General features: G+C 27.8%; 1 protein-coding gene and 2 long non-coding RNA genes across 3 annotated transcripts; 1 reads left to right on the top strand and 2 right to left on the bottom strand.

Annotated features, from left to right (window-relative positions):
* Nucleotides 1–30224: 30224 nt before the first annotated feature.
* On the bottom strand, nt 30225–31164 carry LOC136075191 (uncharacterized). The gene is made up of 3 exons (XM_065787646.1): nt 30809–31164; nt 30527–30682; nt 30225–30399 (listed from the first exon to the last, which is right to left on the bottom strand). Exons 1-3 carry the CDS (start codon nt 31034–31036, stop codon nt 30370–30372), a joined length of 414 nt encoding a protein of 137 aa, XP_065643718.1. The 5' UTR covers nt 31037–31164; the 3' UTR covers nt 30225–30369.
* A 255-nt stretch (nt 31165–31419) lies between these two features.
* LOC136075190 (uncharacterized) lies at nt 31420–32876 on the bottom strand. The gene is made up of 3 exons (XR_010635734.1): nt 32605–32876; nt 32217–32509; nt 31420–31973 (listed from the first exon to the last, which is right to left on the bottom strand). It is a non-coding gene; the product is annotated as an uncharacterized LOC136075190 (long non-coding RNA).
* A 22191-nt stretch (nt 32877–55067) lies between these two features.
* Nucleotides 55068–57957, top strand: LOC136074816 (uncharacterized). Its single transcript, XR_010635467.1, has 3 exons — nt 55068–55174; nt 55966–56238; nt 56904–57957. It is a non-coding gene; the product is annotated as an uncharacterized LOC136074816 (long non-coding RNA).
* The last annotated feature ends 14132 nt before the right edge of the window (nt 57958–72089 follow it).

Raw genomic sequence — 72089 nt, 5'->3', positions numbered from 1 at the left:
TACAACTTCAGCCATTAAGATATATATATATATATATATCTTAATGGCTGAAGTTGTATATATTTTATAACTAGTTTTTAAATAAATTTTAAAAATCGTATTATTTAAGACCGTTTTTTTGAAAATAATGTTGTGTTAAAAGAAACTCGTATATATATATATATATATATATATATATATATATATATATATATATATATATATATATATATATATATATATATGTATAATACGGAAACAACCGCTATTATTATAAATATTAATTAAAAAAAAATACTTGTTATTTTTATCATATTTTTCTGCTCTGTCTTCGCCTATTTGTTGAACTGCTTTTTGTTGATGTCAGGAAGGCGTAAAATTTGTAAATCAGCTTTCAAATCAATAAAATGGTAATTTATTCGCTAAAATCATAATGTTTAATTTACATGAACAAAGCACGGATCAAAGTTGTGATTGTGTATTAAATAAGAATAATAATACTTTGTGAATGGGTGTTAATACGAACAATGAATTCATCAAGCGTTATTAAGTGTTTGTACAGAGTAAGCAAGTTAGGGGTCGTCCATAAATTACGTCATGCTTTATAGGGGGAGGTAGAGGAGGAGTTAGTAATTTTGTGACAACTCATAAGGAACTTGATATTAAAGACTTACAATGTCGTGAGAAAGAGGGGGGAAGAAGGGGTCTTAAAGTGTCAAAAACTCCGTGACGTAATTAGTAGACAACCTCTTACTTTTAAAAGAACTCTAAAGGATCGTATTTTAAAGTAGTTCTCTCATCATAAAGTAGATGTTTAAAAGTAGATGTTCTCTCATCATAATTATTCAAAGTAGATGTTCATTGAAACTCAATATTTGGATGAGTAGCTCACTACGAATTTAAATAAATAAGCAAGAATTTTATTTCAAATTTTTAGCCATAATGAACAGAAAAAGTTAAACTTTATATTATCTTGATATAAAGTTGTTCTTCTTAACAACAAAAATAATATTTAAGTTTCTGTTTTTTTAAAAAAAACATAATTTGCCTTTTCGTTGCGTGCAGAATAATAAAAACAAATTTACAACAGTTAAGAAGTTTTTTTTTGTTAGTACGTATTTTTGTTATGAGTTTTTTTTGTAAATGAAGGTGAACATTTAATATGGAAAACTATTAAATTTATTTAGTTAATTAAGAGCCATTGTCCGTAAGAATCAAACAGTTATAAATACTGAATGTTTCCGATTTAGTTCTTCTTTACATATTTGGTTTTTATAATAGATGCAATGACAAGTCCAAAATATTTTGGTCTAAATATTTTTCGTTTGGCCAAGGCGGTACTTTAAAAATGGGACGAACTTTAGTCAATTTGCATTAGATCATACTTTTTGAAGCTATAATTGGAATATTATTTTATCTTAATAAGTTTTGACAACTTATTAAAAATACAGCTAGTCGCAAACTTTACTTAAAAAAGAAAAAAAAAAAGTGTTCTTTGTTGTCTAGAAATCATAGTCTAAAAGTACAAAAATTGCGAAAAATACGATCTTTAAAAAGCCAACACAGCAACTTGGAACCACATTCATCTTTAGGTGCCTTTGATAACAGTTAGATCTCTCTAAAAGTAAAATTTCATTTTTCTTCATCATTTGAATACAACATTGCAACTTGACATCAGAACATAGCTGTGGGTCTAATTTTCATTTAAAAGATTAAAATTGCGCGTAGTCGCATTGGTATCTCAAAAAATCAACTGCATAAAACAGGTTTTTGAAAAAATTACTCCAACTTTAGGCCACTTTAAAAATTTTTCTTTTTTTTTTTTTGTTTTATATTTATTTTGCTGTTTAACAATAAATAATCAACATATATATACAAGAAACAAAAAATATGTCCCTAGAACAAAGAAAACAGTAAAATCGTGTCAACAAGCACCGTTTTTGTATATACAATAAAAAATAAAAACTTTTCTTTTTTAAAATCATCTTTATAAAATAAAGAGTTAAACAGACAGGGGCTCTAAAAAGATGAAAATGACAATGCGTCATCGCAATATTTTGAAAGAGCCCTCTTTATACATTTTGAATAGAATAGAAATATTAAACTAAAAACCCTAATGGTTATAAAACCGCTGCGCTAATCAGCAAATCAAAAAAAGATCAAATAAAATATATACTAAAATAATTAAATATACTAGGTGATCCCTGAAAGCATAAATGATTCTCATATTTTAAAAATATCTTTACTTATTAAAAACTTAAATGAACTTAATGACTTTGCCATATATTTGAATCCATTTTGATAACTATTCCATATACTTGGTCCTCGATATGCAATACTATATTAATCATATTTATTAAAGTTTTGAGAGATTGTTATTGAATTGATACATAAAAATTTAATGCTGATAGATATTTATTTCAAAAACATCCATCATTTTCATATCTTTTATTATAGGTTTGGTATGTTCACGCCTAATTTTAGAGTATATGATTCTGCTACCATGTTTTTGAAGACTATAATTTTTTTCATGTTTTGATGGTTGCGTACTCGCCCACGTTATGTTTGTAAAGCTGACGAAACAATGAATTAGTCCAAAATAATTTAGTTTGAGATTTTGTTTATTGATATATGAGCAAACTCGATAATCAATACCAATTGTATTAGTGATTGTAGATTGAATATATCTTTTTTGAGGAAACCAGAATAAAATCTTACCAATAAAAACTCCTAAGAATCTTATACTGGCTTCTTTTTTAATTAAGTTAATATTTAAGATAAGTCAGGCAACTTAAGAGGAAGATTTTATTCCTGTGTTTTTTTATGGAATAATATATAGTTTGTTATCTCTGAGTTAAGCGAGAGTTTGTTAGCCCAAAACCAATTATTTACTTTATTTAGTACAATATTTATATCTAAGTAAAATTTCTTGATACCATTGTTAGTAAGTTACCTCTAAAACCATATTTAAAAGATTTTAAAAAAAGTTAACTGGAAATTTTTTTAAAAGTGTAAAAACTAACGAGCTGAAGTATGATAATATGAACTTTTTCAATTGAAGATTTTTAATATACATTGAAAATACATATTTTATATGTATTTTTAATATATATATATTATTAATATATAAATAAAAATACACATTTTATACAAATTTTTATTCTATATATTATTTAGGAATTTATTTTATAAACTAATTACTCTTATTTCGACATCTTTGGCATTATCGTTTTCAAGTATATTTTCAAGTAAATTTGGGTTTAGTTTGAACCCCAAATTTTCTTAAAAATTGCTTTGATCAAAATTGATGATATCCGCGTTAAAATATTTTTGTCGCCTTAAAAAAAATACGCTTCTTCTGTATATCGTTATTAAAAAAACCAATAAAAAAATAAATTGCTAACTTCAGTACTTTGGTCCTGCGTTGAGTAGTGAGTTTTGATGGACATGAGCTTTTAATACAATTACCAAAGCTCATGTTTATCAAAACACAATAAATTAGCTAGGAGAATGACAAAGAAAATAAACACATTACAAATAGCTAAACTTTGTCTACTTTTGCATTTTCTTACCCTGATTAATATTGGTAAGAAAAAATTTAGAACTGATTTCGATATTTTTATATTTTTATGCTATTTTTATGATATTCACCTATTAGGCTGGTGCAGATTTAGTTTTAACATATTATTTCCAGTATAGGATCTTCTTGACTTAATGAATGGGTTTTGCTTGTGTCTCTGTTTTTATGACTAGGCAACTCATTCTATTATCCCCTGATGTGAGTACAGCTCTGAAACTCAGTTTTATGGTTCTGACGCCTGCGGTAGTCTTGTTTACCAAACTCTGGTAGCTCTCAGAAAGGCTGATTCCATCAACAGCTGAAAAATATCAAAGTATTAACAGTGCCACGTTACGCATCGATGGTGTCCCTGTTTGTACTTTTGGTGTGCATTGAAAAGGACATATTTGGAGTTCAATCCAAATGTGGCCTTTTCAATGCACACCAAAATTTCAATACTTTGCGTCAAGTTCTTTAACAAATTTAAAAATAAATAAAGTACCAAAAACTATAAAGCACAAAAAACCATCCCTAACATACGTGGTCTTTGAAGTAACTTTTCTTCTGTTGAGTCTAAAGTCTTTCAAAGTTGACCAGACCTACTTGCTCTTTGTAAGACTAATTTAAGTTCAGCTCACTCATCTTGTGATCTTAGTGTTAGTGGTTATCTTCCTTTAATTCGTGAAGACTCCAATAGTCACATGGTTGGACTGGGCATTTACATTTGTAAGAATTCACCCATTTTTCATGAAACTAGGTTTAAATCCTAAGAATATTCTTTGATATATTTTCGTTTAGTACCACTTCAATCTATCGTCCTTCTTTTTGTTCTATATTGCTCGCCTTCATCTAAAGACTGCACTCTTTTTAATGTTATTTCTTATCATATTGACCAAGCCCTCTCACTTAATCTATAAGTCAATATTGTTGTTGTTGGTGACTTAAATGCTCATCACACTGTATAGCTTGGCTATAATGTCAGTGGCTCTGCAAGCATTAAAGCCCAGAATTTTTGCCTTTCTCAACCCCAACTTTTTCCTTTCTAAAGTTCCTAATAGTCAACTTTCCATCTTGCTTTTCAGACAACCCGGTTTGTTTACCATCCCTACTCGATTTATGTCTTGTTTCTGATCCTAGTCAGTGATCAGTTTCTCCACATTCATCCTTAGGTGCTTTCGATCACAGTTAGATTTCTCTAAAACTAATATCTCATTTTTCTTCATTATCTGAATCCTCCTATCATTGTACCTCTTACAACAACTTAAAAGCTGACTGAGATTCTATCAGTGGTATTCTTTGTGATGGCCCTTAGGTAGACATCTTTCAATTACCAATCGACAAATGTGCTTCTTAACTAAATTTGTGGATTCAGGCTAGCATGGAATCTTTTATTCCCCTTTGATGATTCCTGATAAAGCCTCACTCTCCCCCATGGTTTTCCTCATATTGTGCGATTGCGATTGCATATTGTGCGGCTGCGATCGCAAATCGAAACCGTTACTTCCAAATCTATCAGCAAAACAATTCTCCAGAAAACAGACGTCTGTTTATTACCGCTAGATGTCTAACGCCAAAACCCGCTATACTCAGGTTATGAAATCTTGTATTTCATCACAAACATTAAGTGCTTGTGACTTCCAGAAAATCTTTGTATCAATAATAAGGGCAAATCTGTAATTCCACCTATCTTGTATGGTTCAGACTTCGTCACCTCACCCATAGACAAAGCTGAATTGTTTCCTTAGAAATTTTTATCAATATCATCTCTTGATTCCACTACTTGCGTTCTACTTGATATAGCCAACAAACAGGTTGATCCATTGTTTGACATTCGTATCATTCCACAATTTGTATCTAAATTGTTTTCCTGCGTAGTCTTTTCTACAGCTTGTGGGTCGGACAACATACCTATTATAGTGTTGCAGAAGTGTTCTACGTAGCTAGCTTTTATACTTTCATAACTATTTAACAAGTGTTTATCAGAGTCTTGTTTTCCAGCCTGCTGGAAAGCGGCATCTGTTATCCATATTTTTAAAAATTCTGGAGAGCAATCTGATTTGTCTAACTACCGTTCTATTAGTCTTCTTCCTTTCATAAGTAAGATTTTTGAATTTTTAACTAACAAATACTTAATCTCTCATCTTGAATATAACTTACATTCTGATTATCAATATGGATTTTGATCTTCTCGTTTTGCAGCTAATTTGCTAACAAAAATAACAGAGAGGTTAAAGCCTTCGCTCTTGACATTTCTAAAGCTTTTGATAAAGTTTGGCATTTTTGGGGTAGCATCTTTAAGATTATTGAATCCTTCCTTTCCCAATATAGTATAAAAGTTGTCGTCAATGAACAGCACTCTTCTTCTTCTTCTATAACTTCAGAGGTTCCTTAAGGTTCTATCCTTGGCTTTAAACTCTTTTAATTTACTTTAACGATCTTTCAGATATTCTTACATCTAAGGTGGCATTATTTGCTGATAATACTACCAATTATTCTTGTCGTGATAGGAAGCCAACACTCCCTGATTGCTTGGAGGGGGCATCTGAGCATAAAAAAGATTTCACTTCTGCAACAACATGGGGCAGAAAGTGGCTGGTGAACTTCAATTCAGATAAAACTCAATTTTTTTCAGCCAATTGTTATCGCAATAATTTAGACCTATATTTATGAACGGTAATGTACTCAATGAGTCATTCATTCTTCATCTTCTAGGATTAACTCTTACTTTCAACCTTTCTTAGAAATCATATATCAAATCTGTTGCAAAAATAGCATCTGCATCTGTTTATCGAGATTGACACTTTCTTACTTCAGATTCTATTCTTCAAACTCAAATCCGACCTCGTATAAAATGCTGTTGTCATATCTGGTGCTTCTAATGATGCGCTTTCTATTTAGACAAGGCACAAAAACGCAATGTAAACGTAGTTATACCTGCTCTTTCAGCCAACCTCCAACCATTTTCATATTGTCATAATGTTGCTTGTCTTTCAGTTTTCTATAATTACTATAATAGGCACTGCTCTAAAAAGCTATAGTCTCTTGTGCCATCTACCAAAATTCATTCTTATTTAACTCGTCATTTAATTAAGTCTGATCTTCTTTCTGTAACTGTTCCTAAGTGCTCCAAAAACTCTTATTTGTCTAGTTTTTTTCCTCGAACATGGAATTCGCTTCCTTCATCTCGCTTTCCTGATCAATATAATTTGCAATCCTTTTAGTCGTCGGTCAATTGTTATCTTGCTCTACAATCTTCATATTAAACTTCCAGTAACTTCCAAATTTTATTAGTGGTTGCTTGCAGCCATTTTGGAATCGAAGATGTTTAAAAAAATATATATATATTTTTTTATAATTATTAGTTTTTAGAAATAATGGACATTTCACTTATGATTGTTTTTTTTTATTTTTAATTTTAGAACTGAATAAAATGAATTACTCACCATTTTGATTATATACCAATTAATGGATTTATCACTATTGAGCATTTAGACAGAAATGTATCGAAGCACTTTAACAACTTAAAACACCACGTGACTCGTGATTGGAATGAGCTAAAACGTACTGAAATAGGCTCATGAGAAAATTAAATAAAAATGAAAATTATCTGCAAACCACAGGTTCACCAATAGTATTGGATGGAAAGTATCTAAAAGTGGGGACATCCTAATCATGATCAATTAAAACAAGCAAAAGCATTAACTACACGATCAGATTACATGATTATGTTAACACCAATATTTACCATGAACAACATAAATGTTCTCATTGGGACTGTTATGTGTCATTCCCGTTGAAACGAAGTGCGAGATTGCAATAAAATGCGCTCTTAATCCGCTACAATAAAACCAAGATTTCGATAACTTTGATCATGACTTTTAACCTGAAGACAAATGTATCGTTGAATACCATAACTCATAAATGAGTTACAGTATTTAATAAATTTGTTGAATTAACAATATTGTAAATGCATTGAATACATTTGTCCAAACCATTGTTATAAAAAAAGTATTTTTTTAAAAAACTAACCCACAAGCAATCTAATTCCTTATGTATATGATTTTCACTGTAACCGATCCAAACGAATTGTAACGTATTAATTAAAGAATAATTCGCGAACAAATTTTGCACCTTCTAACACCGGGTGCAATCCTGTCCGCTGTCTTTATGCTATCTTTCTAAATCGACTACTTCTATCTTTCACTTTAACATCTAATCTTCGTTTCTAAAATCACTTTACTCTTGGTCCGTAGAGCGGGTTATGACGCTCCTTTTGGAGCCGAACTTGTCTTTGCGGTCCTAATGTGGCCTCTATATGGCAATCAGCCGGAGGAGAATAAACCACAGTACCAATTCTAAAATTTAATGCGTCACAAAATTTAATTTATTTTAATTTAATTCAATTTATTATAATTTAATTTATTTTACATTACCTTACGTCTATCTTGTGACTCATTTGAGTGTAACCAATTAAGACGTAAATGTTAGAACATAAAAAAAACCCATTTATGTCACGTAGTTTAGTTACGTCTCCTATCGAACATAATGTTACGTTACGCTTATTTTGTCAATTCACAAAATTAAAAAGAAAACCAATTGAGACGTAACGTTGTGAATTAAGCGGTTTTTTTTTTTTTTTCGTGACCATGTAACCAATTGAGACGAAGCTATTTTTCAATAAAAATAAAATAAAAGATGATTTTTAGCAATAATGCAATATAAAACAAACATTTACTGCATTATCAAGTTTATTTATTTAATATTTAATTAAAAGTTGGAGAATTTAACCTTGTTACCAATTGTAACCGATTAAAACGTAACGTAACTTTAAAATGTTATAGGGAAAGTAAATGATTTTTATAAATCAAATTTCTAAAGAAATTTTGTAAACAGAATATTTGTTTTTGACGTTTATTAAAAACTTTGACGCATTTATTTCTTTAAGGGCGATCTATATTATATTGGTAAAATACTAAAACTTTCAACAGGTCCGTGCAGAAATAAAGTACAGAAAAAAAAGTTATTTTTAAAAAATATTTCGCACTTTATTCCCGCAATTAACCCGTTGAAAATATCCACATTTTTTCATTTTATGTCTTCCACTTGATATACTTGATATGATTTATAAATTTTATAAGTTAACATATGTGATACAATCTTCCTTTCTTAAATTAGACTGAGCAATTGAAGTGTAAAGAGACCACTAACGTTTCGCAAGCAGGGTGATTTATTTTTTTGACATATTTCTTTGATTTTCTACATCTGTAATCGATTTACCTTTCCATAAAAATCGCAATTTTTTCACGTTGCAATATTCTTAAAAAAAATTTTCATACTCAAATGGAGATAAAATATTGTAAAATCGAGAGTTTTTATAAAACATTTCACCCATTTCATATTAATTTAAAACTCTTTCTAAAAACATATAACTACTAAATTTATAAAAAGTTCAAAAATTATAAACACGTATCTTTATGCTATGTTAAATTAAAAAGAATAAACTTAGAGATAAAAATCAAAATAGTATAAAAAATGTTGCATTAAATTTAAAGGTTTATATATTTAAGCACTTTAATCTTGTATATTTATAATGTAATTTAACTAATATATCCACAACAAAAAAAATACTTATTATCATCAATTCTGTACAAAAAATAGTCGTCGTAAGTTATGGCTTTGTAACAATATAAATTTAGTTTTAAAACTTAAACTTTTTTAATAAAAATGAATAAATGAATATAAAGCTGAAGAATACTTACGAATTTTAAAAAGTTTTGTTACCAGAGTGAATTTTAATAAACGATGGTAAAACGATGATTTACTTGTTTAAGAAAAAAAAACACGTTAGGTTTTATATACTCAAAACTCGACGATCAACTATGATGTCATCTCAACTATGATGTCATCTTAACGATGATGTCATCTCAACTATGATGTACTTGTGCTATCTTTTGAACATGATAGTTTGTGATCATATTTTTCGATTTAAGACACACAAATTGAGATCTGCCAAACACATGTCTGAACTATGATGTACTTGTGCTAAAAAATAATTTTACTTAAAAACATCTAAAAGAATCAGTGTCTTGTAATTTTAAAATCAGTATAACTAGTAAAAAACTTGGAAATTGAGAAACACAATAACACTTATTAAACTCAAAAAAATTATTTATACAATCTTTATTATCAGGACAATATCAGAATAAATATAAAGTAAAATTAAATCTTTTCTCTACGTAGTTATAAACTTTTTTTGTAACATTATACTTGTTATATCATAGTAACATATTTTTATTTTTTTTTATGATTATTATAACTTAAAACGCACTCTTATAGCTAAGTATAACGTAATGGCGTAATAGCGTAATCTGGCTTACTTTGTGGCAGATCATTTTTCAGATCTACAAATACTAACTAGTTATACTGATTCTAGAATTAACAACAAAAAAAAAACTAATTTAAAAAAGATATTTTTTATCCAAGACCTGGATTGTTGCCTTTAGCAGATAATAGAATCATAGGCTGACCAAAAGAATATCAAAATACTTTTGATCAGCTTATAAAAAAAGAAGCATAGCAGCCTACAAAAAGCAAAGCGGACTGACACACCTAGAATTATTCCAGAACAATTTGCTAAGGAATAAAGAGAGGAATGGTTCAATAACATTACCCTCAGAAAAAAACTGAAACTATAGTAATAAAAACTAATACAAAAAATAGTTTCAAGCATGAACTGGGAACTCTTAGCCTCAGAAGATGTTATTTGAAAAAGTGTGATTGAATACCAAAAGCATAGCTTACACACACAGAACCAGACAAAATGATACGAGATAAAAAAAATTAACAATTATTAAAAATTTAAAAAAATAAAAACAACAACTAAAAGATTTAAATAAACATTAAATTGCCGTCAAAACATGAGGGCATTAAATTGCTGTCATAATAAGAGGTCAAACATGCATTGAATTGCCCTCATAGCATGAGAGCGATTCCATGTAAAAACATCTAGGGCATGCCGCCCAAAGTTTCAGATTTTGCTGATTTTTACATCACGTAAAGATTTTAATAAGTTATGAATATTCCCAAAATTTTACCATCTTTTCTTAAACAGGAAAAAAAAGTTGATATCTAATAATTTTTGTAAAATTTTCCTACCCACCCTGAGCTCATCAAGATCTCCTCCACCTTTTTATCCCCAGGGATAAAAAGACTCTGGTTTGAAAGTCACAAAAAGATTACCTATTCCTAGTTTTTAGTATTCAGGAGCTCTAAAAATATAAAAAAGCTTATGAACTACTAATAGAAAAAAATTAGTTTTAGAACCCAGAGTCCTTAGGCATAATAATAATTAGGTTTAATGGTGGCAAGGACTCCACAACTTTGGGCTTAAAACAATAAGTTCTAAGTCTTAATGACTTAGAACTTATTGTTTTTAATCTTATGAATTTTTTATTTTTGCAGATCAAGTCAAACAACTAGTTTAGAGCTTCTGGATACGAGAGCAGGACAAAATAAAGATATAAAGCCGGAGACTATTTGAAACTCTGCATTCCTAATTTTACTTGTTATGAACGAAGAAATTTACTTGTTATGAACTGTATCTCAAAACTAAAAAACAAAAAAATCATTTTTATGTGATTTTCTGATCACACTTTTTTTTTTTTTTTTTTGTATGAAAAACTATTACTAGGAAAAAATCTTAAGAAACTTTTAATACTAAGTCACTTTTCAATAATTAACTTATTTAAGAGTTCGATGAATATTAAGAATGAATTTAAGAGTTAATAAATGGATTTAAGAGTTCGATGAATAGTTCAATGAATATACTAACTTTTCACCTAAATATCGCATTAACTTTACACGAAGTTAGTTATCTACAACGGAGAACAGCAGTTTAAATGAACAGTTTAATTTGCAGCACAATAAACAGTTTAGTTTGCACGTGCAATGAAATTCAATTCAATTTTTAAAGTTGAAATTTAAAAAAAATTTAAGAAACTCAATATTCCAAAATGTCGTTAGAGAACTTTTTATAAAATTATAGTGAAACTGAAGGAGAAAGAATAAACTCAAAATTTTTTTGGTCTGGTGATTTTGGATACACTAAAGATAAATTTTATAAAGATAAACTGCATCTTAAGTGCCGTTTTTTTACAAGAATGAACTGCAAAGGCAGAGCTTTTATTCATAAAAATAAACTTCAGGTTACAACTGTTCACAGTTGCAGCTCAAGAGAAACAAATTTTTAAGTGCTGCTTGCTAAAAGTACCATGAAGAAAAAAGCAGAAGCAACATCTGAAGACCTGCGCTCAATTTTTCAAAACACTGTGAGTGAGTTTCCTGCAGTTGTTTCTGAATCTGTTAGTTTTCCTCAAACTATCCCAAGTCTTCAGAAAAGGAGAAGGCTAAACGAGCCCTCGAACTCAAAATCACCAAAAGAAGCTGCTGAAGTACTAAATGACAAAGAATGTCATCGCTATAGAGACATTTTCTTTGGATCAGTTGCAGAACAGGACAACGTAGCATTGCTGTTTGGGCATATGTTAGTCATTAACAAGGCGAAATCGGCCAAAGTGTGTTTTGTTGATGGAACATTCAGGTATTTATATGGAAGCATTTTACTTTTTCAAAGAAAAAATTATCTAGGGGCTGTCCATTGAGATCACGTCAACAAACTTTTGGCAATTTTTACCTTCCCCCCTCCCCCTATAAACAATTTGTCAAATTTCAAGAGACACCCACCACCCAGACTCCTCTATTTTTGAGTAATGAAATTAAATAAAGTAAAGTAAAATAGTTGACGTCAACTTTATTTGACCTCCTCCCCTGCCACCTTTGTCAACAATTGTCAAAAAAGTTCCGAACCCCCTCTATTTGTCGATGTAATTAATTGACAAGACGAAAAAATTGATATACTAAAAACGTTAGGTAGAACACTTTTATTTACAGTTGTAAGTTATAGTTACATTTATTGTACTTCCAGCATGACACCACGCATGGAGGAAAGCAAGTGGTATCAGCTCTTGATATTTTCTGTTGAGTATTCAGCAGTGCTTGAAGATCCAATTCCAGATGAGAATCAGATAAATTTTGATCCTGATAACCCTCACCTTTGTGCACATCTGTTCCAGCTGTATGTGCTTTAATGACATCCAAATCCGAGGCTCTATATAAGCTTGTTTTTTCCAAAATAAAAGAAGTTTTAGATTTCTCTCCAGCCACCATTATGTCGGATTTTGAACGAGGAATTCGGATTTTGAACATATAAAATTGTCGACTGGACGACTAAAGTCCCAGTTTCCAACATATCAAAGTTTCTCATAGTTTGTTATCAATTAATGATCTCCTTTAAATCCTTATCTTTAGGTTTCATTTTGAAATTGCAATCACCAAGCAATTAGCAATTCTTGGTCTTCAGAGGGAATACCACCACCAAATTCAAGTAAAGAAGTGGGCACGAACAGTTCTGGCACTTTGTCTTATCTGCAAACAAGATCTTGGTTGCTTGGGGGATCTCGAGTTATTGAGATTGCAACATTCAGTGGCAAAATCAAAAGCAAACTAATTGCTTTTAAAAGGTATTTTGAGAGGTATTGGCTCAATAGAGCGACCCCACAAGGGTTCAGTGTTTATGGCTTGAATCACAAAACCAATAACAATGCAGAAGGTCTCAATAGACGTCTGAAAACAAACATGGGTAATCGGCATAGAGGATTTTGGCAGTTTATGGAATTGCTTAATCAGCATGTAATAGTGCATACAATTCAAGAGCTTCAACAGCTTGCTTGCAATCAGCCAGTCCGCCGTGACCAACGCGACTATAGTGCAATTGAAAAAATGCGTTGTTTTGAGAAAAACCTTCGAGACGGAGTTTGGACAACTGAGAGATTCCGACATCGACAGTATCATATCTTTTTCAAAACTTAAAAGCTATGTAAGATAATTTTCCAAGTTTTTGTATAACGCTTCTTATTTATCAACCTTCTTTAACCTTTTTACCAAACTAATTAACTTAACTTTATTTGATGATTTGTCTTTTTCAATGAAATATGGAAAATTGTATTTGAAGTATTTAAACAATTTTAATTCTTTGGATGAAAACTTATCGGACGAGCTTGGTGAGGGTCTTCCTTTGCCAACTTCCACTTCAACAGAGTCACCAAAGTGCATTGTTTGCACCGTCAATGAACGAAATGCATTGGTAATGCCTTGCAGATATTTTTTGTTTTGTCAACCATGCATTCAACAAGTCCAGGAAAGCAACACACCTCATTGTCCCACTTGCCGAGGACCAATATCATCCATAATTGAACCTTTTCAATGATTCAGTAAAAGTTTTCCCTTTACCTACATTTTGAACACTAGAATGACACACAATTGTTCAAATTTATTAGAATAAATTTATTATATAAAAACGGTATTAAATTATTTCCAATTACTCTTACTCCGCCTGGGATAAAAAACAATCAATAACGTAATTTCGTTAGTTACACAAATGCATTTTTTATCCGTTTAAATGGTATATGAAATTTAAGTGACGCAGTTACAAACAATGTTCTTTATCATCTGTCTTTCTGGTTAAAATTTTTGAGTACCCGTGTTTTAGTAACTCTGGCTTCAGAACTTGGTTATTTTTGATAAATTTAATTAATAAAACTTAATTTAATTAATAAAACTTAACTTAATTATTAAAACTTAATTAAACTTAAAACAAATTTAATTTAAGAAAACTTAACAAAACTTCTAACAGCATCATTGGAGCTAATGACACTACCAGTGAATTTTAAAAGTTGTATAATAACTATGTATACGTGATAAAAGCCATATATACAAAAATAATTAGGTTTATATTTCGACAATCTGAACGAGTTTTCACTAATTCATACTTTCGTCTCAAAGTTTTTTAATAAAAATTTTATGTCAATTTTTCATTCAAGAATTTGCAAGAAAAGGAAAATTAAAAATTTTGATCTTCAAACGTCGTTGGTATTAAACAAACATAAAATTTGACAATAACGTTGACAATATATCATAAAGTACTGTAAAAAAAACTTCCGATAACTTGAACCTCCAGGGGACCATAAGAATAGTTCAAGTTGACAAATGTTTGAATAATCGGGAGTATAATTAATAAATAAGGGTCCAACAGAAATTCAAAATAAGTTTTTTTCGCTAGTTGTTCGAATTATCGGCTTTTTATTGAACTATAAAGCCAACTAAAATTAATAGACAAGTCAATAATTATGTATCGACAAAGTTATGTATCAACTATTTATAAAAAAAAAAAAATTTTTGTTATGGTTTTTTACGACAAGTTGATAAAACTTGAAAACATCATTGACATAAAAGTTATAGAAAAAGATTGGTTCAATAATAAGATTTTTCAAATATAAAAACATAAGTTTGTATCAAGTTACTCCTCCAATTGAACAGCTTCCAGCAAGGGCGAGGGTGAGTAGGTAAAAAAATAAGTAAAAAAGTGCCATGAGCATTTTTTCCTACTAAAAAAAATGTTCTTGGTTTTCAGTCCAAATTTGCAAACTGATCTAATTGTTTGGAAAGTGGAATTAAACTAATAGACCGGAATATGCTAATTGACTGAACAAAAACATATAAAATTGTCGACTGGATGATCTAAAGTTCATTGATAAGGAGTCCTATTGCTTTTATCACAGAGCACTGCCAAATGGAGAATTTAATAAATTCTCCATGTGGCGGTGGCCACCATTTAATAAATTGGTTCTCCGGCTCCAACCTCAGCGGATGTGTTTTTGTGCCATGCCGAGAATCGAACCCAAGACTTTGCGGTTTGAATCCGAATGCTTGACCACTACACCACGGTTGCATAGATTTTAGTTACATATACTGCAATAAAAACCATTTTTATAGCTTTTTTGCGCTGGTCTGTAAAATCTGGGTCTGTGTTTAATATAATCTATAAAATGTTGTACTTGGGAAGGAAACATTTTCAGTATTTTGACGAGCTCTTTCTGATTATATAGGTTTTTATTTAGTTTCCTAATTTTTTTTTTGCTGGCTCTACTAAGTTTGACGTCATGGGTCCTGGACCCAAATGTGAAAAATTTTTCTTCTTAGTTTTAACCTAAAAACAAATTAAAAGCAAAAATTTGCCCTAACACGCTTGTGCACACAAAGTACACAGTGACCCTCACTATTATTCGTAACCTTACATGTTTTATTTTATTTTTTTTTTCAGCGAAAGTACAATGCTTAGAGCGCAATATGTTAATCCAATTCTTTTCTATTTTTATAAAATATTCTCTCCTAATATTATTACTGAATATTTTTGCGTTATTAGCACTATTATTCCAAAACACTTGTTAAAGCTCGATTATCTAATGCCTTTAGTTCTAGGCGAATGGCTTCGGGATTGAATCCCCGAGGTGTTTATCTTTTATTTTTGAAATGAGTATGTGGTCACTGCCCCTTCTCTTTTTTTTTCAGTCCTTAACTCTCATCTATGTATAACATGCTCAGGACAAAGTAAGTTTTTATTACGCAAAATAAATTCAAAACAAACTGAGCAGTTGTTCAGAATGACAAATCAATATTGATAATAACATTAAAAGTAAAGTCTAAAATTGAAAAAGATTTACAAACATAAATTGTTAATATATTGTTTATCTGTTAACATTTACTAACCGTTTGTGAACTTTTTCCTTTTAACCTGTGATTTGGAAGATGACTTCTCTACTACTTCTTCTGTGATATGGAAGATGACTTCTCTTCTACTATGCATGGAAGTGCACATGCATTTAAAGTACAAAATAATGCATACATATTAGTATTTTGTGATTTCTACTTTATTTTTTTTTAAGTTCTTCAAAAACCAAACCAAAAAGATTCTGCATGATTTTGTAATTAAGTAGGAAAGTGTTCAAACATACATATCGTCAGAGATAGTGCAAAACCGCGTAACTAGCATTGGATAATACCGTGTATCTACAGTACATTTCTTTTACTGGAAAAGTTTAAAATTCAAATTTTTTTTTATTTCAACAGAATGACCAGATGACTACTTGTAATAGTAATTTTTCCATGACAATTGGAGGAAGAGTGGGTATTGTGTGCTCAATATTTTTTTAGTATTTACAATGTTAAACATTCTGAAACAGAATGACCAGATGACTACTTGTAATAGTAATTTTTCCATGACAAACGGAGGAGGAGTGGGTATTGCTGTGAATAATTTCTTATTAAAAAAGATCTTTTAGCATGTTCTTCTTGCTTTATTAATCAGGGTTTTTTAGCCTGCTCTACTTGAATTGTAACAAGGAGTTTTGTACTAATAAAGAAGTTTTATATCATAAAATTTCAAGAAAAAACTACTTTAAAACAAGGCTTGTTTTAAAGTACTTTCTTCTTGAAACTTTTGTGCACATATAACAGATGACTTAGTTGGCATATAGTTTTGAGTATTTACAAATAACCTTATCCTTTAAACTTTTTATGGTTTGTTGACATTAGCTGTAATTAAATCAATACATCTTGTTTTAAATCGTTTTATAAATAGCCAACAATACAACATTCAATATTTTTTGTCTGACTAATCAAACTTTGAATTTTACTTTGTATAAATTATACAATTATACAGTATAATTACTACTCTTTATTTCACAACCGCATAAAACTGACCTTTCTATTTATTCTGCTTTTGGATTTTTTGAATCCATTCCTTTTTTTCACATTTTCAATATTATTCCGGAAAGTCCCTTTTCGATTTTATTCCGTTTTTCACAATTTCGATATTATTCCGGAAAGTCCCTTTTCTATTGTTCCTTTTTTCACAATTTTGATCTAATTCCGTTTTTTAAATTTTCGATACTATTCCTTTTTACAATTTCGATATTATTCGGTAAGTCCCTTTTCGATATTATTCTCTTTTGAGCTATTTCGAGATTATTTTGCTTTTCGGATTTTCGATACTATTCCATTTTTAACAACTTCGATGTATTCTCTTTTTCGATATTATTCCGAAAAGTCTCTTTTCGATATTATTCCTTTTTTCACAATTTCGAGATTATTCTGTTTTTCGGATTTTTGATACTATTCCTTTATTTAGAATTTCGATGTTATTCTTAATTTCGATGTAATTCCAGAGTATCGCTTTTCGAGATTAATCAGTTTGACTGTTTTTGATACTGTTACTGCTAGCCCTTGATTTGTGTATTTATTGAAAGAGTTTAACAAGTTTATAGGCTAAATTTTAAGGGAAAGTGGCCAGAATGTTTGTAACCACTTCTCTTTCTTTTATTTAAAGCTTCCTCCACAGCTCTAAATACAATTGAAAAAGATAATGCAATATTATAAAAATTACCTCCTAATCTAGCAATAACACTTACCACTTTGGCAGTATGTTGTCTAACTGGAAGTCCCTCGCCCATTGCTGTAAAAAGAATATCTTTATAATATTTTAGGTAACAAAAACAAATAGAGGAAGATTGTTTATATATGTTATTTTAATGATTATTACATTTTGACTATGAATTTGCATACAAAAAATAAGGCAAAAATATAAGCCTTAGTGTTATTTTTTCAAGTTTCTGTTTTAAAAAATCAATAAATTTTTTATAATTTCTATATAATAATTTAATTAAACCATATACAATAAAAAGAGTTTATTAATTTTATAAATTTATATTTTGGATGCTAAAATAATAAAAAAAAAAAAAATGCCCCAAAGTTGTAAAATAATGAAATGCTAAAAGTGATAGCCAACAACTTTATTAAATATTGATGTGTTTTACCAATACTTGTCTCAACCAATTGTTGGCCACTGGTCAATAAAAAAATAACTTTTTATTATTCACTAAAATTAATTTAGTAATTCGAAACTTGTTTAGGTAATTAAAATTTATTAAAATATTTAGAAACATTAAATAAAAAAGTCAGAATATGATTCTAAACTTCCTCATTTAAATTTATCCACTAATCATGTACAATGTTTTTTATTTCTGTTTTAGGAAAGACAGAAATAAAAAAACATTGTGATAACTCTAAATAAATTATTCAAGATAACAAAAAAAAAATTAGCCTTTACATCTGCACTTTCATAATTCAATTAATCCCGGGTAAAATTTTAATAAATTTTCAAGATCAATGTTTTAAAACAACTAAAACAGAAAAAGAAAGTCAGTAACAACTAAAAGAACAATTTGATATGGTCAAAGCTTTTCTAGTTTCATTACTGTCAAGTTACTATCAGTTGCATAATACAATGTGGTTGAATGGGAATTTTTATCCATATGTATTAAATGAAGGGACATAGGAAAGGAAGGAGGGGGCAGGGAAAGGTCGTCTTAACATAAGGGTGAGTGGGAATTTTGTTTTTCTTTTAGGTGAGTTTATAGCTCAATTTTTACTACCTAAAATGGTCTCAAAAATTAGAAAAAAATAGCCGAAATATTTTGAGATTTACGATACAGTTTCTTTGATTATAACAAATAAGCTTTAATGAATGGGGAAAGTCTTGTTTAGCTCAGGGTGGGTGGGTGGGAACTCATCTCTACCCAGGAAAAACGTATAAACTTTTGGAACATATGGTTTGTAGAAATTCTATAGAATTCTATAAAATTTCTATAGAATGTCTATTAAATTCTAAAGAAATTGCTATAAAAATTTATTTTCTATAAAACAAAAAGTAGAAAAAAAAGTTCTATTGGAATTTCTATAGAAATTAACAGAGGTTCTATAAAAATTTTATGGAATTCTATAGAATTTCTATAGACCATATGTTCCAAAAGTTTATAGAAATTCTATAGAACTTTTTCTGCTCTGGATATTAGCTTTGCTATTATGATGTTTCGTTCTCGACTAGTAAATAAATAATCTAGTCGAGTAAACAAAAAATTAATGTTTATCGTTTAATATTTGTCATTCTAGTATTACAGAAATACATGGTGTAATTACAGGATATACAATGTAGGTGAATTATTCTTACAGTTCTCTTTAATTCATTTCTTTGATTTTAGATCAAAATTTTATTTTATATTTAAACATGAAAAATTTATTTTACACATTTATTGCAACCCTAAATCTTTATGGAAGCAGAACAAGAAAAATCAGATCATTAAAAATCATAATCAAAATAGTTCTTAATTGATTTTTTTTATCGTAAAACAAAGCGTTCCACCTTATTGTCGTTGTTAAAGATTCAACTTTTTCCTTTAATTACAAATCTATTAACTTGCCGAAAGAAAGACGACCAAATTGTTTCCTTCAGTTCAGAAAATCCTCGACAAAAGTAACCGACTCAATCATTTGTAACCAAAGTCGTTTTGTTAACTGAAAACACTAATTTTGAAAGTTTTTGACTGATGTAGATTTAAAGTTCACGCCACCATGCAGGCAACGAATTTCATTTCGAAATTTTTAGAATATTTATTTCAATGATGGGGAAATTTGGACAAAAAAAAGCTAATCCATCACTGTAAGAAGATTCAGTCAAAGATGATTTAGATCTTAATGAATCTGTGAATATAACTGCAAAGCAAATAGCTTTCTTTTCTCATTCTCTGCAATTAATGTTTCGTGACAAATTTAAGTCTCTAACAAGTTTTAAGTTTACCCTTTTAAAATTTTCTAAAATTCAAAATCTCTTACATTAAAGTTCCTTATTTCGCCAATGGATCTGCAATGGGAAAATGAAATCGTTTAATCTAAAAATGAAACAATTTGGGACAATTACTTTAAAACAAATACTATCATTTGTGTTGCTCCAGTTGTTCTGTTACTATCGTGTTAAAAAAAAGAATTACGTTCTCATTAATGATTAAAACTCTGAAGCAAGAACTACATAGCTGTTTTCATGGTATATTTCTGTTTCTGAAAAATCAACCATCTTGATGTAATCGCACCACGTTCAAAAGTTTATATTCTTAACTTTGAAAACATTTTATTTATAATAGCCAGTGCAATGGACCCGATATGTGCATATCATTGGCTTGAATATCATCATGGCACATACGAACAAAAGAAAGAAGTTAGAAACAAAAACTACGAGGAATTTTTTGTGTTTTTTTTATGATTTAGATTTTAATGGATGATTAATTTTGAATGATGGTTATGAAAGAATAATGCAGTAAAGTAAATATGGATTGCGGACATAAAAAAAGTCAATAAGATGTTATTCTAATAGTAAAAATTAAAAAATAAGAAATCTGGAATAAAAAAACTTCCAATACTTAAACATTTTATTTTCAGGTTTTACACTTTACATAGAGCTAAAAACAACACCTAGAAAACTCAAGAACAACACCATAAAACTCATTTTTAGTACAATGAGGCGCAACCTCATTGTACTAAAAATGAGATTGCGCCTCAGCAGGGGCGTATCAAGCATTTGTTGCTGTTTAAGAATGCTAACTTCAATGTAGACATGGAACAAACATATATATATATATACATTTATGTTATATAATGATGGTTTGCAAAACATTGCGATAATTGGAACGTGGGAACAAAAAAGCCCAAGAATATTTGCCCTTTTACCCAAAAGTAAGAGATATAAGTTATGACCTTATAAAGTTTGTAGCCTCCTCAAAGTAGCCTCCTCAAATGTATAAATAATGTATGAATGTATAAATAGCCTCCTCAAATGTATAAATAGCCTCCTCAAATGTATAAATATCTAACAAATAACAAAATCCTAAATGATAAACTTGAAAAAATAAACAGTTGGTTAAAATCTAACAAATTATCGCTAAACACAGAAAAAACCAAATACATTCTTTTTCATTCTAATCTTAAAAAAACTTACCCAACTTACCTTCGCTAAATCTAGATACTAAAGAAATAGAGAGAACCCAAGCAACTAAATTTCTAGGGATACTTATTGATGAGAACATCTCATGGAAATCACATATAGATATATTAAATACCAAAATATCAAAAAACATTGGTATCCTCTACAAAGCTAGTGCTATACTGTCTCCTGATAATTTAAAGTTTCTATACTTCTCGTTTATACAAAGCTACTACATATACGCTATGTTTGCATGGGCGAGCACTCATAGATGCAAACTAACCACACTATATCGAAAACAAAAACATGCTGCAAGAATAGTTTTTTATAAAGGATAGACTCTTGCATTTTTAAAAAATTTGAAAGCATTATATGTATATCAAATCAATATATTCTAAAATTTGTTATTTATGCTCAAATATAAACTTGGACTTGTTCCTTTTTACTTTTCAAAGAATTTTTTCCAAAATAGCAAAAATAGATACCATACCAGAGGAACGGGAAACTTCAACGTACCTTTTAAAAAAACTAATCTCTCGCACTTTTTCATTTCGTACCGTGGTCCTTATCTATATAGCAAATTAATATCAAAAAATACTCAACTGGAAAATCGAATAACTTAAATACTCTGAAAACGTTATTAAAAGATCTCATTTTAAACACTAACAACTTTATGAATTTTTATTAACCCAAAAACATTTAAAATTATGTATAAAACTAACTTTGTTCCGAAACCAATGTAAACTCTAATAACTCAAAAAACTCTAAATAACTCAAAAACAACAGCAATAACAAAAACACAAAAACAAATAATAGGCTTATTTATCAACACTTAAACGACTATATATTACCTATATAGCAAATCGTGTACCTACTTATATCTATGTGTATTGAAATAAAATTAAAAAGTTAAAAACTTCTTTTTGTCTGCATTCTTTGTTTTTAGCATTTTGGAACTTTTTTTTCTCAGTCTGCCGAAAACCGATAACATTTTTTTTTTTTTTTAAATATAAACTTATTTTAAATAAAAGCATCCAAAAATATTAGTAACGCATAGCGGTTTCTTGATGACAAGACTGTCGGTCTTCTGCAAGTTTTCCGCGTTCTTTGAAGTAATTTATATATACTTTACAGTTTTACTTTGTTTATTTTTTTGTATAACGTAACTTTGTAATTTTTTTTTTTAAGTTATACTTACTCTGTAAAGATTCTATTATATTTTACGAATTTGTAAGAATTAAAGAACAAAAAAAAAAAATTGAGGGGGGTTCAGTTTTGTATTTTTTAAGTATTTTGTTTTTGGCGTTTTAGAAAAAAACATATATATATTTAAAAATTAAAATATATAAACCTAAAAAATTAACATAAATATATTTATTTAAAATTTTCGCATGGTAACAAACAGGTAACTTTGCATTGCTTAAGAAAAAATGCTTAAGAAACATAAAACTCTATTTCATACAGGGTTTTGTACCTACATAACAACATAATTTCCGAAAATATATATATTGAAACATTACTTAACATTACTTAACAATAATTATTCCTGTCAACTGAAATTAAAATCATAACTAAAAAAAAAAAAATCATAAAGTGATTTTATCACTGTAAATGGCTATCTATACGTTACTATAGAAAACTCTCTACCAAAAAATTTATATATATCACTGACTTTTTTGCCATTTATGACTATATATTATTATATCTGTAGTATATTAATATATAATAGATTATATATATATATATATATATATATATATATATATATATATATATATATATATATATATATATATATATATATATATATATATATATATATATATATACATATATAACTATAAAAACTAAATTTTATTTAACATTTCAATGGGTACTCAATGACAAGTCTCCCTAGTCATCTACGAGTTTTCTTTACAATATTATATTTATATTTAAAGATACATAATTATATTTTGAAATAAGCATTTTTAATTTTCATGATAAGAAAGTATTGTTACAATGTTATTTTATATATTTTTTATATCTTATTATTTATCGTGTCATGAAATAGTAACTTAGTGATCTGTAAATATAATAAAGTTGAATAGAAAAAAATACGCGAACAAAACACTAGAAACAAGAAAAAAGCTAATGGAATATGTCATAAGATTTAGCAAGGTATGTGAGTACGTTATAATTAAGTATGGCTAAGTATTATAAAAAGAGTTTTACAAATAAGGAAAGGAGTAAGCAGGAGATAATTTTATTAATAAATGAGGGGGAATGGGAAAATCTGTAAAAAATACCGATTGCATTCTTAAAATTAAAAAAGCTTCTCAAATCTATAATTCTACCAATTTGAAATGTGTCAAATGTACAATGAAGTACGATGACTAGAAATGTACTATGACTAGCCGTCTAGTACAAGTAGTTACTTTTATGATAGTAAATTTTAAAAAAGTCATACTTATTTAAAATAAGTACGACTTTTACTACCATAAAAGTAACTACTTGTTTTAAACCACTAGGTGACAATATTAATGAATTTTCTAACTATTTGAAACAGATTTTTATGAAAAATTACATTAAAAAAAAAATGTTCCCGTCGTTTTTACAAGGGGATGTGAAAATGGACAGTTCGAAATATAATGAACTCGCCAACACAAACTCTTCTTTGAAAATTTATTTCAGCTTGGTATACTCATATTTATAAATAAACCTTCCTTAGTCACTTCAACTTCATTTACTTCCACAGACAATATCCTGACAAACTCACATCTATATATATTTCTTAAAACAAGAACAGTGAAAGCAGTTATTCCTTATTCTTTTCTCCCATATTTTTCACTTGTTAAAAATTCGACATCAGTTAAACAATTTAGAAATCAAAAAATAAAGACAAACCAAAAAACTTTTCATTTGCGAATTTAAAGAAATGTCCTCTAAAACAATTTTGTAAATTATTTTGTTTGGGGAAAAGTTTGTATTAAGAGCCTTTTTTGACCTTGTATAAGCTTTCGATACCTTCTACTATTAAATTTTAATTAAAGAAATAAAAAAAATTTGTATTAAAAAACCAATCTTTTGAATGATTCAATATGAAGATAATGGACAACAGTTTGTCATAATTGACGGTGATACTAATACAAATAGTAAAACATTCAAAAGCCTTATATTTTTGAATGTTTGCAGATGATACGAATTTATTTTATTCATCTACCTCTTTTAACGATCATTTTGATGACCTTTACCTCTATCAATGATCTTTAGATGAGTCTACTTTGAGCTTTTTAAAACTTATTATCACAACAAAACTGAAAGGCGAGTTTCCAATTATCCGTTTTTCTACTGGAACAGGAAAAGAAAGGTAAAAAAAAACAAATGAACAAATTGGACAGGAAATGAAAGGTAAAAAAAAAAAAAAACAAGGAAAACTGCGCATGCTCGTGTGATTTTTTTTCCGTTCTCATTCCCATTCCCGAATTAAAATGGATGAGTGGAAACTCACCTTGAAACTACTTTAGTTTAAGGTGAGTTTCCTAAATACGCAAACGTAACCTTGGAAAGTACGCAAAAATCTAAATTAATTCTAGAATAGCATTTCATAAAAACAAACTTATCCGTGAAATACCCATACAGAAATAAATAAATACATTAAAAGTTTACCAAATTAATATCTATGCAAACATACTATTCATGTTAAAATAGAAAATGAGTTCTCACACGATTTACAGAAAACTTCTTTCATACTATAAATTAAACTCAAGGCAACTAGTAGCTTTATCGTATCCTGGAAATATTTAATTCTCTATCTTTTATGTTTGAAAATAATTTGAACTATAAATAAAAGCCGCCTTATTTATGTTACAAATAAAATACGAAATACATCTTATTTACAGTTCAGGCTATATAATATCTTTAAAAGTTGAACTTAAAAACATTGCTCTGCATATAAACATTTAAATAAAAATATTTTCGAGATTAATTTAGGTAAAAATCAAAACTTAAGCCTACAGTTAAATAATTAACAGTCTGATATGAAAAATGCATTTTTTATAAAACATAATATCGTTTTTAACACAAAAACATACACAATCACACAAACAAACACACACTTATACACACCACATATTGTGATTGAAAAAACAAATTTCTGCAATAATAATTATAATTTTTTGTATAAAAGTATATATTTATAAATACACATAAATATTTATCTTATTAGGAACCAAAACATTTATTTGTATTTTTGTGAAATGCATCATGGTTTTCGATGACAAGGCTCATTTTTGTAAAGTTTTTTCAAAAGATCCAGCTAAAATAAGAAATGAAGTGAAAAGAAAAAATGGAAATAAACTTTTAAGAAAAATGAGACAAATAATAACAAACCGATATATACTTAATAAATAATTAGAAATGAGTGATTTTTTTAATGTCAATCTAAAGTGAAGGTGGAACACAAAATGATCTAACTAGTGTTTGCGGATACAAAATTGTGGAAATACCAAACGAAAGAAAATAAGCAAGTTGAAAAAGAAAATAACAATAAAGATGAAGTGACCAATAGGTAAGAAACGGTAGATGAAAAAGTAAAGACCAATAAAAAAAAAAAAAAGAGACTGACAAAGAAAAGGAAAAAACTGATTATTTTAGTCAACTCATAAACTGCAAAAAAGTTACGTTGATCTACAATTAAAGATAATTGATGTTGACGCCTGTCAAGTCAATTCGTCTCAAAACAGACCCTTTGATTTACCTGCTAAAATAGATTATTATTTGGATAATAACTAGAATTTAAAATTAATTTGGAATATTAATTTATCTTCATTTTTTGGAACAACGCTAAAAGAAAGCCTTGTTTTAAAACATGAATAAATAACTTTTTAGAAATTTCTTAGAGTTTCAGTAAAACTAAAGACTACATAGACGCAAAACTCTTCAACCATTTGTTTAAAAAAAAATTCAACATTTTTCAACACTTTGTTTTTTAAAAAATTTACAATAATCATTGCTTCTAAAGTGTCCGCCATGGTACGGCTGGAGGTGAAACAACTCAACTGGTTATTCTTTGGCTCCAGGCAACAAGTCTATAAGTTTTTCGAAAAGATGATTATCAATTCCACGAAGAAGATAGAGTTCGATTGGGGGAGTTGCATCTAAAACGAGCACTGCCCATATTGATTAACAGTGTTTAGATTACATTTACAAATTTTAGGCAAAGTTTAAAATTGAGCCATTAGCAACAAACTTGACCTATCTTTCCTTCAATGTGCCAAAGATCTTAAAGATCCGCATTCTATTAGAATATCTTGCTCAATCGGAATTGAAATCCAAAAATGATTCTACCCATTTTTAGATTAAATGAAATGTAAAATTCCACATCATTCACTTGAATAATATTTAACGCTTTGACATTCTCGTATGTTTCAGGTAGAATTTCAATCAATGGCATCAATGAGTTGACGTTTATTAACTCTGTTTTGAGAACCAAGGATCAATTCTAGGGCCTCTTTTATTTCTCATTTATATAAATAACTTGAGTAAATTTTTCAATATCTTAAACTCAATTTTATTTGCCGACGATACGAATGTATTTTATTCTAATAAAGATATTAATATTTAAGTTGCAACAATGAACAAAGAGCTTGCGAAACTAAGTGAATGGTTTATATCAAATAAATTGTCCATATATATTAAAAAGACAAAATATACTTTCCTCCATCGTTTTCATGATAAAGACAACGTTTCTTTAAAAATTCGTAAGCTTTTTATTAATAATTCTTATATCAAAAGAGAGCGTTCTTTGTTGTTTCTAGGTGTAGTTTTAGATGAAAATGTAACGTGGAAAGAGCACATACGTATAATCCATAATAAAATCTCAAAATATATAGGCCTTTTATATAAAGCCAAACAGTTGTTAAACCAAACTTTTTTGAAATTTATTTATTTTTCTTTTATTCATTGCTATCTAAATTACGGTAACGCTGCTTTTGTGCAGCATTAATGTAATCTAAAAATAAAAAGCTTTCAATTAAACAAAAACACGCTGCAAGAATTATTGGAAATGTGGATCGCTTCTCGCACACTTAATTTATTTTTAATAAATTCAAAATACTCGACGTATTTCAACTTAATTTATATCATATTCTTATATTTATGTTCTAAGGAGATAATAAAATGGCACCCATTTTATTTAATTCATTTTTTGAAAAACAAATCATTTATACCCAACAAGATTTTCTAATAACAGTTATATTCAATCAAAAGCATATTACTCCGCTACTAAGTTCTCGATTGCAATCAGAGGACCTAAATTATGGAACACGTTATTGGATAATGAGTTAAAAAAAATTCCTCCCCTTGATCAATTTAAAAATAAAATAAAAATTAAACTTTTGATAATTGACAACGAACTAGACTTCTTCTGAAACTTTTAAATAGGAGTAATCACTCCTTTTATTTACTTGTTATTTACTTTATTTTTGATCATATTTATTTATTTTAATCTGAATTGGTATTTTACCTTTCTTTGATGTTCATGTTTTATCTCATTTTTATTTATTTTTAAATTCGAACTCTTAATAAATAGAAATTATAAAAAAAAAAAAATTATATATTTACATGTAAAGTATTTTTTATATTTGCATTTATATATGTATTTTATGCATATATTATATTTTGATAACGGTAATACATTTTTTTGTTATTTATATTCTTGTTTTGAAGGTGCTTGGCGATAGGGCTGAATTTGTCTTTTTCTTGCCCCAGCCATTTATATACATTTTGTAAAAGTTTAATTTTGTAAAATAAATTCTTTATGGCAAAAATAAAAGCTATTTAACCTTTTAGCATGTTAAGCATTTTTTTGTTAAGCGCTACTTGTTTTGTCAATCTTGTCACTAAACTTAATAACAGCCAAAATTATTTTCAAAAATGTTTCTCTGTCATTAATTTCAAGTTTTGCAATTGCCTATAGCTTTGATCTCTATTAGTACTTTGTTACTTGAATCCTCCAAATTTTTGCAATAAATAATATGTTTTTGTTCTTCAGTTTTTCCTTTTGTAGTTGCAAAGTTGAGAACGGGATGCTGAAAGAAATCTTTAATTATTTTATTAAGATTATGGGACAATAAAGTTAAATAACCAGATTTTAGTTAAGATTTAAGTGCAGGTTGTTGAACTATTAAGAAAAAACCCAGATATAATGTAAACTGTTGATTGTAATAACTTTTAACTAACATTTAATAATGTGTAATAATAAAAGAGAAATAATAAGTATTAGTATAAATTGATTTTATTTATTTTCAAAATGTAAAGACTTTTTCTCTTGGAAGAAAACCTTTGCCTTCATCTCAGCAAATTCAATTTAATCTGTTTCAACATAATCTATGTTGACCAAAACTAGCCAGTTTTAGCGTCTTATTGCGAGTAGCAGAAATGATTGGAGCTACATTTTGCACGCATCTTTTTTCTGTTAATGGAAAGCAAGGATTTACAAAAGCTACAGGCTTGAAAGATATTTCATGTTTAAGATTTATTTTGAATCCCTTTAGGAACCTTAAAGGACGATTTTTATAAAGTTTAAAGGCTTTCCAATTTGGGAAATAGGGCAATCACATGCTTCAGACGTTCGCTTCAAAAGCTTGATTACAGTCGTTAGGAAATTGTAGAGAGATGGTAATGAATATGCCATATCACTAGCTTTTTTCCAAATAGTTTGACATTAGTTGCAAATTTTTTTTTTGTTTTTTTTTGTTATTGACCTCCTCCACGGTAGTTTCGTAATAGAACTTTATTCTGGGCAGGCGCATTGACAAATATTTATTTGGTTAATTATTCAATAAAGATGCGGAACGCAAAAAAAAAACATAAAAATCACTTTTTTTTAACAACTAAATTTTAAATACTTATTGATAAAAATAGTTTATTAAATTTTTCTATTTTAATAAATATTAGGTTATACTAGTTTTCAATAAAAAAATATATATATATAAAAAGCATTTATCCCTATTTTATAGGATCCAGAACTTTTCAGTTTTTTTAGTTAAAAATTTTAGGGAAGTCAGTAATTCTTGATAAATAAGTACTTACATAAATTTTTTAACAAAAGCTGAAATGTTTAAGAGAAGGAGTTAAGGCATTTGGAGATTCTGTCAAATTTTGAAGAACTGATTATTTTTTTTTATATACTTTTTTCGTAAAATAAAAATATATGTTTTCCCCCTAAAACTTCCGAAAGTAACTATAGAAACTTTCTAAGATGTCCGCAAAAACTTAAGGAATAACAATCTAATAAATATAAAATGAAATATTCTTTGTTGTCTAGTATACAAAATATTACTTATTTATTATACTAAATATTTATTATATTTGGAAATATATATATATATATATATATATATATATATATATATATATACATATTTTTAACAATAAACATTAAAATTAAGTCGTTATGCAATTACTATCGTATATACAATTATCTATGAAACATCACAAGGCTTTTCTTTTATAAGTTTTTCTTTCTTGAATTGTTGGACGAATTTCCAAAACTTCTGGGGAGTTTTTGATGTAATGATTGGACAGAATACTTTGTAGTCTTTGTTTTCCTTTCATATGGCAGAAGGTGCTGTTCATACTGTTGAATTCAGCATGCATGCTTTCTAAGCCTTGCTCTCCATAAAAATCAAGACCTAAACCCCAATTTCTAATGAAATCAACACAATGGTTTTCTAATAAATGCATTTTTGGCGTAATGGACTCATTGGGCCATGTTTTATGAAAGTAACTCATTAATTCTCCAATGACTCCTTCTGATTCCAAAAAAAAAATTAAATTAAAAAACGTGAAAAACAAAGTAAGAATAATTATGCAAGCAAGAAGAAATTTAATACAAGTAACTTAATACAAACAGTTTATTAATATGTATTTTTACCTAACTCTAATAATGAATATTATTAATTATTTCACTTGAATTCATAAAGTTGTAGCATGTACCGTATTTGGAGAATTTACAAATTTCTCACTTAAGATCTTTGCCTCGTTATGTACATCTGTATCAATAAGTCCAAGATCTGTTACTATCTTAGGTATCGAATTGCAAAGATGTAGGACACTGTTTAATTAATAGATGAAAAATAAATTTTATAATTTACAGAATTAGTACTTCTATACATTATATATTTACAAAAATATTTATACAATTTATATTTACAAGTATGCAAAAATATGTATGGAAAAACCTTTAACATTTTATGAACATGATTCCCGATAAAGCATTTTCCATAGTAAGCTTGTCTTTGAACATTAAGTCCACATAGAACTTCATCAAGCTTTTTCACAAGTGGTCCATGCGATTTTTCAAATGTTTTAGTTTTTAACTCTTCTAATTCAATAAGCTATATAAAAAACAGCACTACATAAACACACACACAGAAGCATTTGCTATTACATTGATAAATGTTTCATTCACATAAAACTATAGAGTATTTTGTTTCATTATTTCAAATATTAACTTATTATACCTTAGCATTTTTCTTCTCCATAAAATGAACTACTCTGGGCTGAAAAATTTCATTAAGATATTCTTTATTTTCAGGAGAACGTAGAACTTGTGTTGCCATTGCTTCATGAATTAGCGTTATTTTTTCACAATATTCAGAAATAATTTTTTCTTGTTCATATATTTTCAACTGAAGTGCAATATACTCATCAAAACTTTTGTTGTTTACAGTGTTATTTCTTAAACACATTTTAGCTGCAATTTTTATATCTATGAGATGACAGCCATCTTCCAGCAGCAAAAATTTAAGATAAATTCCTAATGAGATATGCAACGACGGAATGCCAACCTAGATTCATTAAATCAATAAAAACAATATTAAAATGATATAAATAAGTAAAAATATAATATACTATATATATATATATATTATAAAAATACTTGTGTTAAAGGAATTTTGAAAATTGGTGAATCAATGACATTGTTACAATACTTTGCAAACCTTGGTATTTGACCTTTTTGAATGAATTTTTGCAAATCTGCATAATTTTTTTTTTAGTAGATTAAAATTTATTTATCTAAATACATTAAAAACAATATGATAAAATAAAACCTACTTCTAACACTGTGACTGCAATTGATTAATTTGTTGTGTAAACATTAAGAGACCCACAATAAGGTTGGGTTTGTATTTATTTGCTTCAAAAATACTAAATACATTTGTGTTTCTTCTGGCATTCGGCTTATCAACATTCACAATTTGATAACACATCTTAAAGGATCCACCACCATAATCATCACCAATTTTAATGTGAATTTTGTCATTTTTTCTATTGGAATGCTGTAGCAAATTTTTTCTATTTAATTTGTAATTGAATTTAAAATGATTTTAGAAAATAAATAAACTTTTAATAAAAAAGTATATAAAATGACAACATTTTTATACAGACACACATTTATGTAAAATACTATCTTTACTTTTTTAGAAGATTGAGTTTGTTTATTATATGTGATGGAAGATCTTTAATGTATCCCCTAGGAGCATTTTTAACTTCAAATGAATCACTGGAGTCTTTTAAAAGAAAGTTAAACAGATCATTACAAACTACCCAATCCTCTCCAGACCAGGATTTAGCTACTTTTCGTTGCTTTTTGTTTGATGCACATTTTATATCTTTGGTTTTAAGCTATAATAAAATTTTAAACATTTTGTTTTTTTATTTATTCACATTTTGTTTTTAGTTTGATTTGGTCAAATTTAAAGTTTGTATATATAAAAATAATATATATGTATATACATATATATATTATATATATATATATATATATATATATATATATATATATATATATATATATATATATATATATATATATATATATATATATATATATATATATATATATATATATATATGAAGTTAATTTACCTTGCAAGTATCTTCATGTTTGAATATGTAATTCCCATATGAGCTTTCATACTTATCATTTCTTCAGCACTTATAACTGATAAAGGTATGTCTGACATCTTCAATATTTTAAAATGATCTTTTACTTCGAATGAATTCAAAATACCAGAGGTTTGCTGAAGTTTTGATGTGCTGGCCATACCAGAGGTCACATTTAAAGAATTTAAAACAGCTTGATGTCTTTTTTTAATTGTCGTTTTACTAACATCTGAGCCCTCTTTGTATGCCATCGAGTTGGAAGTAAAGTACAAAGGCTAGAAAGAAAAGTGAAATCAAATTATATTTTATTAATTACAACAAAACATAATACAGTTTATTTTATTTTGCTATATATTAAAAATACGCCTACCCTAGGTCCTCAGGAAGGAAATGCAATAAAGTTTGATTCAGAGATAACTAGCTTTTGCTTTATTACATGTAATGCAGCATCTTCGACAATCCATGGAATAGCATCATTGTCTTATAATAAAAATACATCAGCTAGAGTTGTATCAAGTCCAACATGATTTTTTTTGCTAATCGGAGTCAGTAATAATTGATCACCAATACAAATTTCTTTGTGCAATTTTTTAAGCTCATTGTCTTTAACCGCAAATTTTTATTTACATTGCTTATTGCAACCTAAAATAATGTGCTCTATCAACTGTGTTACATTAACAGAACTTACAATTGTAAATAATGGAATGTGTTGACTACAAATAAAGCGTTTTGTTTCTGTTTCCAGCTTTCCTTCAATCTTCTTAAATATACACACTGAGCAAAAAGAATGATGACACTCTTTTAGTATTAGTGGCTTATACATAATGTTGTTGCACAAATTGCATATACATAAGTCTAAATGGGGATTTGATACAGGATCAATATCAATTGCATTTAAACACAAATTTTGTTCTGGTATACTAGCAATTAAGCTATTAATGATTGGCCTGGTCCATCTTTTCTGATTTTGTTCTATTATACATAGCCGACCAGGTTTACATTTTTTAACTTTCCTACCAGAATCTTTAGAGAAACAGGAACATTTGCCTGCACATGGTAATGGCCATTCAACTACTTTAACACTGGTGCTAGAGCCTTTTTCAATGTTCCTCATAATGATATAGCACTTCCAACACATTTTTTGTGGATGAACATTTTTATTATCAATGTTAATGTTTATATAAAATAAATTTTCGATTCTTTCAGAATTTTTACACACATCAACTGAGTCTTTCATTATATATTCTTCAGATATTCTGCAAATGAGACTTAACTTGGTTAAATGGTCCATGTTTATAAAATATCTAAATATAGCATTATGTAAGATAAATTAAAAATTAGCCCCCAAAAAAAATAATCGGTCTCTACAATTAAGTTTAAAGGAAGTACAATAAACTGATGAAAATAAAAATATTTACTTTCAGATACAGAAAATTCGTTTTATTATAACATAGATGCTTAAAAAATATGCAATTTTAAGAACAATTTTTTACCGTTTAATTTAAAAGTTTTCCTTGAAAATCCTATTTGCAACACCAAAATTTATAAAACAAGGTTTTATCAGTTATCTCTGAAACAAATCGCTTCGGTTAAGAAAAATTTTGAAATATCAAACATATATAAAATCAAGTTGGAGTACCTGAGCTTCAGGAAGAAATAATTGAAATAACCAAAAATTTTCTACAGTTTTACAAGTGTTGACTGCGCACGCTCAGAATAAAGTTCCAATAAGTATCAATATGAAACTGCCGTGCCTCAAGGCCGAGAAGGCCACTACAGATGAGGAGGCTACTTGTGGTTACAACCCTCTCTCAACTCTAAAACTCCGAAACACGAACCTTGACAAACAAGGCCGCTGCGCGAAAAAACAAGTTGAGCGCGGTACTACCAGGGACGTGGTAGGGAACGAACTCGGAACCTCTCGCTGATGAAGCGAGCGCTATACCACTACACCACTACCGCATTACTAAGAAATCTTGAACACGTCTTTAATTGGATATTTAATATTAACCCAACTACCACAAATACTGATTATTTAAACCAAAATGGTTTAAGGGTTAAATTACAAAGAGATCAGATTTTTCAAATTATTTTTTAATTAGCACAATCTGATTCCACTTGTTTACTTTTTTTTTTTACGTTTAAGGTTTATCTAAAACTTATAAAGTAAACTAGGTTTAATTTATATGGTTGGTTTATGAAATAAATTAAAAAGGGATTAGAGGGATGAAAAACGAATGGCAAAGAAAAAACTTTTTTATTTTGCGTTTAAGAGTAATGACGATCTGATGAACTCAATCCCTCTCAAATTTAAGGGATTAAATTTTACATGATGACAGTTTCTAAACACCAAGAGTTTTCGCTGTGAGATTTTTTATTGTTTTATTAAGAAATATTAGATTTTCTATATTTATGTTAACATATATATTTACATAAGGATTATTAAGTATATAAATTAAAATTATATACATTTTATGATTTTTTTATTATTTCTACATTATTTTATTAAATATTTTGATTTAGATTTTACCCTTTTTTTTAACTAAATTTCATAAAGTTATGTTGGAAATAAAGTTTATCGTGTTAGTTTAGTACAATGTTTATAACTTTTTTTATATTTTTGTGGTATGATTTTGTGGTATGATTTTATTTGCATGAGAATTTTTTCAGAAGTAAAGATTTTTTGCTTTTCGTTGATCAACTTCATAATTGCTATTGAACAGTGAACTCTAAGCTAAAATGGTAAATTAAATATTTAATTTGTTTTCAATATCGACAAAACAGACATTTGATCGGTAACTAAGACACATATTTGCGTAAAATAGTGAAAAGTAGTTTAAAAGTATAACTTAATAGACTTCTGAATAAATACAAAAAGTTAAGAAAAACGATTACTCTTTTCTCATTTATCATACTTTTGTATCATTTAATTTACATATATATGTATAGATATATAAAAGTTTATATTTTAATTCGTATTTAACTTGAATTAAATTCACTTAAATAAACTGACCGGCATTTATCAACGGGCTAATTGCAACATGGGTTAAATGCTGCATTTAAAACATAATTTTTAAGTTTCTGTTTCCAAATATTTAAACATTATATATCTATTAGAACAACATGGCGGCTCAAGAAAAATAATAAAAACAGTAATAAAATAAAAAACTGAAATACTTATTTAATTTTTTCACGATATAAAATTCTAAGTGGGGTTTTCAAAGTTTTTTTATGGTTTTACTGAAAATAAAAAGATATTTGAACAAATCGAGTTAAAAAAATCTTTTTCAAACAACAACAACAAAAAACATAGTTGTTTAAAGTACATAGTTATATGTTATAGTTATATAACAACTTGACCCAGAGTGGGTTAAGCGACAACATTTTTTTTTCCATTTTTATTTTCATCATTGACGTAAAATTAATTTTATATTACAATGTTGAATTAATATATCACTAAGACCTATTTTATTACCCTTTAAATAAATAAATGAGTTATAGGAAACAAACAAAGTTTTAAAAAATGCGTTGCAATAAGATGAGGTCTCTTCTACTATAAAACAAGTACTATTACGGAATATTTCTTTCATTAATAAAACTACTGTGTAGAAAGGAATCGGAAAACATTGGCTTTTATCAAATGGCGGCAATTAGTGAGCTAAAGTGACCGTTATACAACAAAAACATTTGAGTTACGCATTTATTATTCATTATTATGATAGGTTGTATTGAATCTTTACCGGAGATTTTTACACTATTCAATCAACTTTAGCAAAGTGTTTAAATTTAGGTCAGAGATTAGCAAAAAGGTCAGATCAAAAAGTTGTATATTGACTTTTTTAATCATTTGCAATGTAATATTTTTAACCATTTACATACATGCGTATGTAAATGATTAAAAATGTTTATTTTTTATAGCACTTGGTCAAATTTTTTTTCCCATTAGGAAGTTAAAAATGTCAAAAATTGTTTTAAATATGAGTGAAAAACGTGAAATACTTGTAAATAATGGCAATAAAGCTGTGGCGTTTAGAAATACTCTATCTTTGTAGAATTTTAAAATACTTTTACATCACCGAACAATAAAAATCAATTAACTTTATTATTTTTTTAAATTTTTAAACTATTTTTTTTTAAGAAGATAAAAAATACCAACAAGTACATTATTTATTAATTTTTTTTGTTTTTAATTGTATTTAAAAATATGAAAACTAGAAAAAAATGATCGCTTTTGGCAGAAAGTCTGTTAAAACCGATCAATATAAAATACATTTAATAAATTTAACTTTTTATATATGTAAATGTATATATTTTTTATATAGCATACAGAAATGTGCTATATATTTTTTATACAGCATATAGAAATAATAAAAGGATAAGTGTTTACATTTTTTACAACAAAAAAAATTTGAACCCATTACAAAACTGTTTGGCAAACATGTTTTGTTGCAGAGCCAAGTATTGCAATTTGGATTCTAGCATGACATCATGTCCGAATGCAATTCTTTTTTACACTTTCTGCATTTAACTTTTCTTCTTTTGGCTGAAGGTGTTGTAATCGGTTCTATGTTTTGAGTTACTTCTTTTTCTGCAGGGTTTGGCAATGGCATTATGAGTTTACAGATGGTTTTACGCTTTTTAGCAAGTTTTTCAGCTAATTTGAGTTGCTTAACCTCTTCTCTTTTTTTGAGATCTGCAACACCGTGTTCTGTAATACGTTGGCCAGCGATTTTTGGAATATTAGGTTGCCTCGATTTTTTTACATCAGACTAATTTTTTTCTTGAAAAAAACTCTTTAGCTCATTTTCCATTTAGGTTTTCATTCTCTCATGTAGTGCTCTGTACTTATCGAACCTCGAAGCTGCTGTTGCTGGTTCAGAAGATAATGCTAAAGCCTTTATTTTCTTCGCAATGGCGTTGAAGACGTCGGTTGATTAAACGTTTCGGAGAATGCTAATGCCTGTTGATTGATTTTGTTTTTGTGGAAATAACCCAGAATTTTCAAAACCAGCAATAGCGTGCAAACGTGTAAAACACTTACCGCTCTCATACACCTGTTTGAGCAACGTAGGAAATTTTTCTTTATCTAAGTTTTTGCATTTTGTAATAAAACTTATCAATAAAACTTCTGAATGACTAAAAGGTCATTTATAAGTTTTATTGAGAATTTCAGCTAACTTAGATCCTACAGTTTGTTCACTTTTTTTCAATGAGAGATAGCATAATTGGTGCACAATCCTGAACAAGCTACATTGGTTAGAAATCGTTTATCTCAGTTTTACAATAATCTTGAAGTTGAAATATAGTCTTTGATTAGAAAAGATCGCAATTTGTTTGATTCTTTTATATTTATTTATTATTCAGTTGTAACAATAGTAATATTATTGGTAATATGTTTAGTGATAATAGTGAAATTGAAATGGATAATGTTAGGCTCGAAGTTGTTAGTGTAAATGGTAATAGGCGACATAAAAATAGCTGTTGTCAAATAAAAGAGATAGATCTAGGTAGGATAAAATTAATCATTGTTGAAATGTAAGAAATGCTGCTCAGCGAGCAGATAACTTACTTGCAATTCAGTGTCAAGCAGTGTTGATGTCTGTTAATTCGATTTTACTTTAGACACTTGAGAACAAAGTAAAGTATGAATTTTCTATTTATAGTAATATTATTTATATATTTATAGTAATATATTGAGTGATTTATAGTATATATATTTATAGTAATATTTAAATTAATAACAGTTTATAACAACAAATTATAAACAAACAGTTAATAACATAAATGATTTTAAATTTTTTTTTAATTTCAAACATAATTTTCTTTTTTTTTTTTAAGTTGCCTTTGTCATCACTTGATTAGTTTGCTTACTGTTGAAACATGGTTTTAATTTTGTAAATTTAAATGATGTTAAGTTTACTCTATTAAACATTAGTCAACAGTCAAAGAGAAGTCGTAGCTTAATTAAGAAGTGCTGGGAATTTATCTTTTAATCAAGGTAAAATTAGTTTTGTTTACTGATAACATAATAAAACCAGTTACTATAATCTATTGTGTTTTTTTACTTTTTTTAACATTCCGCTTTGAAAACACTTTCTTTCTCTCCCTCTTTCTCTTAGATGAGAGGGAGAATTAAATAAACTTCTTACATATTTCTTAATACCACAATTGATTATGACCATTTATAAGAAATATCTTACAAGTTGCTTGCTATTTTCTGATATAGTTGTTTAAATTAATGACTATAATTGTTCCTCGATTGTTCAAATATTGTAACATATAAAATCTTTTTAGTTCAAGTATTTTAGTTAATAAAATATTTTATAAAGTTGTGGTGTTATTGCGTTGTATTGTCTATCCTTTTTATAGTATTTTTTTTTTTAACTATTCTGGAGACAATAATCTGTGTTTACAAAAATCTTGTGCTATGCGCTATTGTTACTGTGTTTTGTGTTGATAGAACTCAGCTGTTAAATCTATTTTTTTGTTCTTTATAATTATTATTCTAATTCTACTAACAATAAAATGCAAATAATACTTTTGTAATTAAAAATTGTATTTTTTTTTTCATTTCTTTTTATAGGTATTTGCAGGCTTTACTTGACTTTCCTTTACTTTACTGGTACGTGCTGAGTTATGACAGATTGTAAAAAGAACTTTATTGATGTTATTGCAGCTTTTATGTCGTTAACTATAAGCAATGAAATTGCTGATAAGGAGTAAAACTTAAAATGTTATTTATAGAAAAATTTGTATTTAATTTTTTAGATAATATATCAAGTTATTAATGTGTTTTTTATTGTTGTAAATGATTTAATTACTAATAACTCGTATTATGGGTTGCTTACTTGTAGCATATATAATAACTATTATTATATAGAACAATTTATCATATTAAAATATTATTTGTGATCATAAATATTATATAATATGTTTAATAACTACTATAATATAATTTGTTTATATTTATTATAACTATTATTATTATAATATAATTGTTATTATATAATAATTATTTCTTTAACGTATCACGAGTTCATCTGGAAAACGTAAATTTAATTTTAAAAAACTAGTAAAAACTGAGCTACTCATAGTTGTGCATCATCAGATATCATTTCATATATTTTAGACGTTTTTCATATGGTCTATATGATAAAAATAGATTTTTTTTAGATGTTTTGTAAGTGGCTAAAGTACTCAAAACTACTGAATTATTTTATGTTGTGTTTGATGTTATATAAATTATGTTATCATTTTTATTCATTTAAAATGCGAGTAGTTTCTTAAGTCTAATTAGATTTTTATAACAACATATAAATTAAATTCTTTTATTTTTGACTTTCGGGTAAACTCTGTAATATAAGTCTATTTGCTGATTTAAAATTGATTTTTTTCGTTAATTTGAATTGAAAAAATGAAATACGGAAACCGTAAATTTTACGGAGAAAGTGCTGTCTCTTTGCTGCCTGACTTTCTCCATTAATTTGTACAGAAAAAATAAAATGCGGAAATCGTTAATTTTTTACGGAGAAAATACGGCGAACAACAGTGTATAATAAAATAACCTAAAAAAAATAATGTTCTGTAGAAGGACATGCACCATTTTCTACTTTTATAATTTATTTTTATGTTTTCTTATACTAACAATTAATAATCATTAACTATTAATTAAAAAAGATGATATAGATCTAAATAAATCTCTGAATGCAACTGCAAAACAAATAGCTTGCTTTTCTCATTCTCTGCAGCTAGTGTTTCGTGACGATTTTAAGTCTCTAACAAGTTTCAATTTTACCCTTTCAAAATTTTCTAAACTTCAAAATCTTTTGCATTAAAGTTCTCTATTTTGTCTATGAATCTGCAATGGGAAAAAGAAATCGTGTTCAATCTAAAAGTGAAACAATTTGGGACAATTACTATAAGGCAGTTACTATCATTTGTTTTGTTTCCGTTGTTCTGTCACTAAAAACCGTGTCAGGAAAAAGCATTTCTTTTTTATTGATGATTAAAACTCTGCAGCAAGAACTACATAGCTGTTTTCATAGTATATTTCTGTTTCTTAAAATCAACCATCTTGCTGTAATCGCACCACGTTCAAAAGTTCATAATCTTAACTTTGAAAACATTTTATTTATAATGGCCAGTGCAATGTTTCCGATGTGTTCATATCATTGGCTTATAGATCATCATGGCACATACGAGCAAAAGAAAGAAGTTAGAAACAAAAACAGCGAGGAATTTTTTATGTTTTTTTTTACGATTTAGGTTTTAATGGATGATTAATTTTAAATGATGGTTTTGAAAGAATAATGCAGTAAAACTTGTTTCCCACCGGGATGGTTTTGAAAAAATAATGTAGTAAAGTTAATAGTGATTATAGACACAAAAAAAAGCCAATAAGATGTTATTCCAAGAACGAAAGTTAAAAAATAAGACATCTTAAATAAAAAAACTTTCAATATTTAAAAATTTTGTTTTCAGGTTTTACACTTTACATAGAGCTTGGAACAACATAAAGAAAGCTCAAGAACAACACCATAAACCTCATTGAGGTGTACTAAAAATGAGGTTGCACCAGGGCATACCATGCATTTGTTGGTGTTTAAGAAAGCTAACTTCATTGTAGACATGGAACAAACATTTATATATTTACATTTATATCATATTTTAATATTGTTTTGCAAAACATTTCGGTAGTCGGAGCATGGGAACAAAAAAGCCTAAGAATATTTGCCTTTCTCTTCCTACCACAAAAGTGAGAGATATAAGTTAATAAAATATTTTTTTACTATTCTCAACTAGACTAATAATCTCTCAGCGTTCAAAAGTTATGACCTTATAAAATTTGTAGCCTCCTCATATTGAGGGGTGTTCAATTTTTGTATTTGTTAAGTATTTTTGTTTTTGGCGTTTTAGACTTTGTAAATTTCTTTCCATAACCTTGGTCTAGTCATGCAACATGAGTTTTTTTTTTGTTATTTAGGTGCCCCAAGAAGACCTAACGGTCTTGTCACAGAGCACCGCGGAAGTGCATTTAACCACTGCACCAGGGCTGCATTATTTAACTTTGCCACACTTGCTGTCTGCAGTTTTGATAATAATTGGCTTTAACATAATGTCGAAATTTAATTATTTGGCCAAGAAAATCTTTGTCTTTGTCTTGGCATTAGAACATGTGGTCTTAGTCTTACTTTTTTTACCTTTTTAATAATTTTATCTAAAACAAGTGCTTTAATTACTGCGTTATGGCTACTATAAGTACTAAATCATCAACCATACTACAAAGAGGTTTTTTTATGCTGAATTCTATTTAAACCAAGTTTTCAGAAAGCCTTTATTTGCATTTTTTTTTAGCTTTATTAGAAATATTTGCTGAAAAAATTAAGTTTATTTATGTAGATTTTTATCTTGTATTTGCTCTAGCTTTCCTCAAATTAATAATTTTCATTTACTTTTGTAATCAATTTTGTATTATCTTTTTTCATGGTTTTATACTAATAACAGCAGTAGCGTAACGTAGCGCAGTGTTTATACTTACTTTGAGGTGGTAATAAATAATTTGACTGACACCGGGCTGCTGTTAAACAAATGAAAGAAATTAAACAGAAAAGACGTCATATTTTTGGTAGATGGGCATGGTTTGAAATGGTTACTGAAATTTGAAATTGAGTGATATGCTGGGTGTGTGTAATAAAAAATTCAGTTATGAATACGGCATCATTTTGAAAGTAAGTCCTAAGAGATTTCTTATCTAAATTTTAAGATGTTCAAATAAACATTTACAAAGTAATTATAAAATTGTTTATAAATAAAATGAAAACAAATAATTTTTTAAAATAGTTTAAAAAAACTACCTTTCTCCATATATTCCTCCATCATCAGGAAGCCAAGATACTGAATATTACAAAACGTAGATATCTCGTGGTACAACAGAGAGAATAAACACTGATGCCATCATAACCAATATTTTCATAACTATTTTGTTTTTTTGCAGACATTGAGCAAGTTGTTCTTTAAAAATACCAGTCTTTCACAATTATGAAGCTTAATATACACAGCAAATGTTGCCATTGAAAATACTGAGATAAAAATTGTTGATCTGGCTGCTACCAAAGTAATTAGGGGATAAGCGTAAAAATGCTTATTGACAGCAGCAGTATTGCATGTTTGATATAAGTCAATATGTAGAGAACTTATGTAATACGATTCCCAAACAACTGATATTAGTACTGTTACAAAGATGGCCATGTGTATAATTAATTTTCGGAAACGTCTTTTAAAAGGAAAAATAATTGAGCGACATCTATCAACTGCCATAATAAGTATAACACCAGTTAATATGTTGGTCATAACACGACTAAATTTTGGAAGTGCTTTACACCCAAACCATCCGAAATCCCATCGTTTGTGGCATGTTAAAGTCCAGTACAAAAATACAAAAGGGCCAAAAAATGAACCTAACCCATCAAAAATAGCGAGGTAAAAAATGAGTAAATCAATGGTTGGTCTTTTTTTTAAATCAACTTGAAAAATAATAACGACTAAAACGTTTCCCATCACTCCAATAATAATAACGGCAATATATCCGAAAACCAGAAAATAGTTAGCAAGTGTCAGCTGACATTTTGTATTGAACGTTGAATTTTCTTGAGTCGAAACATTAGGTTCAACAGTGAACATTTTTTTTAACTTGTGTTTTACTTTTTTTTAGAAAAGTTTAATTTTTCAATAGCTAACAAGTTTATACATATCTAAGATCACTTTCGAGGTTTTTCTCCACTCCACTTTCAAACAACATTTTGATGAAATAAGAATGCATTTATTAGAGGGTAGTAAGCTTTACGTGGTCATATTTTTTAAAATAAAATTTCTAACTAAAATAATATTATTTTATATATCTGATAACTGTAATACTTATAGAATCTGGCTTTAAAATTATTTATTTATAATTTTAAAATTAGTTATATAAAATTTTCGCAAGGCAACAAACAGGCAACTTTAGATTGCTTAAGAAACAAAACATTTCTCATGAAACTCTATTTCTTACCGGGGTCCATACCTTCATAACAAAGTAATTAATCCCGTCAACAAAAATCATAAGTCAAAAAAAAAAAAAAAATCGTAAAGTAATTTATATCACTATACATAACTAAAGAAAACTCTTTACTAAAAAATTATATACATTGTATATAAATTTTTTAGTAAAGAGTTTTATTTAGTAAATGCAATGCATTGAAGCTGCACCGAGCAGTGAACGCCTTAGAGATGAATAATAAGTTAAAAAGAGTTTAGCAGAGTGAGATAAAGTACAAATGGACAGATGTCCAGTGGAAAATAAAAGAGCCTTTAAGCAGAAAAATACTAAAAAACTGATAAATAAAATGTTGTGAAAACAAAAAAAAAACAATAAAAAATAGTTGAGATACGTAAGAGTCATTTACTGTTGTTCTACTAAATTATCGTAAGTGTGATTTGTAGAAAGTATCAGTGATAGAGCAGAATTATTTGTTTTATAAGTAGTTATCATGTGGTCTGTACTATTAGGGTGGTAAACAAACATTATCGATATAAGTGTTTCATAGACGTCTCGAGTACGGTACGGATTCGCGCCTTCTAGTACAGTATGAGCACAAGAAGACCTCCAACTTTCGCCCGAGACCGGTATCACAAAAGAAGCTCCACTCTGGGTCTACACCAGAGTATCTTGTTAAGGTATCCCATTGTGTTATCCCAAAAGAACTATTCTCAGTGTCACGAGTGTTGATAATTGCTGTGCTTTGTTGCAGGATAACGAGGGTCTGTAAGAGTTGTGAACTGTTTTGAGTCTTATAGCTGTGTATGTATTGTAAACAGTCAATGCAGTATAATTTGTATATCATTTACTTTTTAGCCATTTATAACTATATATTATTACATCTATAATAAAATAATATATGTAATATATATACATATATATATATATATATATATATATATATATATATATATATATATATATATATATATATATATATATATATACATATATATATATGTATATATATATATATATATATATATATATATATATATATATATATATATATATATATATATATATATGTTTATATAAATTTCAAAGGGTACCCTATGATAAGTCTTCCTGGTCTTCTACGAGTTTTTTTTACAATATTATATTTATATTTAAAGAAACATAATTATATTTTGAAAGATGGATTTTTAATTTTCATGATGAAAAACTATCGTTACTAACGGGTGATGCGGAAGTTATCGGACAAAATAAAAACGTCAATAACTTATTTATAAATAAAAAAACAAACTACTATTATATTTTTTTAAATAAACCATTTATCTTTTAATAAAAATATATTATTTTTTATATGAAAAAACACCACCATCTGCAATTGATCTCAATTTTGCTCTGACGCCTTTCATATGCGACTGTAAAAAGTTTAAATCAATTTCTTGTAGTTTTAGTTTAATGCGATCAATCAAAACTTGCTCTGTTGAAGCTTGCCAATCTCCCTCGTAAACCTTCTGTGCCAAATGTCCCCAAAAATTTTCAATTGGTCGTGCTTGAGGCACATTTGGGGGATTGGATTCTTTATCAACGTAATAGACATATTGGTCCATCCAATTTAGAGAATCTTTGGAATAATAAGAACTTGCTAAATCTGCCCAAAATAAATAGTTAAAGTCTCCATGATACTTGTGAATAAATGGAAGAAGTCGTTTTTTTAAACATTCATTAATATAGATTGATAAATTGATCGCTACAGCCTTGGAAGTGCGAAACAATGGCTCGGACATACCTCTGTCAGATGTGGCTATTCACATTAATAATTTTTTTTTCCCTTTTCCTATAAAACGAACACTTTCTGGGCATGTCTTTTTGTTGATTGTGTAGTATCCAGAATTTGCAGGCATGTTGTCTCCTGCAAAACAAAAGTATTTTTCGTCATCGATGACTAGAAGCGATTTTGTGTTATAGAGTTGGTTAACTAGTTTCCTGCTTCTTTTTTTTGCCTTTATTTGTTGTTCTATAGTGTATTTTGGAGTCTTTTCACGTTTTCTATATTTAATATTCTTTTTTTTTAACTGACGACCAATTGTCGATTGATTTACACCGAATTTAATACCTATTTTTCTCTGATTGACCCCTTTTCGATTGTTGAAAAGTCTCGTTAATTCGGCTTTCTTTTCTCTAGTCCAGGATGTTGGACGACCATGGTGCTTTCTATCAGAAAACGATTGAACAGTTTCAAGTCTTTTTAGGTTATCATATATTGTACTTCGAGCAAATCCTTCCTTTTCAAAATGATTTACGATTTTTTTTTTTTTATATTAGGTTTATTTACAAAAAACATTTTTAGTCGCTTTCGAAAAGATTTTCGTTCAGCTACATTTAACCTCACTTTAAATAATTGTGTTTCAAATAATAAAGTTTATAGTTTATAGAACGTTTATGCCTACGCATAAATCCACAAAAACTAATTATTATGCTCAAATAATGAAATTAGGATTTGTCCAATAACTTCCGCATCACCCGTTTTGATATGTTATATGTTTTTTATATTGTATTATTTATCGTGTCATGGAATAGTAACTTAACGAACTGTAATAAAAAATTAATAGAACTTGTAAAAAAAAAAACTACTCGAGCAAAACACTAGAAACAAGAAAAAAGCTAATGAAATATGTCAAAAGATTTAGCAAGGTTTAATGAGTACGCTATTATTAAGTATGGCTAAATATTTTAAAAAGAGTTTTGCAAATAAGTAAAGGGTTAAGCAGGAGATAATTTTAGTAATAAATGAGGGGGACGGGAAAAATCTGTATATATATATATATATATATATATATATATATATATATATATATATATATATATATATATATATATATATATATATATACTATATATATATATATATATATATATATATATATATATATATATATATATATATATACATTTATATATATATATATATATATATATTTATATATATATATATATATATATATATATATATATATATATATATATATATATATATATATATATATATATATATATATATATATATATATAAATATATATATATATACATTTATATATATATATATATATATATATATATATATATATATATATATATATATATATATATATATATATATATACACATATTTACACAGTGCCGTTGCTAGTGGGTCTAAGTTAACCTCCCCCTCCCTCCCCAAAAATAAAACTGTCTAGAGAGCCCAAATATCATAAAAATTTTCAATTAGGTATTACAAAAAAAACGGTTTTTAAATTTGCAAAAAGGTCACCTAGATACGCTGTCCTCCTTCCCCATATTTAAAGTGTGTTTCGAGGGCTCCTCCTCAAATTATAAAATTGAGGAGGGACCCTCGTTCTTTCTCAAGTCTCGTTATTGTGGAGTTAGGCGTAGGATGAAGGATGGGGAATTAAAGTAAACGTACAGCTCTTTAAACGTTGAAAGTATTTTTAAATTTCATATAAAATAAAAATAAAAATTATTATGGATGTAGTAAATAAAAATAACAAAAAAATATTTTAAAAAATGTCGGTAGAAACACATTATCTTAAAAGGAGGACATCTAGAAGAGCTTGAAGTAATATTTGCAAAGATTACAAGCGTAAATATCAAAATTATTACTGAAATTTGATTTAACCACCAATAGAAGAAAATATACAATATTGTTAAAGATTAAGAAGGCTTTTTAAACAGAAAAGTTTAAATGAAAGTTTAAAACTCCAAGAAGAGATGAAGAAGAAAAATGTGGCAGAAATAAATAAAGGAACAGAAAATGAAAAAAAAATCACAATAACCAGAAACGCTTTGAAATTGTCACCGAAACCTACCATCAAAAGTATAAATGAGAAGTTGGTTGACCTCAAAAATTGATTTTTAATCTGAGAATCAAAGGTGGAAACGAGTTGCAAGGTAAAACTTGAAACGATTGAGAAATAGAATAGTGAAAAAATTTTTTTCAAAGAAACTAAAAATTAACATCAAAATAATTATTGAACGTGCACTTAGATCAGGCTCAAAAAAAGAGCAACATTACAAATAAAATTATTATTTTATAACAATAAAAAAAATCTTTTTCAACTGTCAAAATCTACAAGAAGCGGGTATTTTTATTAATGAAGACTTTGCCAATGAATCGATGGAAATGTATTAAATTTGCGGAATCATCAAATGAAGTATTAAATTTGTGGAGAAAAGGTAAGTATTGTATTTTGAAGCTTGACAAAATTTATTGTTAAAATCTGAAAAAGTAATTTTTTGTAAATTTTATTGTAAATTCTCTTATAAGCGCATATACTAAAATAACGTTTGTATATTTGAAAAAAAAAGCAAAAATAATTTGAAAAGCAATCAATTTTTCTGAAATAGATTACTTGTCAACAAATAAAAACTCAGACCCAGAAACTAATTACAACTGTGATTTCCTAACGAATGTAATAATGAATCATTAGACCGACTAAATAAAAAAAAGGAATTACTTTTACTCAGCGTTTTTTAGTGTAATTGTTTAGCCTTACGTGAATAAAAACTTAAGCAAACTCGCTCAAATTTTTATTTACGTAAAGCTAAGCAATTTACTCCAAAAAATATGTAAGTGTTCATAATATCATACGTGAATAAAAGTTTGAGCAAAATTAATGAAGTTTTTATCCAAGCAAGTTAAAAGAGTTTCTTTTGAAGAATAATTAAAAAATAAACATTAAATTAAATTTCTTCACATAAATATTAGTAGCTTATATTGTAAATTTTAAAAACTTCTTGATCTTTGAAATAAAACTAAAATTTCCTCGTTGTAAATTAATATCAAGAGATGAATAAAAATTTTATCTCTGTGAAGGAAAAGTATAACGCATTACATTAGAAATGATTTGAGTGCTTCTGACTAAGGCAAATAAATTTGCACCCTTGAAATTGTTAATAATCAATTAACAAACATAATATCAGGCTGTTACTATCGACCAACTTGTGGTGTGAACGACCACCTAAAGGCGCAAACGAGAGCTTGAGCAGATTTTTCGAACAAAACTTCTTCAAAAAAGACGCAAATGAAAAAAAGATAAACTATTTTTTTGGAACCTTTTTCGATAACAGCGATAATAAAAGTAAAAAAAATTTCAACTTTTTTTTTCAATTTTCATTCTAAAAATTTTTTTAATTTAATAAATTGAGTATTATATAGTGTCTGAGTAGTATCTATTTTTATCAGTTTAATATCTGTTACGCCGGCACAGTTCGGCTCATGACCTCATTGGCAATTGGTCATGGGATTCTAGGTTTACCTTGCCTGACTACGGGTTCCTTTGACTCTACACAACTGCTGAGCGAGGCCCAAACAAAAACGACTCAATCTTTGAATTAGAAGCGGTTCTTTTAATAAATCATCCGACAAAAGTAGCAATTATTACAGCTATTCTCATTAATAATATTATTACATATGATGTTCTTAATAACGATATACAAAAAAGGTTTTTGAAAATGGTATTTTTAACCCGGGAGGCTGAATAAGTGTTTTTTGAACATTACATATTATTACATAATTGCTAACTGGGAGTAAGTGCAAACTAGCAGGTTCTTTGAGAGCGCAAAAGTCGCCTGGGTTAAAAATAGAGTACGGCGCCATTTTTTCAAACCAAGAGGTCAAGACACTTTAGGTTTTTCGAACGCATCAATTATCAATTTCTGATACAGCACATTTTATTCTTTTGTAACGACCAATTCTCTGTATAACCTAATCAAAACCGATATACAAATTAAAATATTAGTTTTAAAACCAATAAACAAAAAGTCGATCAACAAAATCTTCGAGAAAGGTAATTTGGGGTTTTAAAATTAAATTTTTGAGCTTTACTGGCCGCCTAATTATCGATATCATCAACGTAGCTCACCTTTTTAACCAAATGTTCTTCAATCGAAACAACCAAAAGGTCAGTAATGCAATCTTCGCTCATGGTTAAACGGAAAGAATTTTTTTCCATCTTCAGTTTACTAAACAATTATTCTTCAGTTTACTAAACTTTTTTATCTTCTACTGCCACTTTACTCGTGTGTAGAATTAGCAGAAAGAACGTTACTTTAGAATCTTCTAGTGTAGAAAGATTTGTAGAACAAATTTAAAGTTTTGTTTTTACCTTTTTTTTTTGTGGCAAGTAATCAAAAAAAAAAAAAAAATGAAATGGCAAATAAGACATAAAAATAAACAAAAATAAAAATACCTGAGCTTCCTTCATTGTTTTAAAAAAAACTTTTGTAAAATAAATTATAGAATCTCTTCTAAATTATTACTTTTGTGATTATGAAAGTCATTTTTTGTATCAATATTTAAACATTATATTCAAAAAAATGACTCAATTGGAAATAACTAAATTTGTTCAATATTTTAGTATTATATTTAACTAAATATTATATATTATTATCCTAATGTATTGTAAACTTCAAAAAATTGGTTTTTTTAAAAATATGATACTTGTCCATTTAATAAATATAAACAGTCCATATAATTTTTTAACTAAATTAATGTCCGGCTCAAGCCGACGACCGATTTTTGTCTTATCGCCGAGCACTGTGCTATAATTAATATTTTTTTACATAAGTTATTTTAGGAGTATATATGAAGTGTTTAAAATATAGTTCGAATAAGTTCGTATTATATAACAAGTTATTATAATAAAAATATAAATCGAATCATATAGCGAATCAAAGTGTGGGGCTTTTTTTTTTATGTATTTTTTGTATTTATATATATATATATATATATATATATATATATTTATATATATATATATATATATATATATTATATATATATATATATATATATATATGTACATATATATATATATATATATATATATATATATATATATACATATATATATATATATATATATATATATATATATATATATATATATATATATATATATATATATATATATATATATATATATATATATATATATATATATATATACAGCGGTGGCCAAAAATTAAAGACCACTCATTTTTTTAAAATTAAAATTAAGAAGATTCTAATTGACATATTAAATTTTTTTTCAATATCTTGTTAGTTAAAACATACGGATTAAAGTGGTATAATCGAAGAAAAAGACAGATACGCTGCTCTTGTATTAAAAGAAAAAGGCTATAGCATCAGACAAATAGCAGAAAAGCTCGGAAGGTCTCACTCTTGCATTATTAACATAATTCAACGATACAAAGAGACCCGGTCAATTAATGATCGTCATAGGACTGGACGCAATAAAATTCCAAATGACCGTGATGTTCGCTCGTTAGTGAGATTAATGAAAGAAAACAGACAACCATCATCTACAGACTAGTCTACGAAATGAACACTGTCAAATGGTCTGAAAGCAAGCCCTAGAACTGTGCGAAGGGTCCTCCACAATTTGAATTATTTATGGCGTGCTGCTGCAAAAAAACCACGCTTAAATAAAAAACAAAAATTTTCCAGGAAAGAGTGGTACAAACTACATAAAAATTGGTTAACAGATCAGTGGAGCCGTGTGGTCTCTAGTGATGAAATGAACGTTGAGGTAGACAATATAAAAGGTCGCGTAATGTTGCGTAGACTTCCAAGCGAACGGTTCGATGAATCATGCATTTTGAAACGAACAAAACAAGTCAGTGGTCCAATAGGCATTTGGGCCTGTATGAATGCCTGTGGAGTTGGCGTTTTTCATTTATTCGATGGTAGACTCAACAAAGAAAGGTACAACGAAATTTTGGAAAACTCGCTTATTTCTAGCATTGATTTATGGCAGTTGCAAGATGGATTTATTTTCCAGCAAGATAATGCGCCGTGTCATAAAGCGCATGTTGTTAGCGATCAATTCTAATAAAATTCTAGTGCTTCCATGGCCTGCCAATAGTCCAGACTTGAATCCAATAGAGAATTTATGGTCGTGGCTTGATCACAAGCTTGGTAAAGAACAACTTTACAATTTGGAAGATTTGAAATCTCTCATCATTTGAAAAATGTGCCTGATGAAGTAATCAAAACTTTAATGAATTCAATGCCAGAACGAGTACAAGAGTGCTTAAAAACAAATGGAGGAACAACACGTTTCTAAATTATTTTTTTATTGCTTTTTGAAATATTTTTGAAACTGGTCTTAAAATTTTGTCCTATTTTTTTTCCCATTTATATTTTTTACTAGTCAGTTTTTTTAATTTTTTAACATTATTTTGTAAAAAAATTATAAATTCTTTTATAATAAATATAAAATACAATAAAAATTCTTTCTAAAAATGTTTTTCTTTTTTTGATACCTTTCTCCAAAATAAAATTATACTAAGGTTAAAAATTGATTTAAAAAAAAAAATGAGTGGTCTTTAATTTTTGGCCACCGCTGTATATATATATATACCTTGTTAATAAAAAAATAAAATAAAAAAATTACAATGAAACTTTTACGTTACACAAAGAATGTATATGAAACAGACTGGGGCTCAAAGAAGATACGGATGTCTGGTGTCACCACAATCTTTTCGTAGAGTTTCTTTAGGGATTGTCCATAAAGTACGTACGCTCGGAGAGGAAGAGGTTGTCTGAAAACGGCGTATATGAGATGGGGGGGGGGGGAGGGCCCGGCAGTAGGTCAATTATAATAATATGAAGACACTAAATTTAAAAAAATATTATAAAATGTTGGGTTGGAAGGTTAAAAGCGTAGGTACTTTTAGTGAGGTAGAGGGTACTCAAAAAAGCGTATGACAAAATGCGGGGGAGGGTAGGATGGGGTGGGCGAAAAAAAGTGCTCCCACTTTACGGACGACCCCTTACAATAACAATTAAAGCGCTCATTTTAAGCCCTCATGGCTTTAGTAAATTTACAATAAAATATTTTGTCTGAAAAATACAACGTGAAGAATAAAAACTCATTCAAAACTACGTATTCATATTATATATATGTTATAAATTAAGAAGATGCAACTTCATTTGTCGTTTAAAAAAGAAAGAACTTTTCAATTTTTTTTTAGGGTATTAAATTTTTTAAAGAAGATAGTGTATTAAATTTTTAAAGGAGATAGTGTATTAAATTTTTATAGAAGATAGTGAATTAAATTTTAAAGAAAATAGTGTATTAAATTTTTTAAAAAGATAGTGTCTTGAAATTTTAAAGAAGATAGAGAATTAAATTTTCAAAGAAGATAGTGTATAAATTAAAAAAAAGATATTGTATTACATTTTTTAAAGAAGATAGTGTTTTAAATTTTTAAAGAAGATAGTGTATAAATTTTCAAAGAAGATAGTGCATAAATTTATTAAATAAGATTTTGTATTACATTTATTAAAGAAAATAGTGTTTTAAACTTTTAAAATTGTGTAAATGCTAACCAATATGATATGATTTAAGAAAGTGCTACCTTACAATTTTTATTTTTTTAAATTTAATATTTTTCTTAAAATTAGAAACTTTTTTAGATAGTAGTAAACAAACTGAATATAAAAAGCATAATTAAAAAAAAACTGGGGGTTAAAAGATGCTGAGCCAGCATAAAAAGGCAAAAAACAAGCAGTAATAAAAACATAAATAACTTGAGTAGTATTTGAGCTTTAAGCTTCAAATTTTCTAAACATATTTAGGCCCTTAGTAAAATTTTAAAAAAATATTAGGCCAAACTAAAATGGCAGATATAGGGCTGCAACGGATATAAGAAATGGTCCACAGGGTTTGTAAAATAGCAGACTCTGACTAAAATAAAAAATATTTTTTATTTATTCCAGCCTTTTCTACAATATCAATGAATAAACTGTGAAAACTTCAAATAAAAAGAGTTAATAGTTTTTAAGATATTCGTGTTCTAATATTTAGAAATATTCACAAAGTAGAAAACCGAGGAAAACAATTTTTTTTAATTAAAAAAGTTGTAAACTAAAAAACTTAATCATTAAAAACATCAAAACTGGCCATCGCAATACGATTGACCACCATCAATCTCTTGCTCTTTGTCATAATAACCTTTTTTTAGTGATCTAAATGTCTTTTTTCTTTTTTTAGTTCTTTCACTTGACTTTAACTCAATATTTTTGTCAAAGTTTTGTGCACTAAGATTGAAATAATATCGTGGCAATTTAAAAACTTTAACGATTTCAAATTAATTGATTTAATGACTCGTTACAATTTTGAGTCAAGCCATGCAAACATTTTTCAAGATGCACCACTTTGGACAAGTTTTGAAAAATTGATTTTAATTTTCTCATTATAACTTCTGGTAAATTTACTTTACTCTGTAGCTTTTAAGTTAAGTTACTTTATCAGACTGCCACTTGCAGCAACTACTTTTGCTTTTAGTACAAAATAAGTAACGTGTTTCGTCTGAAGCAAAAGCAGTGCAATGATACAATGTTGCAATGACAGAGATACGCATCTCTAGTAAATTTGATGTATTCTCCCTGATTACCATGCCTACATAATTTTGAAGTGTATTAATGGCTTTATCAATTAATCATACCTTTTCACATATTTTTTTATCAATTGATAATAACTTGCTTTTTAATTCTTTACTCGATTGCTAACATTTGAAACCTGTTATTTTTTGATAATGATCTTTGCATTCTAATTTTTCTGTAATCAATATATCTCCATATGGTTTTGACTTAACTACTTTTATAAAAGAACTTGTATCTCCGTCACCTAGATACTTAGCAAAGTGAAGGTTTTATTTTTGTTCAGAAGAAGAAAATATTTCAATTTCTCCAGCTGTTTCCATTGACCCTGCTGATCCAAAATGGTTTATTTGAAAATATGCTTCAATTTCCATTCATCAAATTTTAAAGAATACTTTTTTTTATTCCATATTTCACAACTTTTCCAAAACCTGACATCACATAAGTTTTAATAACTTTTTTGTTTTTGTGCGCTACCACAGCAACAACGCCATTAAGGGAAGAATATCCCCTTTTCTGCCAGGTACCATCAACAGAAACAGAATAGTCAACAAGATTTGATGTATCGTCATATGGTTTTACAAGACTTTGGGTTATTTCCATAGCAGAATTTTTCAAAGTACAAATTGCAGCTTTCTGATATGCGATGTGTAACTCGTCATTATCTCTGTTAATATTTTGATAAGTCATTGGGGGTGGCATGTTCATAATATTTGCAAAGCCTATCATTGATTCTCTGCCACATCCTATTCTTTTAGACTGCGAATGTTGACTTATGATGTTTATTTCCACATTTTTCATTGTTTACTACAGGAGATCTATAAAAAATATTAATGTTATCACAATGAGTACATTTAGCTTTTAAAGACAAAGAAAATCTTTTACGCAACAACATATTATGTGATATTTTCAGCTTGTACATATTTAACAAAAGAATTTTGAACAGCTAAATAACAATTTTTTTCAAAAACTATTTTCAGCTGTTTAAAATGCATTAACCCAATAGGCACGCAACGTTTTATTCACGTTTCAATCACGTGTATTTTAGGTGACTTTGTTCAGGTTACTATTTTACGTGAAAGTTACGTGAAAGTTACGTGCCAAAATATCGCGTCTAACGGAACTTTTTTCATTCTTAATAAAAATCTGTGATAAGAAATATGAAATAATATTTTTTATTATATTATTTATTTTTTTATAGTATAGTTTTTGTATTCATTACATTAGTTAGAATTATTTTACTGTTATGATGGTATAATTAATTTTTATTGTAGTTTAATCAGAATTAAAAAAAAAAGATTGGCCTATATAATATCTTATAACGCAATGCATTTAAAACAGAACTAAATAGTCCAATATATTTTAAGTTGTAATATCTAATATCCAAATTACATCAGATTAAGTTAAATAAATTAGTACCAAGCGTCCCTATTTGCCACACAAATAAGATTAAACTCAAATACAAGGTATGCTTTTTTTCTACTTAATGATATAATATTTTAGACTTAATATTTTAGACTAATATAATATTTTAGACTGAATATTTAATATATTTAGAATATTTTAATATAATATTTTAGACTGTCCATTTTGCTTACTTAATTTAGTACAAAATTAGTTATGTTATAACGAATTTAATATCAAATTAAGTAAGCTACATGGACAAATTATAAGTTCTAGCAGAACTTATTCTTGATTCTTGAGCAATAATAATGTCTGTAGAACTTCTGCATACATTATTGCTCAAGAGTCGATTAGATAAAAATCAAAAATAGATTTTCTTCTATCATTTGGTTTTTATCAACAAGGTTAAAGAATTTATCCATGATAATATCAATAAACAAATGTGTTATGTTATTTATTATTGATATACGCATATATTATTATTATATACTTCATCTTTTTGTAATATATGACATCTTGATCTTGTGCTTTACTTGTTAAAAAAGGTTAATACTTATTTATTTCATTTTCTTATATTATTTAAATATATGATTAACATATATATTTGAATTGTATTTATGAAATTATTATTGTATATATTATATGACTTTTATTACTATTGTTATTATGTACAATATAAAACAGGTTATTAACGCGGATTTGTTGAATGTTTTCCCCACAAAAAGATGATTATGATGCTATTGTATTTGAAGCTGCATTATGCTTATCTTTCAATGTTGACAACCTTCCAATATGTAAAGCAAGTTTCTCTCAAATATAGCATTGCTTTTTTAAAAATTGTTCCATGATTTAGATCAAAGAAATAGCAACACCAGAAAATCTTGTTGCCAAAACAGTTAGCGATTCACCATGTAAGACTTGTGTTAAAAATATGTGATTTAAGATAATTATTTAATAATCATATTATTATTTAAGTTTTTATTTGTTTCTTTTTAGCTAAATTTGGTGTCGCTAGCTATTATTGGAGAAAATATCAACTTATTCATTAGATAAAGTTTGATGCATGCTCTTACCAAGTTTCCTTCTTCACGTTTCAATCATGTATATTTTAGGTGACCTCGTCCAGGTTACAATTTTACTTGATTGAAGCATGAAAGTTACGCTGCCAAAATATTGTGTATTTTGGAACTTTTTTTATTCTCAATAAAAACCTATGATTAGAAACTTGGAAAGATCTTTATTTTATTTACTATTTTTTTATAAATTAGTTTCAGGGATTATTTTTTTTGGGATATTCCTGGAATACCGGATATTTTTCTGAAATTTATCTTTTTCCAAATATCGGAAAAGTTTTCCATACATGCAAGTTAAAGTATATATTATTGTCATCTATTTGTTTTTATGTTGTTTTAGTCATCATTCATACAAAAATTAAGAAAAGTTTTTAAAAAATTGAGAAACAACTTGGCTGAATGCAAAATTAAGGGAAAAATTAGGGGGAAAATATTCTGAATTTTTTCAGGATATTTTCCGCAGCAATTTTCCAAATTTTTTAAATATAATGATTATATGAAATATGTAGTTTATATATTCATTATTGTAATTACTTTTTATTATACTTTTATAATAATATAATTATTTTGCATTGTAGTTTTATAATAATAAAAAAGTATCAGGGTATAAGATATCTTATAACATCGCAATGCATTTTTGACAAAAATAAAATGTCACATATATAATATTTTATCTAAACATATTATATTATTTTATATCTAAGTTTTATCAATTTAGGTTTAATAAATATATTACAAAGCTTAGTTCAAAATCGTGTAACGTTATGGCAGATAATTCTCATAATGCAACATGCAAAAGATCAAACCCTAATACAAGGTATACTTTTTTTTCTACTCTATTATATAATATTTTAGACTGTCAAATTTGTCGATGTAATTAATTTAATAATAAATAAGTTATTATAACTTATTTAATACTAAATTTATTAAGCTACATGACAAATGATAAGTTCTGTATAAAATATTATTGACTAGGAAGATCCAATCGTATTATTATGTTATTGCCTAGGAATATCATTCTGAAGTAAGACACAATAACCTTTTAACTTTTAAAGTTTGAGAAAATTCACTTTTCCCTCTCTTCGTCTTCTTTTGTGATCGCACCCTGTAGCAAGAATTTAATTTAGTTCATATCTTGTTGGAGAATGCAACTTGATTCTGAGTTGAATTTTCAGCACTCGGTATTTATTGGTGAACTAATTTGACAATACTTTATTATGCATACTTTTAGTTTTATACTTAATATATTATATATAATTATGGGTAGATGAAGCTCCTTAGCTGTGGTGAATGTTTCCACAGCAAAAGGAGCCTCAAGGTGAAAATCTCACCATGGGTAGGAAAATCATGATATAAAATCCCCACTATAATGTTGTGTGGTTATGTGGTAACTATTACTTTTTTAAAAATTGTTATAATTTTTCTGTGTGCATTCTAAAATAACATCTAATGTTCAAAACTTTTTAGATTACTCATTTAAAACAACTTCGTGGGCTGTCACCTTTGCATCTAGTGAGTTGAAGTATAAACAAGTTAATGCAGAAACAAGTGCAAATATAAGAAGATGGAAAACAAAAAAAAACAAATTATTTAATCATATGTTATCACATAAGGTGAGTCCAGGTCTTTTTCTAATCACGCGCATCAGTTATTAACTTTATATATAGATATATATTTATCTATAGACAGATATTAGATATAGATATATATAGATAAACAATATTTTTTTAGACTTGTATTTTTTATTTTGTACTTCTTTTTTTTATTTATCTGTCGACGTTTTTGTTGTCTTTTTTTATTAAATCCTTGTTTATTTTTTAGCAGTAAGAGTATAAAATTAGAAGGCAAATGACTTTTTTTATTTTTCTGCATTGTATGTAGTACTGTTTTCTTAAAATTGTTTAATGATTTAGATAAAAGAAAACAACTAGAAAATCTTGTTGCCAAAATGGTTGGCAACTTACCGAGTAAGATTTGTTTTAAAAGTTTGTGATTTAAGATAATTATTAAATAATCATATTATTATTTAAGATTTTATTCGTTTCTTTTCAGCTAAATCTGATTCATTAGATAAAGTTTGATGCGTACTCTTATAGGAGAAAATATCGACTGATTCGTTAGATTATGTTTGAAGCGTGCTTTTATGGGAGAATATATTGACTGATTCGTTAGATTAAGTTTGAAGTGCGCTCTTTGTGGATCGAAGCGTGCTCTTCGTAAGTTGCAGATCTGTGATTTTGTACTTATTACTTATTGGATATAAGGAGAATATTTTAACAAAGTGCAGCTTTTATTACAAATTCAAAATGTTTATGTCAAGAACTAATATACTGACTAATTCAACCATGTAATTTAATACGTATTAAATATTTCCTCGACAATGAGTTTTTTTTCTTGACACGAATCCAAACACTTCGCTTTTATAAAGCATAAATATTACTTAAATATTACGTGTCAAAATTAACGTAAAAAGCACGTCTTCGCATTATTATTCTTAAATATTACGCATATCGCATAATTATTACTTAAATATTACGTGCCAAATTTAACGTAAAAAGCACAGTTCATGGGGACCAAAAAATCACCTAAATGTTACGTGCCAAAATAACGTGAAATTCACGTTTTTGTCACGTCGCTGTGCCTACTGGGAAGGTATAAGGTAATAAGGTAAAAGTTATTTAAATCATAATATTTTTGTTTATTTTATTCATGATTTGAATTTTTTTTAAAACAGTCGTGTCACCAGTTAAACAAAATTTCGATACAACCTTTTTAGTGTAAAAGTTACTTTGATACTTTCTCTTTCTTTTTTTGTTGATTTTTTTATAATTTGTCATTATTAATATATAACTATAAAAATAATTATCTTGACATTTAGGAAAAACTTAGAAGTTAATTACCAAGAACAATTGAAGACCTGAGATCAAGAACGCCCCAAGTCAAAAAATAAACATTTTTCAGGAGATTAAAAAAACAAAAAATAATTTATTTTTTTAAGTTATTCAAAAAAATATACAAATATAAATTACTAATTTAAATTAAGTGAGTCAGAGAGATAAAAGATAAGTATTTTTAGAGGATAAACCATTGAAGCTTGTTCAGTGAAGGCTAATAAACAATGCGGTACTTAGGACGTTCTTGATCTCATATGTCAAGGGGGGAACAAAAAATAAGAAATAAATGTCTACAAAACATATTAATCAGCTCAATAGCAATGTAACATAAAGTAGAATAAAAAAATGTAATAAAAGCTCGTAGAATATTAACACAATATCAGCTAAGAAACTATTGTTCAAAATGTTTAGGCTATCAAATTGTTTATTCAACCAACTCAATAATCTCATCATTGGAGTCATTACCTTCACTATTTTGGATGGAAAGTAACAACTGATAAAACGATTTAGCCTCATCACTAATAAACTTGTTTAGTTATTGTAAATCTTTGAATTTGGCAGATTTAATTGGCAAACTGGCAGTGTACATCGAGACGGTTGGCAACGAGGGATTGACATTATGTTTTTCAATAACAAAACATTTAAAAACAGAACTCTCTGTGTCCAATGAAACTGCAACCATATCTTTGTGCAAATTGGAATATTCAAAAATAAAATAACTACTCACTGCAAATTTTTCTTTATTAGCCATAATCGTCTTCTTAAAGAAAGGTTGAAAATTACTTTGATAATCCTTAATATCAGCGCCAGAAATTCTGACAACAGGAAATTTTTGGGAGACCACGTCTATCCATTGCGAAGGAAGTTCAACTGTTTCTAATCTCCGTTTCATACCTTTAATGATAGCAAAATGCCTATCGCAGGGCAGAAAACTGTGCCCACGAATTGGAAAATAATGCACAATTCGTTGAAAGCGCTCTAACTTTACCAAAGTATACAAAAACTGAACCATGGTTATGTTGCGATTTTGTCTAGAGCAAGCGTCGCTAAACAAGAAAACCGTAATAGAATCAGGAAGCTTCGAAAAATAATCATTCAAGCAGCTAAGAACTTCATTAACGCCTCTCTTAGCAACATTTTCTGGCCACATATGCATGGTGGATTTTTGAGAGGTGATGGTTAACAAAGTAACAGCAAAGGTATAAGTCCAAAGTTGACGGTAATAAAATACATCGTTGACAGGTAAACGCGGAACTGGAATAATTTGTGCAATGTCAAAAGTTATAACAACAATGTTGTCGCTTAATGATGAAGAATCTTTACATTCTCTCATGCGAGAATAAAACCGGTTGGCTTTCCGCTTGTGAACAAGAAGACTGAATTTTGCACTGTTACAAGTGCCACATTCTTTTCATTAGCAATGCTGACTTTTAGCTCAGAACACCGACTGCATACATTCGTCTGTGATCTACCAAAACCTTAATTAAAATGTTTTTTAAAATAGTCGTAGTAAAAATGATATTTTATGCGCGCATTTACCTTTTCAACATCATTACCATCTTTAACTAGTACATAAGCATCTGGTTCAAAAAATTCGAGGTACTAGGTGTACATCTTTCTGATGTTTAGCTCGCAAGATAAAAAAAGTCTTTTATTTTTGTTACTGTAATGAACTACTTTATATGGTAATGAAGATATATAAGACAATATGCGTAACTTGTCTATCAACATTATTGCACATTCGATTATTCATCCATTTTCGATTATTTTCGATATCACATCCATTTTCGATTATTTTGGACTTAGGACGTTCTTGATCTCAGAACGTTATTGTTCTTAAAGTGCTAATTTCACTGCTTCGAATATTTTTTTTTTTTTTTTTTTTTGTTATTTAGGTGCCCCATGAAGACCTAACGGTCTTGTCACAGAGCACTGCGGAAGTGCATTTAACCAGGAAGTTCACGCCTCCTTCCTTACCGTGACGCGAAAATATTTCCAGAGCTCGTTTTTGAACCTGGATCTCCTGCTACTAAAACAAGCGCTCTAACCACTACACCACGGTTGCAAAAATTAATTTAATGAAAAGCACCACGGTTGCACAACATTAATTTAATGAAAAGTTATTATAAGACAATATGCGTAACATGTCTATCAATATTATTGCATATTATCTCAATTTTCGATTATTTTGGACTTGGGAAATTCTTGATCTCAGGTCTTCAATTATTAAAATGCTTGTAAATGTAACTAAAATAGTAAATCACATTAAAAGATTGTTTAAGTTTATGACTTATAAAAGGTTGTTTAAGTTTATGACTTATCTCTTTGTAGAAACAAAGAGCATCACAGAATAAGTCATTTATAAGACTTTTTTTTTTTTTCTTTTCTTTAACATTTTAGTAAATCGTTGTACAATAAAATCGTTAACATTTAAATAATAAAATCATACTATAAGAACTTAGTAAAAGATGATATGGTTATACAGGTATTTAATGTTATAAAAAGAACGTGGAGACTCGCAGAAAACAGTCAGGTTTTGTCATCGAGAACCGCTCTTAATTCACAATCTCAATAAATCATAACCAAATATAGCTGTATATCTATATAAAAACTTGACAGCATAAATACATCAAATAATACATGAAATTATTTAACGTTATTTAACGAGACAAAATTATTTCTTAAAGTTTTTTTAAATGAAAGGTAACTCTATTCCAAAGAACAACCAAAATATTTTAAAACTATTTTATTTCAAAGACAAAAACTGCATAACTTATCTCTTCGTAGAAACAAAGATCATTACAGAATAAGTCATTTTTGAACTTATATTTATGGAACTAGACTCTAAATTAGAGCTAAAACATTGAAAAGATAAACACGGTTGCTAAGGCCGTTGCTATGGAATCTGAAATTACTATTTTGCCTTTCAATACTAATTTAAGGACATAATCTTTAAAAAAGAAAAGTATGGTGCTCGTGATCCAGATATTTTTTAATAACATTTTTATAGTACAACTGAAAATACAATTACTTTCTGCAATTTTATAGTAAATAAAAATTATTTTATTAATACGTATAAATTGTTATTTTTATTTATTTCCTCAATACGCTTCAATCTTATTGTGTTCGATCTTATAAGAAATCTCGGAATTGATATTAAGAAAGTATTGAAACTGTTGAATTAGAATTTTGTGATTGTAAAAAAGCCTTTTTTTTCTGCTTGAAACCTGATTAGTTTGACCCATAGAGTTTCTTTGCATTGTGTCTAAATCTGAAAAATTTGGAGATAAGATTAAAAAGCTGCTTTTTTATTGAAAACTTCGGTACTACATGAATATTAAAGTTTACTTCATTCACAATCACCTTTACTTTTTTCCAGAAGATTTTAAAGTTGTAAACAAGGAGTATTGTGTATTTTCATCAAAATTTTAAAATTATGAAAGTTACCAAGGACAATATAACAGTATTTTAATAGGTGATTACTGCTGGTCTCTAAAACAGCTTTTGCCATTGAAATAAAATAGTTTTAAAATATTCAGTTAATTGAACATGCTCGAAAATCAAGCGTTTTTTCTATTTAAAATTCAAGCATTTTTATTCCCGCCGAAAGCACCTCGGGAATTTCTTGAGTTTTAATTTTTTTGTTTTTCATTTTCCATTTGTTAAAAATTGGAAAAAAGAAATTACAATAATAGAAAACCCTGGCAAAAGCAATATAAAAACAGACTTGCCTTATTGCCAAGCCCCGTTACAATATTGCTTTCAAACGTATTTACATTAGGAATAAGTGATAAAATAAAACAGTATAAGTACCTACAAAACTTCAGCAAAAAAATAAATTTTTGCTAACAATTTTCCATCGGAATAATTTAAAAATAAAATAATACAAAAGTGGGATAGTCGTGAAAGTTATTAATCACTAAAAATTGCGTCAAGTCTTATTAAAAATAATCCAATATAAGTAAGTAATAAGGGCTGATTAATAAATATTAACAAAAGAAAAACTTTTAACAAGAAAGGAAAACAGTTAGTAAAAAAGAAAACCTAAATTAGATGACTTGTTAATTCAAAACTTTTATATTGTTTTTAAAAAAGACATTTGAAATCTTGTATATCGAAGTCCATATTCAGTAAATGCGTTTTAAATCAACCTTAAAACTTTTCAAAGTGCAAAAACAGTCTTGTTTTTTATTAAAAATGTGAAGAAAATTTTTCCAAACAAAAGGTCCCCGATATTGAACTTGGTACGAGCCTTATTTAAGATGGTTTAAGGGAATGACAAAGTGTGATTAGAGCTACCCCAGAGAACGTTACGGTAAGAAATATAGCCATGTATGGACAAAAAATATAAGTTTTTTCAAATTGTTTATTATGAAACGGTTTTTTCTGATATAACATGGAAATGCTTTTTGAAATCTTATTTTCTATATATATTTAATATGATATTTCCATGACAATTTTTCATTTAAAAGCACTCCTTGAAATTTTATAGTTAATTCCCTTTTAATTATTATGTTATTAATTAAAAACTCGGGCAATTTAAGAGATCTCTTAAAAGAAAGTTATCGGCTTTACTAGGTTTATGGGATAGGATAAACTTTGTTTTATCAACGTTTAATGAAAGTCGGTTACTTTTAAACCACTCGTTGATCTTATTTAATTCTTCGTTAAAAATCTTAAAAAGAACAATAATTTCTTTTTGAGAATAAAATAAAATAGTGTCATCTGCAAATAAGGTAGTGTTAGAGATCTATTACATTCATTAAATCACTACAAGCATTTAAAACACTACTAAATCCATTTAATATATGTTTAACCAATTTCATTATTACGAGTCACTTTTTTACAAAATGAGGGCAGTACGAGTGTTTTTTTTGTTAATTTTAAGCATTTAGGTTGAAATTAACAAAGAAGTTTTTCAAATAAATTTTTTAGTTTTTGTATTTAATTTCATTTTTATAAGTTTTATGTTTTAAATATATATATTTAAATAAATATATTTTCACTTAACTTTAGTTTTTCTCCTTGATGATTTTATTTAATTTTAATTATTTAATTTTCTAATTATTTTAAAAGTATCTCATGATTTACTGTGTCGAAAGCTTTGGATAAATCAATAAAAACCCCAATTATATATAGCAATCACTATTAGATCTATTTGATATTGATGTTTTTCCTATCCAATTAGTTCTTTAATAACATTCAACGTTTCTTAAGTGTTTCCTTTGTTAATTTCAAACAATTTGGCATAATAATTAATTTTTATTCGTATTTTAATTTTTTCAAATAAATTTTTATAGTTTTTGTAATTAATTTCATTTTTATAAATTTTATGTTTTAAATATTTTCACACGATTTTTGCTTTTTCCTTGATGATTTCGTTAGTCCTATGGTCTTCTATGGAGATAAAAATGACTTAGAATTTATTACTTTTACTTATAAAGGTAATGCCTTATCATACATTTTACAAAATTAATTCAGAAATAAATCATGAACATTAATTACATGTGAGATTGTAAAATAAGATTTCAATCGACGGATTCATTTAATAATTTTTTAAATTGGCTTCTGGAACTTTCATCAATTTGTCTCATGAATACTATTGATTTGAGGGTAGTATTATTAGGAGTTACGTTATCAGTAATAAGGAATATAGAAAAATGATCAGTTTAGTTAGTCTTAATTATACCCGTTTTATAACGGCATTATAAAAATGTTATCTAGTAATGTTGATGATATTTTTACTTACTCTTGTTGCTTTGTTTATAGTTGGGATAAAAATTTATTCGAGAAGAGTATCAATAAAAGATTTTGCAACAATTATTTAAATTATTTAATTATTTAAATTAATTATTTAAAGCATGGTTGAGTAAGTCAGTGTTCATGTCTCCGACTACGTAAACATGTTTCCGCAATATACTTTTTTTGTATAAAAATATGCGCAGATAAATTTTGAATGCTTGAAAACTACCAGCTGGCTGTCTATAAATAGCATTGAGGGGCTGTCCATATACGACGTCACGCATCTAGGGGAGGGAAGGGATCCAGACTTTTGTAATGATCTATGACAAGGGGGAGGGAGGGGAGTTGAAAAAGTGTAACGCTAAAAAAATATTTAATATAATAAACTATTTTTTTGTATTAAAAACTGTACAGAAAAGAAAAAAAAAAGAACAAAGAAAATTTAGAACAGCATTTGAGTAGAAAGAAAGCTGACCAGAAAAGAGCAATAAAAGCAAGAGAACTGAAGCAATAGAAAGAAAATTCAAATCTTTGTTTTAAACTACGCTTAACTGTGAATGCCAGGGACAAGCCTAGTAAGCAAAGAATTAAACAAAGTCAGCCTTTACTACTTGAAACTATTGTGAACATTGCTATGTATGGATCAGCATTTCATGAAAAACGAAATAGTGATGTTTATAGGTTTTAACATTTTGATGCTTCTATATTATAGTTGCAACAAAACGTTAGATCAACTGGCTGAACAGTTGAAAATGAATGGCTTCACAATCAGTAGAAGTGGGCTTTACCTTTGTCTCTTACCAAAACGCAGTTTAGTTCTTGAAAGCCAGCGTCATGTATCAACGTTACCAGTAATATTATTAGTGCACAGAGTGATCAGCACGCTAAACGAATCGACGGCTAATTTTTGCTGCTTCAATAAAGCACTTAGAATAGTTAGCGTCCATGTTAGGAATGAATGAAGTGTATTTTTTAAAACAATATGACAAAGCTTGTGTTGGCAAATCGGGTTGGCGGCTGCCAAAAAACAAAGCCCATTACTTATGCACGTTGAGTTCAGAGTCAGCTTACCTGACCATGATTAGGTGGTGGCTGCAGGGCACAAATTGATTCAATCGGTGTATGCCGGAATCTCAATTCAGCCTAATGATCTTGGAACCCTAGAAGTAGTAGGATATATCGGACTAACCTTTATAGCAATCAGATCGGAATAACACTCAAAATCGAAGGCATTCAGCCATGTGCTTGACTTTCATTCAAGGCGTTTGAAATCATTACCAGACGTGGTATTGATCAATTGGTTAAACCAATTTTAGTTTTAAAAGTTGATGGTGGCCCTGATGAGAACCCAAGAAACCAAAAAGTAATATACGTTGCAGTAAACTACTTTATCTAGCATAATTTTGATGCTTTATATCTTACTTTAAACGCTCCTAGAAGAAGTGCATTTAATTGAAAGAAAAATAACACCACTTAGTTAAAAACTTCCGGGATTAATAATAATACATGACCACTATGGTAGCCTTCTGAAAGAGAGAGATGTTACAATTGATGTCAATGCAGAGAACAATCTTTCTGAAACATGGTCAAGCTTGATCGTAGATAATTTTCCAACAGTAGCAGAGTACATTGAGTCAACAGAGTCTGAGTTACAAAATAACTTCTTCAGAAATTTTATTATAGTCACATATAAAAGAGTCAATACCTTACATAGATTGTAAAACGTAATGACAATAAGTGCTGTTTGAAACCAAGAAGTTCCTATTTCAGTGTGATAACAGACAGATTTCATCTTCTCCGTTGCTAGTTGTTCAAACAAGTGAAGGTCCTTTTTTTCTAGAAAAAACAATGAAACCAACGAGCCATCAATTTCTAACTCTGTTTGCACAAAGTGTAAAAGTTGACGACATCCTTCCCCGCCCTTCAAAACCGTTTTCCATATGACTTGCACTGTCCATCAATGCAACCCGTGATTAGTGATAGAATCTGCAAGAAATTTCACCAGTACTTTGCATCAATAGTTGTGTTGCGCACTCATGTTGTAACACACATCCAGGAATCAACCGTTCTTGTCATTACACGTCGACAATTAGAAATAATGGTTCTAATTGCTGATGTGGAAAACGGTGAAAGTGACGATTGGATTAATGAAACGGATTTTGATCTTAATGGAATGAGTTTTTCCCATGATACTGGTTTCAACACCCTTCCAATTTATTCCATAAATGAACATTTTTATTCATCACTGAAAAATAGTTTTTGCTGATTTTTTAATTTCAGCATTGTTTCATGATTTATTTGTTATAATTGGTTCAAATAAGATTCAATTACTATAAATATTTAACTTTGTTATGAGTATTTAAAGATGTATTTAAATGTTAAAATCATTTTGAGGTTCAATTTATTCAATTATTTCATTTAGAATGCAGAGTAGCTGCGAGATAATAGTTAATTTATGGTAAGAATATGCGGAATAGCTGCGAGATGATAACTATATAAAAGAATATAAAATTGCCCCTGATGACAATATTTTTTTGTAAATTTGCTTATTATCTCAACACGTAACGACTTACAACCTGTATTGTTTACATTAAGGTTGTTTCGTTTAATAAAATCACTGATCTCAAAATATAACTGGATAACGTATGGGGCAAATTTTTTGAACCCAGTTATGGCCTCCCAAGATAGCGACGGTTTCGGTTGATTACAAATAAAGAAATTTTTGTTACGAACTTATATGTCATTTACATATATAAATATTATGAAATGTACATGCCTCAAATATAATTTTTGGTTTTACATAACAATAATTAAAAAAAAAAAAAAAGGCAATTTACATATTTACGTAAATTTCTCTACTGTTTAACAAAATATATTCTAAACAATAAGTTTGTATAATATCTTGCTTTTTTAAAGATAAATAAATGTTATTAAATAAGATAAAAATTTTTAGTTTTTTTAATTAAGAATTAGTTTATTTAACATTAGTAAAGAACAAATAAGGAACTAGTAGTTATACAAGTTAACAATTTCCAAACAACTTTCGAATAATTATTTTAAGTTTGAAAAACTGAAATAATTTTATTTATGTTTTGTTTATTTTTCATTTAAGTACTTTCTTTTAATTTTAGTTTTACTATAAATCATTTGTTTAATATTGTTTTTAATACAATTTATGCACCTTTTAGTTCTTAACTACCCAATGCTGTGTGCTAGAAGGTTAATAACATAACAGCATGGTAGGCAGCTAAATATCTTTTTAAAATAAACTATTATGAAATTAGTTTTTCAAATAGATATCACAAATTTACAAATGCTGCATGAACTATTAGCTGAGCTCTGTGAGTACACACAACTCAGGGGTTCCTTCTAGAATTTTTTTATATAGTTATTTGTGTCATTATTTTATTTTATATATATATATATATATATATATATATATATATACATATTTATTTTTCTAGTTAATTTGGCAGCCAAACTGCCAAATGAGCTAAAACAAGGAAAATATATTGTTATCACTTATAGTTGAGTCAAACATGAGGAGCTAGATCAATTATTATTTTCAAGAAATCGACTGATCTCAAAGCAGCACTTGCTAATGCATTTTGAATTCCAATTTCATTTGGAAAGAGGCAATCTATTAAAACAACCAATTAATTTGGAAACACCTTTCTGTTTCTTTGCATATAACACTTATGGTTGGTTTAATCAAACCTCCTGTCTTTGAATTTTAAAAAGCTATTTTGTTTTAAATGAAAAGGGAGTACTAGTGCATTCTGACATTTAATGAGGATATTTTTTTTTGAAGTCATTTTATCTACGTATACAGCAATTTATGGGATCAAAGTTTTTTTGTATTTAAATAGATTGTTGCAATTTGGAATATCTGCATTATCGTGATCATTAACTGTTGGTTCTCTCTCCAACAAATCATACTTTCTTATTAATTCAATTCCAGTAAAAGATATTTTAGTTCTAAAATCACCAAAAGAATCGTCTAAAACATATATATGAGTTTTATCTCTAATGCTGCAGTTTTCATTTGAAAATTGAACGGTACTTTGCATAAAAAGTTATTTATATGTGAATTGTTGGCAATTGATATTGCTGTTAAACATTCCTGCAGATCTCACAGCACCAAAAAAGAGCTCTAGATGGTTTTGACTGAGCTTATATGATAATAAATAATTTAATGGTGAACCTTCTTTTTCAACCCAGTCAAGAAATACCTTGAGCAGATTTAATTGCTGCCAAATATCCAATGAAATCAGTTTTTCGATTATACAAGATCATTTGTGTTGCAGTAATCTCTTTAAGACTAATGATATTCTTTAGCAAATCATTTTCTTGAATTTAATGTCATATAATCAATCTTTTATGCAAATAAACTCAACAACATATTTATAAAATTATTTAACAGCTATTTACAGTTCATTAATATAAAAAAAAGTCAGCAAGCTGTAATATATAACCATAATACTTAACAGCAGGTAAACAGGATATTTAATTAAAGTTAAGGAGATATTTCAAAGAGGAGGAAATGTTTTGAACATTTCTATATAAAGATATAAATAAATTTTTTTCTAACAAATGTATTTTTATATACATTTCTTTCTTCAATTGTATTGAGTGATTATCCTTCAAACTATAAGAAACTATTATTTACTTTTTATTTGTTTTAAAAATTGTTATAAATAACTATAATTCAGACCTGGTTTTTTTTTACCAGTGTAAGTGACACTTAATAATATTTTATTCAAATAATTTATGCAATAATAGAATTCAAGTATATTATAATTCTAGAAGGAACCCCTAAGTTTTTGTATACTCACAGCACTCAATTAACAATTCGTGTAGAATTTGTACAAAATGGATGGCATCTTACTACAAAAAAATAGAGAATATAGTAGTAGAGAATATAGAGGGTAGAAATGATTGCCGTTTATCATACTGTTATGTTATTAACCTTCTAGCATACAGCATTGGGAACTAAAAACTATAAGACTTATAGTTTTTAGTTCCCAATACTTATACATAAGACTTAACTAAATTTGTAAATGCCATTTAATAATAAATTCAATTATACAAAAAAATAATTTCTTTTTTTCTCTAATATTTATAAAATTCATTTGATTTCTTTTATCTTTAACAAATTTATAAGCTTATTTATTTATTTTTTTTAGTAATTTGATATAGCGATTTAAATTGTATATCGGTTTCACCACTAGGAACTAAAATCGCCGCCATCTTGGGAGGCCATTTTAGCTTCAACTTTTTTCGGAAAAAACAATAGAACCAGCTATCCAGTTATATTTTGAGATCAGTGAATAAAATCAATAGAATTGTGGATGTAAATTTCTACGCCACCAACTACGCAAACATTGCGCATTTGATGAACATAATATTTTGATGATACATAATATGTTAACTCAAAATTAGAATTTTTTTAATCGCTTTTAAGCCAAGTTTCTGTGAAATAAATTATTTTAATTTCATGATTAAGTTCCTCCAATAAACATTTAAAGTTCTCGAAAATTTTATTCATACTTCGAATATTATTATGCAAATTAAAAGTCTATTCTTATTCTCACAGAGATATTGAGTGGATTCATATGTTGAATAGTGCTCAGTTTCTAAAAGATTTTTAATAAAGTTATCAAGGTTTTAATCATTAGTGTTGGCATTTTCAGCATTTCATGTTATAAGAGTAATTGTTTCAAAAAAGTTTTTGTTCATTTCCAAAAGTTAAATTTGAACAAAAAAAAAGTTAAAAAATCTATTATAAATAAAATTAAAGGGGGCCGTTAAGCTAAAAGAATATGACTTTACTTTCGGAGACCAATCACGAACGATCAACATGTCGTGTGAAAGCAAACTTCTCACTTTCTCGAACTTTTTTTATTTTGGTCCAAACTTTTTTCATTTTCAAATACCTTCCTAATTTGTACCACCTCTGCACAATAAACCTCGTTGATATAAATGTTTTTTCCTTTCAATTTTGGTGAGTTTTTTAAGTTGTTTATCTTATCTATGTAATTTAGCAATTTTAATACTACAGAGCTGACCTTTTTTTCGTCTCTGATTCCAGTTCTATGAGCCCTTTCTGTTTTAATTTCTTTCAATCCATGTCTTTCTTCAAATAACTTTAATACTTTTGCTTCACTATCACTCCAACTTTCATTTTCATTTTCTTTTAAGCTGTCCCCAGGTTAATCCTCAGGTTGTTCTGTTTCGACCTATCTTCAATTTCTCTCAGTTTGCTTTTTACCTTTAAAATTCACTGTTATCTTTTAACTTAGAGATTATCTCTTTAGTTTTCAATTTTACAAGCTCAAATTTTTCGAAAGCAATATGATCACTTGTCTTTATAAATTTCTTTACCTCCGAAAATTCAGTCTTAAGAGGGATGACTTTTTTAGTTGTTTTATCTAATTCGTTTTCAATTGTTATCGTTAATTTTTATTTGCTTATCAATATTAACTTTCTCGTACTCTTTCAGTCTTTCAGTGAACATTTTAAGGTTTGCAGCTGTTAACGACGCAAAATTTTTTTCTTGTTTTTTCAAAAGTTTTTTAAAAGTTTCTTCTTCAAAGTTTGCATTACAATGGTTTTCGAGTATACGAGCAACAATTTTTGAATACTTTTAATATCTATATTATTATCAAAATTTTATTAAAATTTGATTATTATTCAATTGTTAATAATAAAAACAAAACAATTTCTCGCTACAAATACACTTCAGAAGATGAGTAAAAAAAAATGATAAGAATAATAAAAATAAATAGAATGCCCCGCCAAGGCCGAATTTTTCCACTTTTCCTCAAAAGTATGTCTTTGATGTTGGCAAATGCGTGTCGATACCTTGAGCTTTGTTTCAGCTACATAAAAGTTTTCACATGAACTTAACAAAATTCGTTCTATTTTGTTTGGAAAATAATGCATAGAAACGTTTATTTTCGACTTAAGTTGTGGTGACTGTAATCCTGTACTTATAATTATGTACTATTATTGAGAATATGAAATTTCTTTGGTTTGTTTACTATCAGTTAATTAAAAAATGATAAAATCAGGAATGGGATTCTGATCTGAATGAGGAATTGTTCTAATAATGGAGGATAAATTTGTATACTTAATTGATAATTTTGTTTTTGAAATTTGTCTGGCAACTTGATTCAAACAAAATAAACAATCACTTATAGTAATTTATCGGCCCTCCAAATGTTTGGAATACCAAAAGTTAATCCTTTACTTTTCCAACTTTCCAC

The sequence above is a fragment of the Hydra vulgaris genome, chromosome 01, assembly GCF_038396675.1.
Source record: "Hydra vulgaris chromosome 01, alternate assembly HydraT2T_AEP".
NCBI lineage: Eukaryota > Metazoa > Cnidaria > Hydrozoa > Anthoathecata > Hydridae > Hydra > Hydra vulgaris.
Note: the sequence above shows the minus strand (reverse complement) of the source record. Positions and strands in the feature narration are given on the sequence as shown.

Bases quoted from the DNA above. Each gene is read 5' to 3' on its own strand.
- LOC136075191 (XM_065787646.1), bottom strand. From the start codon at position 31,036: ATGTGTTTAAGAAATAACACTGTAAACAACAAAAGTTTTGATGAGTAT. The intron at 30,683-30,808 runs GTATAATAAGTT...TTTTTTATATAG, and splicing joins TGGAGAAGAAAAATGCTAAG to CTTATTGAATTAGAAGAGTT. The intron at 30,400-30,526 runs GTTTTTCCATAC...TTAATTAAACAG, and splicing joins ATGTTCATAAAATGTTAAAG to TGTCCTACATCTTTGCAATT.